The sequence below is a fragment of the Mustela lutreola genome, chromosome 18 (assembly GCF_030435805.1).
Source record: "Mustela lutreola isolate mMusLut2 chromosome 18, mMusLut2.pri, whole genome shotgun sequence".
Taxonomy (NCBI): domain Eukaryota; kingdom Metazoa; phylum Chordata; class Mammalia; order Carnivora; family Mustelidae; genus Mustela; species Mustela lutreola.
Window position 1 is genome coordinate 33,644,305 of NC_081307.1, and position 72,089 is coordinate 33,716,393.

Below are 72,089 nucleotides of genomic sequence, written 5' to 3' on the forward strand. Positions count from 1 at the left end.
TACCTTATAGAATATACAAAAGAAAGAAATGGATTAAAGATTTGAACATAAAACTCAAAACCATAACACTCAGAGGAAAATATAGGCAGTAAGCTCTTTCACATAAGTCTTAGCAATACTAAAAGCTATAACAAATAAATGGAATTATAGTAAACTAAAAAGCTTTTGCACATCAAAGGAAACAACCAACAAAACAAAAAGGCAACCTATTAAATAGAAAGGTATTTGCAAATAATATATCTAAGAAGAGGTTAATACCCAAAATATATAAAGAAGAAAACTTGTACAACTTAACACCTAAATAAAAAAATGATCTGATTAAAAAATGGGAAGTGGATCCAAATATCCATTTTGCCAAAGACAACATACAGATGACCAACAGCCATATGAAAAGATGCTCGGCATCATGAGTTACTGGGCAAATGCAAATCAAAACCTCAATGATATTTTATAACGATCAGATTGGCTATTACGAAAAACAAAACAAAACAAAACAAAAAACAGTGGTAGTGATGAAGTGGAGAATAGGAAACACTGTACATTGACAATGGGAATGCATACTGGTGCAGCCACTCTGGAAAACAGTATGGAGGCTCTTCGGGAAACTAACATTAGAACTACCATATGATTCAGCGATCCCACTTCTGGGAAGATATCCAAAGAAAATGAAAACACCAATTCAAAGATATACATGCACCCCTATGTTCACTGTAGCATTATTTACAATAGCCAAGATAGGGAAGCTGCCTAAAATGTCCATTGATACATGAGTAGATAAAGAAGATGAATGGATACACACACACACACACACACACACACACACGGAATTAATATTTTTCTTTCATAAATAAGGATAAAATCTTGCCATTTGTGACAATATGGATTGATCTAGAGGCTATTATGCTAAGTGAAGTAAATCAAAGAAAGACGTATGGTTTTACTTATATGTGAAATCTAAGAACCAAATCAAATCAAACAAAACAGAACAGACTCACAGATACAGAAAATAAACTGTTGGTTAACAGAGAGGGAAGAAGCTAAGAGACAAGTGAAACAGGAGAATTGGATTAAGAGGTACAAACTTCAGGTTTTAAAGTAAGTCACAGAAATGTAACACACAGCATAGGGAATATAGTCAGTAATATGGTAATAACTTTTAATGGCAACAGATGGGAACTAGACTTATCCGGCAGACCATTTCATGATGTATAAAAATATCAAATCACTATGATGTATACCTGAAATTAATAGGAAATTGTATGTCTATTATACTTCAATAAAAAACGAAATAGGAAAAAAAATCTTAAAAATCCATAAATATATGGATATTAAACAACATTCTTAACAGGTAGGTCAAAGAAGGATTTATAGCAAAATCAGTAAATATTTCTTGTGAAAAATGAAAATTAACAGCCAAATTTACGAGATTCAGCAAAAACACTGTTGAGAGAAATTTATAGCTGTAAATTCTTACATTTAAAAAAAAGATCACGGGGTGCCTGGGTGGCTCAGTGGGTTAAAGCCTCTGCCTTCAGCTCAGGTCATGATCCCAGGGTCCTGGGATCAAGCCCCGCATCAAGCTCTCTGCTCAGCAGGGAGTCTGCTTACCCCTCTCTCTCTGCCTGCCTCTCTGCCTACTTGTGATCTCTGCCAAATAAATAAATAAAATCTTTAAAAAAATGCAACTCAATACCTACTTTCATACCTTAAGGAATTAGAAAATAAGAAAAACTAAACCCAAAAGTAACAAAAGGAAAGAAACAACTAAGATTAGAGCAGACATAACAAAACAGAGAATAGAATATCAGTGGCGAAACTCAGTAAAATCAAGACCTGATTCTTCAAAGGAATCAGCAAAACTGACAAACTCAGATGGACAAACCAAACACAAAAGCAAAACACAAAACTAGTGGGAGAAAAAGTCTCAAACCAATGAAACAAACAAATGAAAAAGGGGTTAGTACTAATGACTTTAAGAAAAGAAAATTAAAAAGAAAGTACTATGAATAATGATACACCAAACAGCTGGATAAAATCAACTAATAATTAGCCAAATGCAAATCAAATCCACACTGAGATATCACTTCACAGTCATTAGGATCGCTGTTATTAAAACAAAGGGACAAGAAATAAAGAAATCAACAAGTGTCAGCATGGAGGTACAGAAAATGGAACCCTTCTGAGCGCTCCTGGTGGGACTGGAAACTGAAGCAGCCACTACAGCAACAGTGTAGTGGTTTCTTGAAAACTTGAAAAAAGAAATACCACATTATCCAACAATTCCACTTTGAGGTAGATACTCTCCAACACACTGGGACTCAAACAGATATTTGTATGTCGACATTCACAGAGGCATTTTTCACAAGGGACAAAAGGCAGAAGCAAATGGAATTCATCAATGCATGAATGGAGAATCAACATGTGGCATAGGCATACAATGGAATACTATTCAGCCTTAAAAAGGAAAGACATTCTGATACATGCTACAGTAAAAATGATCCCTGAAGCTAAGAGATCGAAGCAAAATAAATCCATCAACAGAACAAATACTATAGGACTCCACTTCCATCAGGTACCGACAATAGTCAATTTCATAGAAATAAACAGGAGAATGATAGTTGCAGGGATTGTGAGGTAAGATGGGGAATTCTATTTATAGGTGTGGAGTTTAGTTTGGAAAGATGAGCAAGTTCTAAGGAGGGTGATGAGTGACGGTTACAACTATGTGAATGTACTTGATGCCCCCATGCTAGTCACTTAAAAGCACCTATAAATAGTAATTTTTATATGTATGTTTTACCATGATAAAAAAGCATCTCTATGCATATAAATAGTATACAGTTTTATTTTTATTTACCAGTGCTTTTATTAAGCACATATTTTCGCAAAATTAGTATTACAGAAAAATAAAAAAGGTAGATTAGAAATGGAGACCTTCCCAGGAAAATCTTACTTTCAGTGATTACTTCTCACCAAGGCATTTTTGTTATCACATTAAATTATATAATCATCATGTAATTATCTGTAATTATAATATCCCAGCTGTAATTATAACTAAATGAACATCTCCTAAGCAACTACAACATGCGAAGGGCTATCCATATTCTTGGCTTTGTCCCCTTTCTAATTTCAGCAGGACTGTTTGCCTTTAACTTTGTTATCAAAAGAACTTCCTCAAACATGAGCTAACAGCCTTATTAAAAAAAAAAAAAAAGAAAGAAAGAAAGAAAAAATAAAAAAGAAGAGAAGCCATCATACTAATTCTTATCTCATTTATTAAAAAATTCCCCAAGGTATTTATATTTATGGGACTCAAAATAGATGTCCTATTAAACTGTTGTGAGATTACATAAAGGGAAAAGCACAAAAGCCTGAAGGCGAATAGAAAGAGGTTGAAAACGTGTATAATGTATTTTGATGAGCAGAATCAGAGAATTGCCGATTTAATCACATGCAGAACTTTGAAGTCTAATTATAGGGGTCCTTCATCTTGAGCCAAAGGCCAGAAAACTAATTCTTACTCGTAACTGTAACGGAATCGAAGCTCATTTTGCAAGAGTGTCCTCTGAGCTACACGGGGCCATGGTTGTTTCAGCCTTTTGCTCGGTTTACTTTGTTGGCAAAATTCTGCCGGAAAATAAAACCAAATTTGAAACTCATCAGTTAGAAATCCTTTAATGCATTTTAAGAAAGGAAGAACTTCTGACCTAAAGCAATCCCAATCAGTAAAATTACATATAAATTCAATAACAGGGCTAGGCCATTAAGTGTAACATATTGCTGTTAAGTGGAGTCCATAAAAATATTTGTGCAAAATATACAGAGAGGGGTATTCTTCCTGAAAATTAGAAAGTTTATTTTCTTGTTACAATATATAGAAAACCAGAAGAAAAAAAATCATCTATGCATTAACAAAAGAAATTCAGAATTTAATCAGGAAAGTTATAAGCATAAATGATGATGTGCATGTGTTTCATTTAATCAAAGAGAATGGATTATGCAGCAATAGTTATGTATATCTCTATCAATGATGTTCACGTTGCTGAAAAACTGAGTTATGTACAAGGCAGACTATGCTGCAAAGGAAATTCTCATTGTTCTTTAGCAAAGAATGTATTAGACAATGTGAGAACATGCAAACTGACATATAACCCTTGGCTTGTTTAGTTTATAGGTGTTTCAGTAAAGTGTTTCTGGTGCTTTTTTTTTAAAAAAAAAAAAACTGAATATTATCTCAGCTGCTTAAGTAATGCTTGACACATGAGATGGTGAACAAGTATTTGTTCAATGAAAGGCTATCTGGGATGGAGATAGGAGATTTCAGTTGTAAGCAAAATGAGTGACTTTTTGCTCAATGGTAACAGAAGTCTTGTCCCTCAAGATGAAAAGCACTTTTATTTTTTTTGTTTTAATTTGAAAAGCACTTTTTATATGGATCAACATTGGTCTCTTGCTCTAATAATTACAAAAGCAACAACACGATGTCTTTGTGGGGAAAAAAAAAAAAGCCAGCAATTTTCTGTTGAAAAGTGTCTGTTTCAGACCATGCTCCATTAATTCTAGAAATGATGATAACGGATTCCTGCTAAAACCTGGGAAAACTCAAAAGTTCCTGAAAAGAATGAATTTTTTAGAACACCTACCAGAAATCGCTTAAATTCTACATATTTGCCTGAGATTTACAGACTTTCTTTTTTTTTTTTTTTTAAAGATTTTATTTATTTGACAGAGAGAAATCACAAGTAGATGGAGAGGCAGGCAGAGAGAGAGAGAGGGGGAAGCAGGCTCTCTGCTGAGCAGAGAGCCCGATGCGGGACTCGATCCCAGGACCCTGAGACCATGACCTGAACTGAAGGCAGCGGCCTAACCCACTGAGCCACCCAGGCGCCCCATTTATAGACTTTCAGAGCTGAATCTTTATCCAAAAATTTTTGCTCAGTTCAGAAAAAAAAGATTCAAGATAAACATAAAAGGTAACCACTGTCATCATCTTATCAGTGTTTGGACAGTAATTATAGAGGACTTGAAATATTTTTAGATGTCTTTTTTTCCCAAAGCCTGTTAGTGTATTTTGCATGTTCTCTCCTTTTCACCTGGGAATGAGTCAAACATATTTTTGTACTTCTTTGTGCCTTTTACAAATGTGCCATAAGCTTGGGAACAAAGTTTTTGCTGCAAAGAAATACAATCCATAGAATAAGTAAGGACACACTGAACTGAGCAGATTATGTGACATGATCTCGATTAATAACCACGAGAGACTGTGGACTCTGAAAAACAAACTGAGGGTTTTGGAGGGGGGGTGATGGGGGCTTGGGTGAGCCTGGTGGTGGGTATTAAGGAGGGCACGGATTGCACGGAGCACTGGGTGTGGTGCATAAACAATGAATCTTGAAACACTGAAAAAATAAAATTTAATTAAAAAATAACCATTTGTAGAAAACAAAAAGAAAACAATGCAGGGCAGCATGCAAATGAATGCAAATGACCCCAGACCCAGGTTGCTGTGTGCTGCTGCCTCCCATACTACCTCCTGCGTTCCTGAGATGGAGGTATCATACCAAAATAATCACTACAGATTTGTTTTCGGTCTTTGTCAATCCTTGGATTCCTTCCACAGTGAGAGTAAAACATTCTAATGGAAGAATGTCTTGCTTTCATCTCCACTTAATTTTTAGCCTTTATATCCCCTGTTTTTATTCTTTGAAAACAAAGTCCTAAGACTTTGAGATCTCGGTTATGCCCTTTGTTTGGGGCCATGTAATCCACAGTCCACTGTAGGGGGCCCATTCAACTCTTTTACTTGGTCTCTTCCTAAGTATTTAAAACAGATTTTGTTTGATGCTATGCTGCTTGGCATGCAGAAGTTTCACGTGCATTGGAGGGTATCAGTTTGCCTTCAGTTTCCTTGTTTTCATGTGTTAGATCCCGTATCCCCATGATAGGACTAAAAGGAAGAAACTTATCTGGAGGAGGAATGAGTAAGATGTAACAAATACCCCTTGAGAAAAGGACATTATTAAAAATGGCAAAATAACTTCTTTTCACATTGATGGAGTTTTGTATATGTCCCTGCCCAGGGCTGGGAAACTTCAGGACAGTGATTTTTTTTATTATGAAAGTTAAATTAACTTCTGTTCTGTGATATATGGTGGACTGCCTCCATTGTCCCAAAGCCTTCTTTTAAAGATCGCTTCAAGCCTCAAACCCGAGTTAATAGTGCCTTATAGAATAGCAACTCTGACCACTAATATGGTTGGTAATTTTGCCTGAGCAAGAATTCATAAGGATACAGACCGTGAGAATATTGCACTCTTGAAAAGCCTCATAAAGTGTGGCATGGTAATGTGCACCCATTACGTGAAAAATATTGTCTTGTCATTGGATTAAAAAGATAAACTTAGGAAATAAAGTTTGGAGCTGCTTACATAAAACAGATCTATAAAAATTGTTCACAAAAAAGAGGTAAAATTTAAAAAGGAATAATGTCTCACTAAGGTAAAAAAAATTAAATATATTTTCTCTTTAACAGAAAGAAAAAGCATCAGAAAAGGAAAAGGAAAAGGAAAAATAAAATTGGAGATAAATATTGTCAAGAAGGAAAGGCCTTCAGAAGGTAAGTTGTTTCAAGTTTTTATTTAAATTCTATTAGTTAAGGTATAATGCAATATTGGTTTCAGTAGAATTTAGTGATTTATCACTTACATATTTATTCACTTAAGTATAACACCCAGTGCTCATCACAAGTGCCTTCCTTAATACTCTTCACGCATTAAACCCATTCCCCTACCCACGGCCCTTCATCAACCCTCAGTTTGTTCTGTATAGTCAAGGGTCTCTTGTGGTTTGCCTCTCTCTCAGTTTTTCCGCCTTCCCCTATGTTATTTTGTTTTGTTTCTTAAATCCCACATATGAGTGAAATCAGATGATACTTGTTTTTCTCTGACTGACTTGTTGAGGTTAAGTTTTTTCCTAACTCCAGCTATAGTACAGACTGAGTTCTAAGAGCGAATTAAGTGAGATATGCCCTGTTGTGTAACTCTAGATCAGAGCATAAAACAGAAGTAAAATAGACTAATATAACTCTTCTGGGTATTCATGAAGAAATAAGATGATATAACAGGCTGAACTATGGACTATGGGCCAAACTAATCCCAGTTATTTCTTTCTGTTTAGTAAATACAGTTTTATTACAACACAGACATGTTCATTGATTTGCATATTGTCTGGTCCAAAGCAACTTTTATGATACAATGGTTAAGTACTCACAGATGAGACTATACGTACACAGCCTGCAAAGCCTAAAATGTTTACTATATGGCATTTTGAAAAAATTAGGGAAAAAAATTAGAAAATAAAAATTGTACTGATCTGGGTGTTAGAACCCCAGGAAAAGATTCCTGGAGAAAGTGAGTCTTCATAAATTTCATACAAACTATTAGGAAAAAGAGAAAAGTAAGATTTATTAAAAAATGATTTTATGCTAAATGTTGGGATGGAACACCTTTGCATGTGCTTGCAAAATCTCTAGGAGACAGGCACTATCATCATTTAACAAAGGAGGAAATTGAGAGTCAGAATCTGCAAAATATTGCCCAATAAAGGGTTTCTTCAAACTCTTGTGAGAGGTGTGTAGTACCCAAACATGTCACACTTAGGGAGATGCATTTGTCCACAGTCACAATTGTTGTAATAAATATATAAATATATTTATATTTATTAATAAACATATAAATACATACTAATATTAATTCATATAAATATTAATCAATGAATATAAATATATTTATATTATAAATAAATATGTAATTTATATATTTACATATAATTTATATTATTACATATGTAATAAATATGTATTTATATATTTATTAATAAATATAAATATATTTATATATGTGTAAATACATCATTTGGGAGTTGGCAATAATATGTATGTTACAACAAAATCATTATTACAATTGCAAGTAAAGCATATTGAGATTAGTTTGAACTTACATGAATGAAGAGGCCATGTGGGTTACTGACAGTGACTCGTCATATGATACTGTACCATATCGAAATGATGAATTTTCATATTGAGTTGGAATGAGAAACCAGGTAAAGAAAATGTGAACAAAGATTCCAATTAGCTCACTGCTAATATGTGCTTTCTTCCCCCACAGTGAAATCGTACAAGAACATTAAGATATAAACGAACAGAGAGAGAACAAAAAGCCCCATATTTTGCCACATAAAGTTGTTACCTATTCTTTATGGAGACCACTTTTGTGCATACCTTGATTCTGGTGTGCTATTAAAATGTAAATGTAGCAATACTAATAACTGAGAATTTCTGTGAAATGTATGCATCTCACATAGAGCTGGTCTCCTTTTTATATTAAAGGAAAATGCCTAGCTTACACTTTAATATTTAGAATTATAGGATTTAGCTTTAAATATATTGACCAAATATCTGCAGGAAATAAAATCCTCTAGATATGGTGTATATGCTTCCAAAATAAAGCCAATCTTATATTGGTAGCTCTTAAGGTCATTATATATAACACTATTAGCATTTTCACAGATTCTAATGAAAAAAATTCTGAGCCATTTATATTAGTCTAACTGTAATATAAACATATATGTGTATTACTAAAATGGCTGCTAACTGAATATTTAATGACTTTACGGTTTCTGAATTTTTCCCTTCAGTAAATTTTAAAATGGTATTAGAGTACTATAAACACATTTACGAAACAAGTCTAAGAATAAATTTAGTGATATTCTAGAAATTGGTACAATGTAGCCCAACTGAATGAGAGTTTATTTAAATGAGAGGGATTTCACAGTGGTATCTCAACTGACTTTGAGAAAGCAGGTAAGATTTGGACTGATACACTTGCTTGCTTCCTGCTGCATCCCTGATAGAAAGCAGTTGTGAAGATAACTCGGTAGAAATTCCCAGCAGGCATTTGGGAATAGGAGTCTTCCAAAAGTCAGTCCGAGGATGCACATTTTGGGACCCATCTCTCTACATAAACAAAAACCAATTTTGTGCACACAAGATCACTAAGAGTGACCGGGCTGAAAAAGAGAAACCAGTGTCAAATATTTGGGGAGGCCCATGTTAGGGTGTCACAGAGTGAGAAAGCAAACATGAGAAGCAGATGTAGCCAAGAAGTTGTGAGAGAGGACTGCTGACTTTCAAAGAATGGTTACGGCATCGAATGCTCTAAGAAGAAAAACAGAATGGTGGACGCTGTCAGCTCCAAGATTACGAACAGGGACACTAGACCCCCACAGTTCCACCAGATGGGAGAATCAAAGGCAGAAAAAGCACTTGCACACCTTGATGGTTTATAACAAACTCAGAAACTACTGTTTGGGAAAAGGTAAGAATTCCTAAAATTGTCTTTTAGCTTCTGTGTGTGTGTGTGTGTGTGTTTGTGTGTGTTCCGCGCGTGATTATTAGTCACATTGCTCTGGTTAAATAAAATAACGATACAAGAGATTAAAGACAGCTGATACCAGAAAAATATTGGAGAATATACTCGCTCAGTCTGAATATACTAGAGACAGAAACGGCTGGTAACAGAGAAGAGCAATATTGACCAAGATTTAAAAGAAACTCAGGGGTATTTGAAATATACTTGAAACCCGGAGTAAATATATTGAGCGCCACATACACAGTCATCTTCGATATCTGGGAATCCTACAGTTAGTTTCTGCTGTTATCTATTGGACCTAGAATATTTTGGTATACTTCCTTTTCCGGTTAATGAATTTAGCATTATTTAGCATTATCTTCCAATTAAATACTGAAATCAAATTAATACGACATTTTTAGACATAAGACACTATTTTAAATTATCTTTCAAAAATGCAATTTTCCTCAGAACGAGCATCTTTTTAAAAAATCACACTATCTGGGATGCCTGAATGGATCACTCTGTTAAGCGTCTGCCTTCAGCACATGTGATGATCCCACGGTCCTAGGATCAAGTCCCAGATTGTTCAGTGGGGAGCCTGCTTCTCCCTCTGCCTGTCACTGCCACCTGCTTGTCCTCTCTCTCTCTCTTTAAAAATTAATAAAATCTTTAAAAAAATTAAAATGTCACTATGTAACCAACCTCTGAGGTATCACCCCATTCAACAGTAAGTGAAAAAAACTAAGGACCTTTGAGAGGAAGCTAGGGAAAGTGAGATTGCCTGCAGACACAAATTTATGTAGCCATGAAAAAAAGAAATCAAATACTCCTGATTTCAGCCACTTCCGAAGCATATCAGTGGAGTAGGGCACAGGTTCCTCTCAACGAGCAGCATCGTCAAGACTTTTGTCCCCTCTGCCCTCTCCCCAAAATTTCCTCTTAGTGTAGGATGTGGGTCTTCTGCCCTCACCTCACCCATAAAACCTCATCCCTCAAGGCAAACCATCATTATCAAATGTCTTGGATTGTCTCACTTTTAGAAAGTGAGGTAATTCCCGGTCAAGGAAAACCCATAACCTTCAAAAAGTGCGGGGTTCGCTCTCTCTTCAGTAGAAAAACAGCTCTTGTTCTTTAGCATGAGACCACAAGAGCAAATCACTTCTCAATTGTATTTTATCATTTTTGTCTTTGCAATTCTTTGGACAATAATCATTCAGTGTCTGAATACTTCAAGTGTAACCTTGCTACAACCCAACGCCTTCACTCCTGCGTAGGATAGCACCCTTAGGCGGAAAGACACCAATGGCTGCAGAGGTAGGACCAAAAAGCTGTCTCAGGAGGCATTCCCTCTGTGGAGAAAGACCTAGAGCTTTCACATGCTCCCTTAGCTCTTCTAAACTTGCAGGTCTCCGTTCACTTAGCACCTCGATTAACCTTAGTTCTCCACGGAATTCTGTATGTACTTCAGAATCTCTACCCAAGACCACATTCGATTTTGACTGTTCTTCATGGTTCTCAACCATGACTGAGATGCCCCTCATTTCTTATGTGTTTTAGATCAACAGTTCCTTACCCTGCCTCTTCCTGTCTAGCACCTGGGAATGGCACCTCCATGGGCATCCCAGAAAGTGGGAGCTATGGAGATATTTTTGCCTATTCTGCAATCAGAGAGAAATTTCTTTCATTCCCCTGTGCCACTGCCTTTCAAAAGGGACACAAGCAAACAAGAACAGTATGCCAGCTGTGTCAGTTGGAACACATGCATATCCTCTTCTGTTTAGGAATAGGATTTCGACGGAGCCGTCTCACAGTGGCACATTTTGGTATCAAACATGTCTCCGTATCCTCATTTAATGAATAACCAGTAAGCACGTTGAACTGGACTATCATGGGTCACATTCAACGCGGGGGCAGGGGGACTGTTTCAGTCTAATCGAATGGGCTGCGGGGGTGGGGAGGGTGAATGCTTCCAGTCTTCTACGTAAGAAGCAGTAGTAGAAAATTAACTCAATCTTGTGGAGAATTTAAATTCATAATACAATAGAACTGTATTTTATATACTCGATTTTTATGATTCACGGGGGCCTGTGAATTATCAGTGTGTGGTACATTTGTGCCCATTGCAAAGGACACGGAGCACGGTTTTAGCATTTAAGATTATTACACACATTTACAGTTGTAGGCCCTGCTTTATGACATTTTTCAGTCACGTTCATGATTTATCTGATGCTTGGCCTACCACAAAACGTCGAATTGTAACATTGCTCCTATGAGGAAATATAAAATCTTTATAACAATCTGCTCTACAGTCAGCCTTCTAAGAATGCATTGTGGGGACAGGGAGGAACATGCCATAGCAGTTTTATGAACTCTACTTGGCATAGATTTATGATGAAAGGATAAAATGCTCCTAGTGAATATTTAACAGCTTATGTAAATCAAAATTTTAAATGTTTTTTTTAACCTTAATCTTTAAAACCCTGTTTCAGAACTACCCCTCTGACGAATACTCCTCTCTATGCTCCTGTCCTGAGGGGAGTTTCCTGAAGATGCCATCTGCTAGGTTCATTTCATACCAAGTATCTCCTGCCTTGTACTGCAACCGTACTTCTCCAGTTTCTCTACGGGATGCCTATCAGCGTGGGATTTTCTACATGGGAAGACAAGTTTTGTTAGCCTGAACTAAAAAACACACATTATACTGTTTCAAGAAAAGGCAGTTCAACCATGTACACACTGACTGTGGTTTGTCCCGAAAAACATGACGATTTAGGAACACGTATGCCTCGAATTATCCAGAGTCTGTTACCTTCATTACACTATAGAAAGTAAAATCATTGAGCAAAATACTAAACCTGACTCATGGAGCCAAAGTTGAAACATATTCATTACAACAACTGCTGAGTAGAATATAATTTTAAATGTTTTCAAAGGATTATAGTAGAGACGACATTATTTGTTATTGAGAAAACAAAAGTTAGTTGGACGACTTCAGGTATGAAAACACCTTAGATTACTAAAGAACAACTCTGAGGATATTTATATTTAGATATTTATATTTAGAAAAAATCTCAAGGTATAATTCCAATGGCAAAGAATTCTTGTCAGCCAATATCTAGAGATCTATGTTCAAATACCGGTGTTTGGCAGAGTATGAAGATATCATCGTAAAACTCACGCTGCCCTCACTGGATCATTATGAATGAAGTTATTATAGCTAGAATCTGACCTTATGCTGCTATAAAACTCCTCATTTTCCACAAGATAATACTGCTGCCAGTTGGTTGAGCAAAGAGATCTTAACCGTTCGTTAGAGACAAATATGTGAATGAACATTTAAATGTTCTTACACATGAGAAATAATTGCCCTATCCATTCTATTAAATACCTTAATAATATAGCAGTATTTTCTGTTACTCTGAAGTATAAAAAGTCTATTACTCCTGACATAGTGATAATGGATAACCAGCATCTAGTACTCAATAGGAGATTTTCTGAGAGAGCATCTTGGAAGACACCCATGAAGACAGATGCTTTAACACAAATAATATTGTCCTCTCTCTAGCAGAACTGTGGAAAACAGTTTTAAACATAAAGTTATTTCAATTAATCAGGGAAGTTTATTTAGTTGCATTAGAGCTCTAAATGGAAAATATAAGACATTGGTTATGTCATATAAACTAGGCAATAAATATATATTGGATGTCTACCATGCTCAGCTCCTATTCCAAACTTTGGAGATAAAATGACAAAGCAAAGAGACTTGGTCTCCTGTCACTCAGAAGGCAATCTATGGTGATTCTGGAGAAAAGGAAGCCAGAATATGAAATACAGTGATTTTTGCTGCTACTATTTGAGTAAGAGAACTGTAATATTGGAAAGAGTAAAGGGGGGGGGGAAGCAGAGAGAGAAAATGCAGATTAAACTTTCAGGAAACCTAAAAGCAACTTATGCAGAATAAAATGTTAGGTGAATGGTGGAACGGAAGAGATTAATGAAAATGAGTCAGAGCGAGGGCTTTGGTAGTCTTACGGACTTTGGATTTTTTTCATGTAGGAAAAAATGCATAAATATCATTTGAATCTATCAAAATAAGCAAACTCCTTTAGATGGAGTTGGGTTTGTTTTGTCATTTGTCTCTTTGAATGTTTTGATTTCTTTTTGTTGGAGATGATGCTACAATCATGGCAGAAATTTCGTGGAAAGCTTATTGGATGAGAATTGGATAAATTTACAATCCTTATTTCATAAATAATCCTACTTAGATCAAGGTTTTGTTCCTTAACCCATAAAAAGAGTTCTATTGTGCTCTCTAATTGTAAAAGATTCAAGAAATCAGATTTTCCTTTCTTTTTCAAAAAGATGTATTTGAGAACAAGAGAGTGCACGTGATCATGGGGGGAGGGACAGAGGGAAAGAGATACTTAAGCAGACTCTGTGCTGAGTGTGGAGTCCCACTAGGGGGGACCTCACACCCCCGAGATCATGACCTGACCCTGAACCATGTATATAGCCCATGTATTTTGTTAAATTTTATTTTAAGCTACTCTTGTCACCTTTGTTGAACAGTGAAACCAAATAGGGATGTAAGAATGGCACTTGTATAGGTTAAAAGATATATGATTAAACTATTATAATCCCATGGCACTGACGTAGTCTCTAATGCATTTTTATTTTGGTTTTCAGTTTATTTAATCATTTAAAAAAATGCAACAGTGTTAATCTTCTATAAGTTTTATGCCTCCAAAATAAATTGTAATTTTTTTTAAATGTTGTGAAAGGGAACTTTCCCATTATGTATGCCACGTTCTAGGTTTGCAACAAAACTGAGATGGAAAAACAGTGGTTTCCCATATTTTCCATCCCCACACACATACATAGTCTGCTCCATTATCAACCTCACTCACCAGAATGGTGTATTTGCTACCGAGGGTGAACCTACAGTGACACATCATCATCACCAAAGTGAATAGTTTACATTAGGGTATACTCACTGCTGGGTATTCTTTGGGACGGGACAAATGTATAATCATACATATTTGTCACTATAATACCATAGAAAGTATTTGACTATCCTAAAAATCCTCTATCTTCTACCTATTCATTTCTCCTTATTGCCTCCTGTCCTTACCCCCGGTAACCATTGATCTTTCTTGCCAGTTTGCCTTTTCCAGAATATTATGTACTTGGAAATATATAGTATGTAGCCTTTTCATATCAGCTTATTTCATTTAGAGTATGCATTTGAGGCTCCTTCATGACTTTTCATGGCTTGATAGTTCATTGCTTCTTAGTGCTGAGTAATATTCCATTCTCTGGATGTACTATGGTTTATTCATTCAGCCACCCCCTGAAGAGTATTTTGGTCACTCTATCTTTTTGCAATTATAAATAATGCTGTCATAAACATCCATGTGTGGCTTTTTGTGTGAATATAAATTTACCACTCCTTTGGGTAAATACTAAGAAACATGATTGCTGGATTTTATGGCAAGAGTACCTTCAGTTTTTAAAAAGCCATCAATTTGTCTTCTCAAGTGGCTGTGTTATCTTGCGTTCTCACCAGTGATGGGTGAGAGTTCCTGTTGCTCCACATCCTCACGCACACTCCGCATCATCAGTTCGGGATTTCCGCCATGCTACTAGGTGTGTAGTAGTATCTCGTGGTTATTTCAAGTTGCATGGATCATGTCTTTGATATTAAATCTAAAACACCATCACCATACCCAAGGTATCTAGGATTTCTCCCATGTTCTCTTCCAAGAGTTTCATAGGTATGCATTTCACATAGATCTGTGATTCCTTTGAGCTACTCTTTGTGAAGAGTATAAGGTCTGAATCTAGAATCATTATTTTGCATGTAGGTGTCCTTTTGTGAGAGCACCGTTTACTGAAAAAACAACTTTGTTCTATCATATTGTCTTTTCTCCTTTGTTAAAGAAGAGCTGACAATATGGGACATCTATTTTGGGTTATTTTGTTTCATTGATCTACTTCCCTAATTTCTCTTGATCATCATACTGTTTTGATTACTGTATCTTTACAGTAGGTCACGAAGTTGGACAGTGTAAGTCTTCCAACTTTGTTCTTTTCCTTCAGTATTGTGTGGGTTAGTCTGGATCTTCCTTATCCAGTCTGCAAATGTTCATGAAATTTCTTTCTTCCATTTTGATTGAGATGGCACCTCTTGAAAATATTGTCTTCCCATCCATAAACATAGAACACCGTTCATTTATTTACTCCTTTGATTTCATTCATCAGAGTTTTAGAATTTTCCTCATCTAGAACTTGAACATTTTTTATTAGATTTATGCTTAAGTATTTCATTTTGTGGGGTGTTACTGTAAATTATATTACTTTAATTTCAAATTCCATTTGTTCACTTCGGTAATAGGAAAGCTTTTGAGTTTTATTTACCTTTGCTTCTAACTGCAACCTTATTATAAATGACTTCTAGTTCTTGGAGTTTTTTTGTCAATTCCTTTAGATTATCTACATAGATAATGATAACCATTTCTGATATTAAAAATTCATAATTGTTCCTTCTGTTATTAATTAGCCAGTCACTGGCTTATCAATTTCATTCATCTTTGCTAAAAACCAGTTTTTCCTTTCAATGATTTTTTCTGTTGATTTTCTATTTCCAGTTTTATTGATTTCTGCTGTATTTTTTTTTTTTGCTTACTTTAATATGCTTTTCTATGTCTAGTTTCCTAAGATGGAAGCTGAGTTTATTGATTTTTAGATATTCTTTTTTAAAATTTTTTTTTAATTTCTTTTCAGTGTACCAGAATTCATTGTTTATGCACCACACCCAGTGTTCCATACAATACGTGCCCTCCACAACACCCACCACCACGCTCACCCAACACCCCACCCCCAGCCCCTTCAAAATCCTCAGATTGTTTTTCAGAGTCTGTAGTCTCTCATGGTTCATCTCCCCCTCCAATTTCCCTCAATTCCCTTCTCCTCTCCATCTCCCCATGTCCTCCGTGTTGTACTTTTTTTAATATAATTACTCAATTATATAAATTTCCCTCTAAGCACAGCATTTACTGCATCCTATGAATTTGGGTAAATTGTATTCTCATTTAGTTCAATTTTTTAAAAAATTTTCTCATCTTTTCTTCTGTGACCCATGCATAATTTAGAAGTGTGTTGCTTAATCTTTACATATTGGGGGATTTTCTGGTTATTTTTCTAGTATTGATTTCTAGTTTAATTCCATTAAGATCTGAAAGCAGACTCTGTGGTTTTTATTCTTTATATTTATTAGGGTCTACTTTATAGCCCAGAATGTGGTCTGGAGAAAAATAGGTACTGTCATGTTGGATGAAATAGAATATAATGTCATTTATATCTAGTTGATTGACAGTGCTGAGTTCAGTTATATTCTCACTGATTTTCTGCTTCTGGATCTTTCCATTTCTGAAGGAAGTGTATTGAAGTTTTCAACTTTAATAGTGGATTCATCTGCTTCTCCTTGCACTTCTACCAGTTTTGCTTAATGCAGTTTGAAACTCTGGTGTTTGAGACATACACATCAGTAATTGTTAGTCTTCCTAGAAAATATATTCCCTTATTAGTATGTAATATGTTTTATTAGTCCCTGGTAAATTTCCTTACTTTGAAGTCTGCTCTGTCTTAAGTTAATATAGTTATTCTTGCTTTCTTTTCACTAGTGTTATCATGGTATATTTTTCTCTATTTATTTAATTTTAATCATATGTGTCTTTATATTTAAAATAGTTTCCTTAAGGACAACACTTAGCTGGGTCATATTTTCTGGCCTACTCTGACAATTCTAATGGGTATATTTAGGTCACTGAAAGACCAATTTGATATAGCTGGATTAGGATTATGTATGTTGTTATCATTTCCTATTTATTGTGTTAGTTTATTCCTATCTTTGTCTTCCACTTTTTTCTGTCTTGTATATTTTTAACTGAACATTTTGTGTGATTCCATTTTCTCTCCTTCTTAGTATATCAAATGTCCATATTTTTCCTCTCTCTCTCTCTCTTTTTTTTTAGTGGTTGTCCTAGATTTCTCAATATACTTTTACAGCTGATCCAGGTTCTCTTTCAAGTAACACTGTGCTACTTCATAGTAGTATCCTCCTTTCTATTCATCCCTTATACTATTGCTCTCATTTATTTCACTTATACATAAGCATATATATACATAAACATACAAATTCAAATACATTGTTGCTATTATTTTGAACAAATTATTTTGTGTTTGGTGAATTAAGAGTAAGAAGCACAAAGGTTTTTAATTTCATCCTTCTTCAAGGATCTTCCTGTCTTTATGTAGACGCAAGGTCTGACTTGTATCATTTTCCCACTCTCTAAAGAACTTTTTAAACATTTCTTACATGGCAAACAAATTCCCTTCATTTTTGTTTGTCTCAGATAGTCTTTATCCCCTCTTCATTCTTGACAATTAATTTACAGAGTATGCAATTCTAAGTTTGTGGGTTATTTGCCCCCAACATTCCAATTATTTTATTCCGTTTCTCCTCTTGCTTGCATGGTTTCTGAGAAGTAAACATAACACTTATCTTTGTTCCTCCATAGTCACTTTTTAAAGGATTTTTCTTAACCTCTGATTTTTTGTATTTGAGAAGGACATGCCTAGGTACAATTTTTTTGGACATTTATCTTCCTAGTTTTTTCTGAGCATGCTGGATCTGTGGTTTGGTATTCAACATTAATTTAGAGAAATTATCAGTTATTATTGTTTCAAATATTTCTTTTTCTTTCTCTCTTTTCCTTGTGATATTCTCATTATATTTATGTTATACCTTTTGTAATTGCACCACAGTCCTTAGACTTTTCTTTTCTTTTTAGGTTACCATTTTCTTGGCTTTTTGGCTTGAAGACTCTGACACATCCTCTAGCACAGAGATTCTTTCCTCTGTTGTGTCTAGCATACTTGTCAGTCCATCGAAAGCATTCTTCATTCTGTTATGGTGTTTTTATATCTGGCATTTCTTTTTGGTTCTTAGAATTTTCATGTTTGCTCATCTTGCCCCTCTGTTCCTGCAGGCAATCTGCTTTATCTACTGGAGTCCTCAGCACATTAGTCATCGTTGTTTTAATCTGCCCATATGGTAGTTCCATTATCCTTGTCATGTCTGGGTCTGATGCTTTCTCTGTTTCTTCAAATTATATGTTTTGCCTTTTGTTAGGTCTTGTAACTTCCTTGTGGAATGTACAGAGAATATACTGGTTAGAAGACACTGGAGAAGATGAGCCCTTAGTAAGGTGGTTGTGAGATTGACGGAGGGAAGAGGACTATTGTCCTATGCTTGGGTCTCAATTTTCTAGTGAGCCTATGTCTCTGGACCGTGGACTTGACAATTCTGGGGGTGGAGGGGCTGTTTTCTTTTTTGTTTTGTTTTGTTCTGTTTTTTCCCTCCTTTCTTAGGTGGGACAAGCTGACTAGAGTGGCCTGGAGTTGGACATTTCCATTCCAGTCAATTAAGCTTCAGTAATACACCAGTAGTTTAAGCTTCATTTATCTAGGTTTCTCTGGTAACAGGCCTTGGTAAGAATAGAGCGTTCTGAGGTCTTTCAAAAAATGGTTCCTTTTGGGGCGCCTGGGTGGCTCAGTGGATTAAGCCGCTGCCTTCGGCTCAGGTCATGATCTCAGTGTCCTGGGATCGAGTCCCGCATCGGGCTCTCTGCTCAGCAGGGAGCCTGCTTCCCCCTCTGTCTCTGTCTGCCTCTCTGCCTACTTGTGATCTCTCTCTCTCTCTGTCAAATAAATAAATAAATAAATAAAATCTTAAAAAAAAAAAAAAAAAAAAAATGGTTCCTTTTTCCTTTCCCCTGAAGGGGCTTCCCTAGAAGCCTGAGAGGAGTTTTCTAAGATAGTTACTGTGGACTCTGGTTGAGCTCCCAGGAAGTAAATATCACCACGTTTTGCCCCTCCCCAAGCCCTCCCACTGTAACTGAATCTCCCTGGGGCTTTTACATCTTCAACTTGTCCACAGTGAGCCTCCAATACTTTTTCATCAGTTATGATTTAGGGTTTCCTACTCCAGCACTAATTTCTGTAGTGATTTCAGCCCACGAATCTGCTCCAGTAAACTGTGACTTTCTATTCTTCTTGTCTCTCCTATCTTGGAGGCAATGGTTTGCCTTGTGTCCTCTCTTAATGGATCTAAGAAGAGTTGCTGATTTTCAGTCTGTTCAGATTTTTGCATGTTGTTAGGACAAAGTTGGTCTAACCCCCAAACTTCTTCCATGCACAACTGGAAACCTTGCCATATCATTCTAGTATATATTAATATATACTTCTCTTATAGTCGACTGGCCAATGAATTCTTCAAGGCCAGCCCCCCATCAGGAGGAAGGGAAATAGATTTCACCTCTCAAGAGGAGAGTGAGTCAAGAATTATTAGCCGTCATCAACCTGCACAATTACAGCTATTTGCAAAGAGGATTAAGACCTGGGTGATGGGAATGGCATATCTAGTTTTGAAAACAGTTTGGCTCTACACTCTAGAACTAATGATAATCATTGTCCAACATCCAACAGGTCCTCTTCTAAATAATTACATACACGTAAACATTTTTTCTCTCAAAGACATGCTCCAAAATGATTACTGTAGTGCTATTTAGCCCCAAGTGAGAAAATGGAAGCATGTCCTTTAACAGTAAAATGGCTAAAGGTTGTGTGACAGACGGCAGCAATCTCCCATCTAACATGCTCTTGAAATAAGATTTTGACAATTTCATTTTTTGAAGGTGGGTTGTCTATTACCCCCCCACCCCACCTTGACTCTGGGTAGACTGGTGATTAGTATTAAAGTGACACTATGGGACTTTTGAAGATAAGTCATGAAATGACAGAAAATCCTTACCTGATTCTCTTGGGTTCCTCACTCTTAGAACCAGGCCCCATGCCACAAGGGAACCCAAGCAACCCACAGAGAACCAACCTGGAGAGGAAACTGCACTTTGAGCTTCTGCCAACAAGTGAACCACAGAAGTCAGCCATCTTTAAAATCAATCCCCTAGGGGCACCTGAGTGGCTCAGTGGGTTAAGCCTCTGCCTTCGGCTCAGGTCATGATCTTAGGGTTCTGGGATTGAGCCCCACCTCAGGCTCTCTGCTCCACAGAGAGCCTGTTTCCTCCTCTCTCTCTCTCTGCCTGCCACTCTGCCTACTTGTGATCTCTGTCAAATAAATAAATAAAATCTTTAAAAAAAAAAAAAATTAAGCCCCTCGCCCTGAGTCAGTCTGCCCTAACTGACACCAGCTGGAGCCAAGGTGAGCAGAGGTATCATCATTGTGCCTAATTACAGGCTTGGACCAAAATAAATGACTGTCATTAATTCCAGCCACTACATTTTGAGGTACTTCTTATGCAGCTATAATAACTGGGACAGAATGACGCACTGGTGTTAGAACAAGAAGGCAGCTAAGAGTCTGAATGCTTTCTGGAAAAAAAAAAAAAAGTAGTTTTAGTGAAATTGTTTTAGTAAAAATTGTAGCGTTTTAGTGAAATCATAAAAAAGCCTCAAGGAGGCAGCTCGTAAAGATCTGAAGAAAGGATGTGTTATCAGAAGTTGGAGCTCCGTGTCAAGCAGAGGCAGCATTGCTGGCAATACGGTCACCTGTCATATTGTGGTAGACAGGGAAAGTGCCCACCCAACTGGGTGACCTAGCTAAAGGAGATTTTCAGGTAGAATATTTGAAGTGCCATCTGGCACCTTCTCACTCTTTATGATAAAATGTGAGAAGAGAGACACAGCATAAAGAAGTGTTTAAACTTTAAAAAGCCAAGACATACTGGGTTGTAAAATAAAATTGTTTCTCATTTCCAGCCTCTCCCATGGCAAAATATTCTCAAATTCTGAATCTCAGTTAGGACCATAACCACCTTTGTTAAGACTTCAGAAATATTTAAAGGAACGATTCATAAAATCAGACCCAAAAAACTACTGAAAAATATCCTCAGGGAATGTTTTTCAAGTCTTCATTAGACAACAGGGCTTCTAAGACTCCTGAAAGCAAGGCTCTACACCTGCCTTATGCAGAGAGGAAGGCAGGGAAGAATTTATGGCTGTGGGTTTTGTCTGATATAAATATATATGTATACACAAATCGCATTTAGATCATCCACATGCCACCTTATCATCTATATGGCGGTTGTTTTTAGTACCTAGTTCTCCTACAGTGGTGCACAAGACAGCAAGGGTACCTGGAACCCCGCAGCATATTTGCACAAAGCAATAGGACTATGGCGGGATGACAATGACAGATACTACAAAAGAGAACACAAGTATATGGATGATTCTTGAGTAATGGTGGGACCAAAAACTACATAAAATTTAATTCAATTATGAATGTTTAAAAGTGAACAAAGCCTTCTCATTTTTTTAATTCACAAGTCCTAGACTTGTATCTCTAGGTGGTGGTAAGGCTTGGTATGGGTACAAAATCAAATTTTTCTTTTTATATATTACTAATGTTCTGTTTCTTGATCTTCTGAGTGAACTCTATATGGGTGTATTTTATCAGATTTTATCAAGCTGTATCCTTATGATTGGTGCCCTTTCTGTACATGTTATAGCTGTGTCTGTTAGGATTCAGTCTTGAAAACAGAAGGAGATCAATCCGGTTAAGGCACTCGAGGCTCCTAGCCATGACTGGAAGAACATAAAAGTACTGAGTTATATTGTGCTCTAATCATGGAACAATAATGGCTTAAAAACCCATATTGTAATCTGGAGGCTAGCCACGACAAGAAAAGCAGAACAGTGTTTCAGTAACAAGCTAATGGTGGAGAAAATGAAATAAACATGATAAATACAGTATTGATCCAAAGGATGGCAAAAGAACAGGAAACACGTAACAGCTATGACAATAGGACAAAAAGAACAATGCTAAGTTGAAAGCTATCACGGTAAATACACCAGTAATTGCTTCATTCTACCTGATCTAAACAGGTCAAAGAAAAATACATATTAAAAGGCAAAATATGGGACGCCTGGGTGGCTCAGTGGGTTAAGCAGCTGCCTTCGGCTCAGGTCATGATCCCAGCGTCCTGGGATCGAGTCCTACATCAGGCTCCTTGCTCCGCAGGGAGCCTGCTTCTCCCTCTGCCTCTGCCTGCCACTCTGTCTGCCTGTGCTCGCTCTCGCTCGCTCTCTCTCTGACAAATAAATAAATAAAATCTTTAACAAAAAAAAAAAAAAAAAAAAAAAAAAGGCAAAATATGCCAATGATAGTTATGAATTACCTCACCTGAATAAACCATGGATTTAAAAAAAAAAAAGTCAAAATAGCTTCCCTGATAACTCTCCTCCCAGGTTTGGTGTGACGTGGGTCTATTCTGAAACCTGAATGCCCATGGCAATGCGAGAACCACGAAGCAGTTTCATCTTTTTGAAAATATGTATTTATTGATCTGACAGAGAAGGAGTGGGGGTGGGGTGAGGGGCAGAGGAAAAGAGAGACTCTTAAGCCAGTCCCACTGAATGGGGAGCCCAATGCAGGGCTCACTCCCAGGACCTGAATCATGACCTGAGCTGACATCAAGAGTGGATACTTGACCCGCAGCCACCCAAGCGCCCCGTCAGGCAGTCAGTCTTCAGAGAGAACAGGTTCCACATCCCTGTGCCTCTAAACTAGTTACTTCGATTATTTTACATTTCCATTTTCCTCACCTATAAAATGGATAGGAATACCACCTACATTACAGGTTTGGATGGGATGAGCTGAAGAAAGTCGTTAGCAAACTGCCAAGTACCTAGTCACAATCGGTAGCACAATGATTACTGTCATTTCTATGTATAAAGGACTCAATGCTAATCAGAAATGACGATACAGCTTCAAGTTCGGAGCTCATTATTTTCATTCATCCCTACTTGTCTAGATGTCCTTGGCTAGAAGTTTCTCTCTCGCTCTCTCTTTTTTTGGGTTTTTTTTTTTTTTTTTTAAAGGTAGAGTTCATGTTGCCATATTCCCTGAATTCTTTCATGCTTGTACTGAAAAAAAAAGAAAAAAAAAATATATCGTGACTGTGGTTAATATTCTTGGGTCATATTTTATTTCCCTCAATACTTGCAAGGTAGTGTTTCATTGTTTTCTGATTTTGACTATTACTGTGGAGAAGTTGGAGCCAGGCTAATTTTTCCTGCATTTAAGTGGCATTTTTTTGGTGTGATGGTCTAAAGAATTCTCTTTATCCTGAAGTTCAATAGCTTAACTTCAGGCTATGTAGTCTTTGCTAGAATGTCATGACATTTATTAAATGGCCTTTGGAAGAGTTAATTTCCATTAATTTGGTGGTGTAGCCTTTTCATACAAAAGGAGACCACTGGGCTTCACAGCATTTCCCCAATTCAGTATGTTGGTCTAGAGTCTGTTTGGAGAGAACTACCCTGTTCACTTTACCACACTGCATACTTTTCTAGCTGTCAGTAGTTTCCATTTTTTTTTTTTAAGATTTTATTTATTTATTTGACAAACCGAGATCACAAGTAGGCAGAGAGGCAGGCAGAGAGAGAGAGAGGAGGAAGTAGGCTCCCTGCTGAGCAGAGAGCCCGATGTGGGGCTCGATCCCAGGACCCTGAAATCGTGATCTGAGCTGAAGGCAGAGGCCCAACCCATTGAGCTACCCAGGCGCCCAGTAGTTTCCATTCTTCATCAGAGCAGGGAAATGAGTGCGTACTAAGTTTGTTCATCTATACATTTGGATAGGTTAACCGGAATTTCTCGAAATTTTATCATTTTACCAGATGATGTCAAAGGGAAGAAGTTACTTTTGGAACTGTGATTCCTTGTTGATTTTCCTGCAAGATCCAAATACATGAATCTTGTCTTGTCCCTTTGCTTAAAATTTTTAGTGTGATTTAAGTTATATTCCTTTCGTTATTTTATTTTGTTTATACAATTTTATTTCTTTTTTCATTTGTTGACTAGCTTTTACTAGTTTTTGTCCATTTCATTAGATTTTGGGAAAGGACATTCTATGAAATTTAAATTCATTGTCTTACTCAGGCCCTTATTACAGCTTTCTAAGAGGCAATTAAGGGTACATGTATTTTTTAAGATTTTATTTAGTCATTGGACAGAGAGAGAGAGACAGAAAGAGAGGAGACACAAGTCAGCAGATTAGGAGAGGGAGAAGCAGGCTTCCCACTTAGCAGGAAGGCCAATGCAGGGCTCAATCCCAGGACCTTGGGATCATGACTTGAGCTGAAGGCAGACATTTAACCAAATGAGCCACCCAGGCGCCCCATGGACACTTGTATTCAAAAGAGTATTTGAAGGAGAAAACTTTCATGAAGAGCTCTAGATAAGCCTAAGAACTTTCAAGAAGTCAATAAAACAACTTCAAAAAATAATGATTCTTTTTTAACAAGAACTGAAAAATATAGGGAAAGTATTTTTTTAATAAATAAAGATGAGAAGAGCCAGAATTAAGAATTATGAATTCTTACTTCTGAATTCAGAAGTGAGAATTATGTGTATTTTGTATAACCACATGAAATATTAGGCTGAGGATGGTTGATCTTATAGCTTTAGTAACTGTACAGACACCACTATGTTCCAATGTACACTATGGTAGATGAAGTTAAAAATTTTCACAAGTGACATTATCTATAAACTAAATGAGATTCCCAAGCATTCTGCAACCACTAGAAAAGAGGGTTAAAATATTAAATGACAAACACCACGAAGTACATTTACACATTTAAAAACTGTAAGTGCTAACAAAAAAAAACAGAAGTTATGAAGTGTTAAAATCTTAATTACACGTTCATCCTTCTACCCCGTGGGTACTGAATATACATGTGGTTTTAATGTACTTTTAGAATTGTGACTTGTTCTTTCAGCATTATGGTTGGTGTTTCTAATTGTGAATAATGTTTTCAAACATAATGTTCCCTAAATGATTATTTTTATTACAGATTGGTATCTGGCTCTTCCATAGAAATCAATATAGAATTTGAGAAGATCTTAGAATTTTAAACTTCAGTGGGACCATAGAGATCAGATACTATCAACTTCATTTTACTGATGAGAAAAGACCTTCATAGATGTTGAAACTTTCCAAGCTTCTGATATTTTATATATATAATATTTATATATATATATATTATTTATACATAAAATTTGTAACAGAAGAAATGTAATTATTTTTGGAAGGAAGAGAATATATACACTGTCATGTTTAAAAAAAAAAGAAAAACTTCTATTTTATTTTATTCCTACAACAAACATACAGTTGTGTACAACTGTGACTGCTTTCAAAACTTAGTAACGGTATGATTTTTTATTTTTTCTTATATTATCAAAAATTAATTAAACCATTTCTGCAAAAATTAATATGTATTTTCAGTATCTGCTTAATTCATGGCCTCCAGCATTCTAGACAGTTTGTGGTTATATGGGATCGAGTTTGGGAAGCTGAAGGGGCTCCGTTTTTGAAACTTCTAACTTAGAAGTTAGCACTTCTAAGATCTTCTTCTGTTCTTCTGCTAAACCCCATTTACTCACGTTCTGTATTTTGCATCTGAGTCAAAACCAAAGAAGCTGTGTGCCCACTCCAAGGGAGAAGCAAGAAAATGAATCATTCTTTGAGTTCTGTCCTAGGCCCCCAAACACCAAACACTAACTAGCAAGAGCAGGATCCCAAATACATTCTAGTGCATTAGCTTTGAACACACCTCCGCTGACACCGGCCTCAACACCCTCTACCTTCAAGGATTTACAAAATAACACCCATTAGTCACTTCCACTTGTTGGGATCCTACACTGGATTCTTGAAGGAACATGTATCCAGGGCCCCTTTCCAGTATAATAAATTCCTAACCCCAAGCAACTACAAGACTTACCTTCTCTACTTGCTGACTCTCCCAGACACCCTGTCTGCTATCCTCTGTCATTCACGCTATTCAATAAACTCTGCTTTTTGGGGCGCCTGCGTGACTCAGTCGGTTAAGCATCTGCCTTGGGCTCGGTCACTATCCCGGGGTCCAGCCCCGAATCTGATGGAGCCTGCTTCTCCTCCCTCTCACCACAGCCAACCCTTACCCTCTGCTCCTGCTCTCTTACTCTCAATCTCAAATAAATTAATAAAACCTTAAATTTAAAAAAAAATTAACTCTGCTTTCACTTCCTAAAGCTCGTATTTGATCTTTACTTTACAAAGCCAAAGACCCTCCTGGCTGGTGCTGTGCCCCTGCTTCCCCGGCCACACTCCTCCCCAGTACCCCGCGTCCCGATGTCTCGAGTCCCAGATAGGAATTAGCACACGCGCAGATCTAGAATGAGGATCTGAGATTCAAGCTGTAAATTCTCATCTCACAGAATCCCGATCCTGCTTCCAAAAGAAGGACCGACAGTGCTCTACAGAGAGGGGTTAATGATAAGAAATGGAAAAATTAAATTTTAAAATCGAATATTTCTGTCAGAAATAACACATTTTAGTATTTTAGGATGAGGGAATGCAACAGAGATTTTCTGGCCAGTCACATCTCTTTGTGCACAAAGAGTAGAAAAGTGTTAGATGTCTGAGAAAACACGCAGCTTTAGGAAAGAGAAATTTTAATTTTTTCAGGACAAGCGTGAGCAGCTCTCACTTAAGACCTGCCTGAATCTTGGATATAAAAACTCTCTCATTAGAATAGAGTTCCTGTAATTATTGTACAGGTAATCTTTAATAATAGCACAAAAATACAAGTTCAGAGAGACTCAAAATGGTACAACAGTAATAAAAATTAATAATAATAATAATTCTAAGAGAAAGATAAACGTCAGCCCTCTTTCCCTAGGCTTTGAATTCCAGGAGATCAGAGACACCTCAGAAAAGAAGGTTCAGAGTAAGCTATGTCACATTGTGCTTCCTTGTTTTTCAAATGTTATCACTGGATTCTTCACAAATAATTGACATCAACAAGAGAGCACATTTATCTTCTAAATATTATCTATTTATCACCATTATGGACATACTCCTTTAACTCCAATCTTTCGGATAGCTTTGGAAGCAGTTCTTTGTCTTTCTCTATCGATGCAATAAATAACATTTAAATCATTTATCAGTCTAATATCCACCCGGCTACACACAGTCAAGGAATTATACCATAATTAAACTTCTTTCAATTATTATTAGGTAATCGTGGAATTAGAAATATGTGAGCGTTTCCCTGTAGTACGTTCTTTCCTAGTTTGGGTTCACCTAAGTGCAAGAACAAATTCATGTTCAATTAGCAAAGCGCAAATATGAAAGATACACACGAATTATAGCCTCTTATTCTTCTTTGTAATAATTCATGCTCAGCCAGAATATACAGCACCATCGCCCACTTTCTCCTGCACACCATCCCCGCCAGTGACCACTTCCGGTGTGAAAGCAGCACATGCCATTCTCTTTCCTTCAACTCAGATAGTGAAGGTCTCGATCCACTTCCTACTCTGAATCTGTACCATGGCAATTCTCCCACGGTGTGGTACCGATGCCCTTCCAGGGTGTGGTATAATGCCCTTCCAGGGTGTGGTACTGATGCCCTTCCAGGGTGTGGTACCGATGCCCTTCCAGGGTGTGGTAGCGATGCCCTTCCAGGGTGTGGTATGATGCCCTTCCAGCGTGTGGCACCAATGCTCTTCCCGCTACTCCTCTTCATCATCTCTTCTCTACGCTCTTCTCACACTCAACACTAGTCTTAGGTACCGCCTAAGGATCCCAGGGTTTTCTCCTCCCTTCAATTTAAGATATTGCTTATAGTTAGCTGGATTATTTGACAAAATTCCTATAGAGTCTAAGTGTCTGCACGGTGAAGGACATACACATCTACCACCCATGCTTCCTTCTAGATACAAGATCGAGGGGTGTCTGGGTACCTCAGTTGCTTAAGCAGCTGATTCTTTTTTCCAAAGATTTTTTTATTTATTTGTTTGACAGACAGAGATCACAGGTAGGCAGAGAGAGAGAGAGAAGGAAGCAGGTTCCCTGCCGAGCAGAGAGCCCAATGTGGGGCTCGATCCCAGGACCCTGGAACCATGACCCGAGCCAAAGGCAGAGGCCTTAACCCACTGAGCCACCCAGGCGCCCCAAGCAGCTGATTCTTGATCTCCACTAGATGCAAGGTCGGCAGAACAGGCTTACATAGTGCTGATAAAAATCGACATTTTCTGACCTACATTCCCTGACCGGGAATAGATGGACTCCATGTCGCATCCTCATTTACAAAATGATGAAATTCAGGTTAATTCAAATTACTTAATTAGATAAAAATGCAAACCTGATACTATTAATAAAGTGAAAGAAATACATGAAGAGTTTTTAAGAAACTTATTATTTCTGATCTCAGATTTCTGTTGGCTGGTTAAGTCCCACTCGCTGTCCCAGCCCGATCTGATTGCTCCTTTTCTTTGCTCCTCTGGGACCCTGAAAACCAACTTGTGAGTTTACCACAACTTCGCATTTTTTTTTCCTGTTGGCATTGAGACTAGAGCAAGGAGAGGTGGAGATAGGTCCTCCCTCTTGCCCTGGAAGATGGTAAGGCCTTCCCAGTGATGCTAAACTCTGGGTCCCTATATTGAGAACCTGGGCATTCTTTTATCCTAAACAACTATATATCATAAGGGACTTTGTCATTTGGCTCTAAGTTAGCTCTGTTGTTTAAGAAAAAAAAAAGTGAGAGAAATGAGTAATTATAAAGGGATTTCTTGGAGATTTGATTTCATGAGTTTTCACCCTCACCAGTAAAAACTTTGTGGTGTGATGAGTTCTAGGACTTACAAATGTTTAGACTATCTTTTAAACGAAGTTGAAAATGAAGCAGAAGAGACTTCTTATATGTCCCCTACCCTCACACGTGCACAGCCTCCCCCACTATGAAAGTCCCACACCAGCATGGTACGTGTGTTCTAAATCATGAGCCAAAATTGACATTATTATCATCTAAGGTCCACAGTTTACATTCCAGTTCACCCTTGGTGCACGTTCTATAGGTTTGAACATACATGTACTCATCATTATGGTATCACAGAGAGGATTTTTGCTGCCCTCGAAATCCTCTGTACTCTGCCTGCTTATCTCCTTCCCAACCCCTGGCCATCACTGACTTTTTCACCATCTGTAATTTTGTCTTGTCCAGAATACCATATAATTAGAATCATTCAGGACACAGCCTTTTGGAATGGTTTCTTCCACTTAGTACACCTATTCCCTCCATGTATTTTCATGGCTTAATAGATTTTTTTTTCTTTTTAGTACTTATATCCTTTCATCATAGCAATTGATCGATCCGAAAAATGTTACCAAAATGGCCCTAGAGAACACTCGCCAGTCTTAACATCAGAGATGCTTCAACATCGCCATCTGTCAACCTGACCGGACACAGACTGGTTACGATTTGATGAACTAGGACTGAAGAGAGATTAGACCCAGGTCTTTGCAGTGTATTTTCCAGGTCTGAAATTATGGCACATCAAGCTGTGTGACCTTGAGCAAATTATTTAACTTCTTCTGACTCAGTTTCTTAATCTGTAAAAGTGGAATTAACAGATACATCAGCATGTGGTTGAGATTCTCCAATGAAGTGTTCAAAAGCATACAGAATAGAGTTTAGAAAGGATTAAGCACCAGTGAACATTAACCATATCATATTTGGGACAAAGAAAGATACCAACATTCCTGAACTCCAATAATACTGGTATCTCAGAGCGAAATTCTTAGCATTATGTCTATTATTATCCTATGGCTTTCCAAGGTCTTACATTGGTTTGAGTGATAGTCTGACAATTCTACTGGCATGAAGAAATGTCAAGGAGCAGAACCATAAAAGTGGCCAAGACCTGGGGTGCTAAGCCACGATTCGTGGCAGAAATCTGTCATAATCCTGATTTCCATACTGGAGACACAGATTAAAAAAGCTATAGGTCACTGGTGAGCTAAATACAGACTGCAGGTGAAATAAACTTATATAGATAGTATGTGGCTAACGGAACTCATAATTCGGGTAATTCAAATACAAGCATTGAAATGAGCAAAACCAACTGACGTGGTAACTTGAGGTCAAGACACAGGGAGTGCGTGACTACCAAAGGAAAAATATGTTTCTTCGAAGAATGTTGTGGGATTCCATTAATATGCTTGGCTTTCTACTATCGTTGAAGGGAGTCTGAAGTTGAGATGACAGAGTGCCTCCAGACGTCTACCTCAACCTCAGTGTTTCAGTGAATTACAAACTATACCAATTTGAATTTTTGATCAAAAGCTCCAACACAAGATGAAAAAGCCCAAAAAGTTCTAGTATGATCTTCAGCTTTAATTTTTTTTTGAAGATTTTATTTATTTATTTGACATGGAGAGGGGGAGAGGGCAAGCACAAACAGGATGCTGTGGGGGGCAGGCAGGGGAGAAGCAGACTCCCCGATGAGCAAGGAACCAGATGTGGGGCTCCATCCCAGGACCCTGGGATCACAACCTGAGCCGAAGACAGAAGCGTAACTGACTGAGCCACCCAGGTGCCCCAAGCTTTAATTTTTTTAATGTAGAAAAAGGGTCATGGTAAGGTTTAATCAGGGGCAACACTGTTAAGGACTTTAACTAAAATGCCAAACCCTTAAAAGATAAGAAATTTCCCTTAATCTTTATGAAAGAAATGATGCTAATAAAAGTGAAGCACAAGATATTGATTTAAAAGGGGATTGACAATAATATTAGGCAAGCAGAAGGAAATAATTAAAGAACGTTGAAAATATACGAATGCTTCTAAATTAGTAGCAAAAGACCAATGAGACTTTTAATGGACTGTAGTTTTAAAAACTTACAAATGGACTACTACAAAAGAAAACACATTTATTTCAATGTCATTTGGGTATTCTTTTTGTTGTGAATGGCTGCTGGGTGGTATTCACAAATACTTGATCTCTCTCTAAGCTGTGTCTCTCATGGAAAATGTTTAATTTATTTTCAAAGCAACTCCCTTTAGGATGGTTGTTTATCTCCTATTTCCTTTCCCCAAAAGATAACTCAGCTTGGGTGGCTATTTTTCCAAAATTACACATCTCCTTAGGTATTGCTTGTTTATTTCTAAATGGTCTTTCTCTAGGGTAATGGAACATTTGCTTTGTTTATAATAAAGAATGACTATGTTTTATTAATGAATAGTTCATGTTAGCATGTAAAAGCTAGACAAAGAGCGATTCTGAAATTTGTATATACGAAAACATCTTTAATTCTCTGTGATTTAACTTCAATCTATAGCACTTCCTTTTTAAATTCTGCCATACCTTACATTACTAAAACAAAGAAAGGAACACACCTCTACTTTTAAGGTTCTTCGAGTTTTCTGCTGGGGGTTGTGGTGTTTCTTAGGGTTTGGTTTTGTTTATCAAAGTTGTTTTTATACCATAGCAAACAGCACTCTACAGAGATAATAGTTCTTTCTACACAAACCATTTCAAATGCTGGTGGGATGCGATACACAGTTTTAATGTTTACATCACCTCTAAAAAAATCCAATTCCTATGAGACTATTTTATATCGTCTATAATTTATTATAAAAAATCTGCCAAGAAAATCAGTTGAAGTAATCAAAGTATAGACAACAATTTTAAAAGATATAAACATATAATTGATAACTGAGAAGATGACTCAGTCAATTTTCTGCCCTCACTGCATAAGCTAACACTAGTTTTCTTTTATAATAAGACAAAATGGAGTGATGTGCCCTCTGCAGCCAGCGGTGTCCATTCTAGGATGGTTTCTGTGTGTCCGGCTGATGGACTTGAAAAGATGTGAGGCACTTGCTCAACTATTCCAGCTCCCATTTTACTCAAAATTTTGACTGCTATTGGCATTTTCCTGGGTTCTTCTATTTTGACCAACCAATCTAAAATTAACACTTCAGGTTATCCTATCACATTAAAGTCTAGCATTATCACTTTGTTTACACTTATGAGTCATCCTTTAGCTACTCTTCTACTGGAGCTCCCTGATTTAACTCCTGTAACAACCTCCCAGAAAGTTAGGTTATTTATTTTTTTTTTAGGTTATCTATTGTTAAACAAGCCATCTTCAGATAACAATCTCAAAGTTGAGTATTATAAGAGTTGGAGAAAATATTTATTGAGTTCTTACATAATAGAAATTATTCTAAATATTATGTCATTCAACATTGCAAAGATCTTTCTCTTATCTAATGAGTAAGTGGAAACTCAAAGATATCATACAGCTTCCCTCATATAATGTGGCTAATTAAGAAGAGACATCAGCACTGAAAATCTGTCTATCTTGAAATCTGTATATGCAGGGCCACACATGCTGCTGCCTATCAAAAACATATACCCCTACCCACCACTTAAATTACAAGGTTTACTGTTGAGTATCACAAAGCTAGGAAAGAAAAGTGCATTTTTTTGTTTTGTTTTAACTGATGTTTGGGGTTTGTTGAGGGGGAGGGAGATTGAAGTCAGGTGCAGGGGGGATCCTGCTAATATGACCATGAGATAATCACAAGCTTGACCAACCCTAGCCAACCACTCTAAACAAGTTAACTTAAAATTTTCAAACGATTATGTGCAGTGCTATTTACCCGAAAACACTAACAGATTAGGAAACTTCCAGATTTTTATGTGGCATGTAAGGAACTCAAAAGTCACCACTCTGTCCAACAACAAGTGAAAAGCTGAAGAAACTGAAAAATCTACACCTGTTCTTAGATCCGTCAGGGAAGTGAGGTCATAGGGCAAATCACTGTCCCCCAAAGTGAACAGACAGGCAGGCAAATCCAGGGAACGTAACTTACCTGAACACAAAACTCCATGGGAATAAGAACAAGTAGAAAAACCTAAAATGTAACTGACAATTGGCCAGAGTCTCATATAGTCAAGTCTAAGCTTTCCCAACTCCACAGATCTGGTCACGGAATCCCCACACTTTTTAGGACTCTGATCTCCTAGAGCACAACCTGGTTATCACAGCAGAAACTGAAGAAAAATCCCCTCATTCTCCCTGCAGTGGTAGGTAAAGTAACCATTTTGAAATACACTGGATCATTATATTCTTCTTAACCAGGCCTGCCTTTAGAAGAAACTTTTTTACCAGAGCTTAACCTATTGAACTTTTTCCATATCCTATCAGATCTGGGAGTAGAGAAACATCCAACTCTAGGGCAATCTCACCATCCTGCTCCACCTGGGTACAAAGGGGACTTCAGAAATACTTGTTAAATTCATACCATAGAGGCACAGGCTCATTTAAAGATTGAAACTAGGGGCACTTGGGTGGCTCAGTGGGTTAAAGCCTCTGCCTTCGGCTCGGGTCATGATCTCAGAGTCCTGGGATCGAGCCCCACATCAGGCTCTCTGCTCAGTGGGGAGCCTGCTTCCTCCTCTCTCTCTCTGCCTGCCTCTCTGCCTACTTGTGATCTCTGTCTGTCAAATAAATAAATAAAATCTTAAAAAAAAAAAAAAAGTAAAAAAATAAATAAATAAAGATTGAAACTAATTACAGGACCATGGAACATTCCCCTCCCCCAACAACTTATCACATTACAAAATGACTATTTACACCAGTTCCCTTTACCCAGTATATTATGTCTGGTCTTCAAGGCAAACTAATAGGAAAAAAACTACACTGTTTTAAGAGACAGAATACCAGAACCTGACTCATATAAGGCAGATATGTCAGAATCCTCATACTGGAAATTTAAAACAATTATGATTGTTTTAATTAATTAAAATCCTAAGGGATCTAATGGATATAAAAGATAGAATGCAAAAATAGATAAGCAATCTGAGAGAGGAAATTCTGATAGATAATTAGAAATAAATTCTAGAGATCAAAAACACTGTCCCCCAAAATAAAGAATGCTTTTGATAGGCTCATTACTAGACTGGATGTAGCTAAAGAAAGAATCTCTAATTAGAGGATATTTCAGTAGAATTTCCAAAATTACAAAGACTGGGGGGAGAAAAAAACTAAAATAGATTCCTAAGAACTGTGGGACAACTACAAAAGGCTTATCATGTGCATGATGGTAACATCAGAATCTTCACAAGAAGGAGAAAAAAGGAACAGAAGCAATATTTTCAGCAGTAACAACCATGAATTTCCCCAAATTCATGGCAAACAGCAAGCCACAGATCCAAGAAACCTAGGAAAAAACCAAGCAAGATAATTACCAGAAGACTCTCCCTACAAATTACATGTAGTCTGTGGGAAATCAAAGATTAAAACAAACAAAAAACAAAAAACACTCTTCAAAGTAGCCAGAGGTGGGAAAACACACCTTACCAATGAAAAGTATTCTATTGGACTTTTCCTGAAAACTTTACAAGCAAGAATAGAGTAGAATGAAATTCTTGAAGTGTTGAGAAAAGGAAACAAACAAACAAAAAAAGACAACAACATAGAAATCTGTACCCTTCAAAACATACTTCCATAGTAAAGGAGAAAAAAAAAGACTCTCTCTCTCTCAAAAAAAAAAAAAAAAAAAAAAAAAGCACAGAGGATTTCTATGGCAATGAAACTTACATACAATATTATAATAGTCACTACGTGTCATTATGTATTTGTCCCAAACCATGGGACCATTTTCTCTAAAAGAAAATCCTAATGTAAACCATGGACTTGTGATGATGATGTGTCAAGGTAATTTTATCAATTGTAGCAAATGTGGTGTCAGATTTTCACAGTGGAGGATGCTGTGTATTTGTGGGAATGGGGCATACATGACACTTCTGTATTTTCCTCTCAATTTTGCTGTAAGCCCCAATGTGCTTTAAAAAATAAAGTCTATTTAAAAATAACAAAAATTTGTTAATTGTTAAGTGTAATAGTTAAGTGTCTATCATTGGCTCAGGTCATGATCCCAGAGTCCTGGGATCAAGCCCTACACTGGGCTCCCTGCTCAGCAGGGAATGTGATTCTCCCTCTCTCTCTGCCTACCACTATGCCTACTTGTGATCTTTCTCTATGTAAAATCTTTAAAATAAAATAAAATAAAAATTATAAAAATTACCAACAGAACACAATGAATAAAAGGCAAATAAAAACACATTTTGATATTTCTACCTCATGGTTAAATAGATTTTTTTAAAGATTTTTATTGATTTGAGAAAGAGACAAAGCTTGTGAGAGAGAGAGAGAAAGAAAGCATGAGTGTGGGAGGGGCAGAGGGAGAAGAAGACTTCCTGCTGAGCAAGGGAACCTAATGCAAGGCTTGATGCCAGAACCCTGGGAACATGACCCGAGCTGAAGGCAGACACTTAACTGACTGAGATCACTTAACAGGTGCCTCCTGAGATTCTTTAAATTTCTTTTTTTTTTTAATTAAATTTATTTATTTTCAGAAAAACAGTATTCATTATTTTTGCACCATACCCAGTGCTCCATGCAATCCGTGCCCTCTCTAAAACCCACCACCTGGTACCCCAATCTCCCAGCACCCCCCCTGCCACTTCAAACCCCTCAGATTGTTTTTCAAATTTCTTTACTAGAGCCTTTTCTCTCTAATACACTGACAATTAAGTGGGAGGGAGTTCTTTTTGAAAAAAAAAAAAAAAAAAAAAAAAAGGTGCTGGAACAGCCAGCAATCCCTAAAAAGTCAACCTCACTCCTTGCCTCACACCATTTATAAAAAGTAATGAATTCACCTAACAGAACTGAAAGCGTCACTTTTTTAGAAGAAAACATAGGGAAATTCTTATGACCTCAGGTTAAGAAAGTATTTCTTAAAGAAGATTTTTTAAAACCTTCAAAAAGGAAAAATTATTTAATGTGACACATCAAAATTTAAATTTTCTATTGAAAAGACCCAGTTTAAAAAAAAAAAACAAAAATACAAACAAGACTAGAAGAAAATATTTTCAAAATAAAGATGATAAATGATTTGTATACAGAATAAAGAATTCTTACAATTCAGTAATAAGATAAATATCCTCATTTTAAACTGGACAGATGATTTAAATAAAGCATAGAGCAAAGAAAATGTACAAACAAAATGAAACAAAGAAAAAATACAAAAGGCCAATTAGCATGTGAAAGAATGATTAAAGTAATTAGGGAAATGCCAACTAAAATCCCAAGACACCATCACATACTCAGTGGCTTAAAATCCTCAGTACCAAAGACTGACAAAAGAATGTGAGGATTTGCGAGTAAAAATGCAAAATGGTAGTCACTTTGGAAGAGGTTTTGGTGGTTGCTTATGAAATTAAACATACACTTACTACCTGACCCAGCAATTCCACTTCTAGGTATTTACTGAGAAAATGTATTCACACACAAAGACTGGTACCAGAATATTCGTACAGCTTTCTTTATAATACCAAAAACTAGAACTCAATCCAAATGTGATCAGATGGTAAATACAGAAGCAAATTGTAGTACACTCATACCGTGGAGTTCTATTTAGCAATATCATGAAGGAATCTACAAACATCATGGTAAGTAAAAGAAAGTAGACACAAAAGAATTCTATGATTCCACATAGTTGAAATCCTAGAAAAGGCCATACTTTGGTAAGTAGATCAGTAGTTTTAAGGACTAAGGGATTAGAATAAGAGAATCACTACACAGGAAATTGAAGCAGTGATGAAAAGATCTTGTATCATGACTGTGGTGGAGGTGACTTGACAGTATACATTTGTTGAAATGTATCAAACTGTACACTTAAATCTGGTGAATTTTATTTTCTGTAAATTATATCCCAATACAATTGACTAAAATTAAAACAAAAATCAAGCTTTCTGGAAAAATACCAGTCGTGGTAAATGGGATGGTTCAGCTTCCTGCCTAGAAAAGGATGCACCTCGACGGGGTGTCAGACTGAGGAACTAGCTTGTGGAATTGTCTAAATTCAGACAGAGAACAGCAACATCTATGGGAACACAGGCCATCCAAGTGACAGGTGTACAGAGCCTCAGCCAGGAGCTCAGGGGACATTCTGCTGCTTGAGGCTCAAGGTCATCACTAGCCTTCCATCTGCTGTTATGACAGCCATGCAAGAGTGTTCTCCAGAGATTATTTCATTCATCCCTAGATTATGGACCTGAATTCATGTTTTCTTATGTTCCCTACATAAACATTCTTGAAATAGATCCATCTTCTCTACATTAACAATAATGGATTACTGCATTTATGTTGCTTCTATTATTTGTCTCTTGTTTTAAAAATAGTATCTTTTAGGGGCGTCTGGTGGCTCAGTTGGTTAAACGTCTGACTCTTGATTTTGGCTTCGGTTGTGATCTCAGGCTCATGAGATCAAGCCCCACATCAGGCTCTATGCTGGGTATAAGAGTCTGCTACGATTCTCTCTCTTCCCCTCTTGCCTGACACTCCCTACCCTGCTTGCAGACTAGGGAAAATAAAAATAGTATCTATTTTTAAGATTTCAACAAAGTACAAAGGAAAACGTGAGAATTTCCTATAATTCCAGTATTAATGACATTTTAGAACAGATAATACATGACTTTTTCCCAAAGGGACCAATCAGGAATCACCTTTGGGCCCAAAGATACACTGTACTAGCAGCCCATTACAGACCACATCAGAGTTCTGTGGCTCCCTCGCTTTCTCAGTATCCTTTGGCTATTCCTCACTCCAAGTCTTGTATTTTCTCTGGTCTGTCCCTGGGTCACCTTCCCACAGGACTGCTCCTAACTAGTCTCCAGCTCTTTTCAGTATGACGAAGTTTCAGGGCAACAGCCTCTCTTGTAGAGGCTACCTACATATAATGAAGGCTGCAAAGGAATGAATCTGAGAAATTGCTTTCTATGCCCATGACAAGGAAGATTCTGGGTTATGGATTTCTGCCCAGCATCCTTCACATAGACAGACCATCCTGGGTTTCATCCATTTTCAAAACTGACCCTGACTTAGAATCAAGATGTCCCCTTTAAAATCACTACAGCAACCACTCTTTGATCATTCATGGATGAGGAATGGGGACCTCGGGATAACAGACTCCTCTCTTTCAAAAAGGTTTACTATAAACATGAACTTAGTGTATGAACTGAAATACTGTTAACTACCTGATTTCATGTTGTGAAATAAAATTCAATAGATCTTTCACTACTCCAGAAGAATTTTATAATCTTGAACCCCCTATCATACCACATTATGATTTTTTACGGTTTATAGTGTCAGATACTGTTTAGTGTTATCTTTCCTTGTTACCATAGATACCCTTGCTCAGAAAGCTGTGTGAATTGCACCCAGTGTTATTGTTAAATAGAGGAGCCTACGTCTAATCCTAGCTTTCTTTTTAAATCACCTGAAACCTATTCTCTTGCCAATCAAGCATTATGAGTATTAGTCATCACTGAGTCTCGGATGTATGTTTACAAATTAATACAATTTAACTTTGTATTTTAATTCTGCATACTTCTGAATACAAGCACCCCTTCAAGTCACTTATTTGTATTTGATAAAGTTTATATTAATACTACAGAATAATCTCCATGTGTTCCACAATGCTTTCATTCTTCACTGCTTCCTTTACTGCATTTTTGTGTTATTTAATACTTAGAGAATTTCAGAATAATGAGTCTGATTGGGAAGAGACCTTAGAAATTTCTTCTCAAAATTGAGAATAAAAAATATATATTTCTTCTAAGTACAAAGATGATAATATTTAAGAAAAAGAAATACTATAGAATAAGCCCTTCTAAAAGATGTGATTTAGCCCCACAAATTATAGACCTGAAAGTATGGATATTGAGAAATAGTGTTTTGCAAGACTAAGGCATGAATTCAATCATGACTTTGGAAGTTTATGTCCAAAAGGAAGTCTTTGAAAAGGGAATTATTGATCTCCTTCCCCTTGCTAATAGTGAAGTGTCTACTTCAAATATCTAAGTTGATTTCTTTCTCATGTGGTAGCACACACAGAAAATCATAGTACTGGATTTAGTATGTACAAGTGAACTTTGCTTTCCACCCAGTACATAGCTCTACTTGGTCAATTTTAAAGTCATTGCTTAAGTCAACTGAGTATTTTCCAGGTTCAATCAAATTATTTCACTGACTGAAATCTGGTAATTTTTAAGTTTGTATGAGACATTTTTTTCTTAAATCAGCTGCCTAGAGCTATTCAGTGCAATATTAATTGAGGTCAAGTACTTGGAAATGTAATATAAAATTACCTCTTGTCTCAGTTTGTGGGGTACTGCCATGGGTCCTTTTCCCAGAAAAGAGAATCTGACACAGTAGTTGAGCCACACAGTGGCTACTCATTGTTAGGCAATGCTTTCAGGAACAGTGGCTACTCATTGTTAGGCAATGCTTTCAGGAACAGCGTTTGTAAAGGGGTGATGGACACAAGACCAGACAGAAGTTGAACAGCAATATATTTGTGACAGAGGCCTCAGCTGGCATCCTGACTGGCTGTGACAACCTTTTAGAGTTTTGGAGACAACTCTAAAAGGTTGTCTCCAACTGAGGCCAAGGTGCTATGCCCCTGTATCACTGCCAAGGTAGGTACCATAACCCTGTTGTCTTCAGGGACAATTCTTAGGAGAGATCCATTGTTAGCCCTCAAAGCCAACACTCACAACAACTGGGGCACCAGTGCTTTGGTCCTACAGAGAGTCTCCATAACATCCTGCATTTTTCTGACATGTCCCAACAGGATACTTAAAATGTATTTCCTTTCCATGAGCCTGTATGCCGTCTGGAATTCCAAAATTAGATCAATTTCCCAGAATAAGACAGGGGATCTCAATCCGTTTTCTGCAGAATCCTTTGTCTCAGATATAGTGCTGAAGTGCTTACCTTAGGGGTGAGAAGCCAATGACATTCAGCACTTCATTTTTCTGGATTGGAGGATGTGCTGATTTCCTTTTAAGTTATTTGGCCAGAACAGCTAGACCTTTATCTTGACAATATTTATCTGACTATGGTTTCTTTTGAAAAACAAAAACAAAAATTAAAAAAATTAAAAAAATAAAATAAAAACAAACCTTCTGCTCCAGAAAAAGTGCCAAAAAACATCGGACTGAGATACAGTCATTAACAAAAAAGTGGTAGTGCATTTATGATACAAGTTCTGTGAAACTTACTCTCCCATACACAGCTTAGTATCCAACCAAATTCTAAGCAGATTTCCAGAGCAATTTGTGTACCTCCTCTCAAATATCTGCACCCAAATTTCAGCTGGCCTTCATTTTCCGAAACTCTGATCATCTCAATTCACTGAGACCACTGAATTCTAATTATGTTTACCCTCTGAACTTCATGATCAGAAAAATGGTTCATCTATAAGCCAGGGTGATTCTATAGCATATCTAATTGGTTACCCATTTTTTCCAAAAATCATAGTTCTATGCTGTCTTTCAATTTCTAAAAATAATGGTTTCATATATTTGGCCCATACATTTTTTTTTTTTTTGGTGGTAGGAGGTAATGCATAGTAGTAGTTAGTATTACATGAGTGACAAACCTTTTTTTGAATCAAGTACAAAATTTACAACAAATCCCAAAATACATGTATTTAGAACAGTATAGATCAGCTATGCTTAATCATGTAAAAAATAAAAACTTTAAATAAAAAAATAGAATAGTAAAAGACAACATGAAGCCTATCTCTTACATACAAGAATAGATCTAAATTAGGAAATCCACTAACATGTTTCATTATATAACAGTAAAATGAAAATGGTGTGTTTATCCATAGATACTGAGGTTATCATATTATTCAACAGCTTGAGCTTTGATTTTTCAAAGTTGCTTTAAGTAGATATATTTCCCTTAAGACAGTTTTTAAAAAATCTATTCAGTCAACAAGTTGTTATTCATATTAGCTATCTACTTTAACCAATTTTATTTAAAATTTTCAAGTCACTACAATAATAAAAGTCATAGAGAAAGTCTTAAATTATCACTGTTTGTAAGTAAGTTCATTACTTTAATAGAAAATTCAAAATATTTGGCTGAAAAAAGGGGCATAAATATTTAGAAATTCTTATGATAGTTGGATTCAGTATTAATATAAATACATCAATATCCCTACTACATATGAAAATAACTCATTAAACTAAGGACTGGCTCACTGAAAAGATAAACAAAATTAAAATACTTTAGCTAGATTCACCAAGAAAAAACAGGACTTAAAATCAGAAATGAAAGAGGAGACATTACAACTGATACCACAGAAATACAAATGATCCTAGACTACTACAATTATATGCCAGTAAATTGGAAAACATATAAAAATGGATAAATTCCTCACAATACCTAATATTCCAAGACTGAATCATGAAGAAATAGAAAATCTGTAATTACTTTTAAGATTAAGAGTAATTACTTTTAAGATTAAATTAGTAATCAAAAACCTCCCAAAGTCCAGGACCAGACCACTTCAATGGTAACTCTACCAAACATTCCAACAATCCATACCAATCCTTCTCAAACTCTTTCAGAATGAAAACTCTCAACAAAGTGGGTATAAAGAGAAGATACCTCCACAGAATAAAGGTCATGTATGACAAGCCCCAACTAAAATCATATTCAACAGGGAAAAGCTGAAAGTTTTTTTTCTCTAAGAATGGGAACAAGACAAGTGTGCCTACCCTTACAACTCCTATTCAACATAGTACTGGAAGTCCTAGCCAAAGCAATCAGGCAAGAAAAAGAAGTAAAAGGCATCTGAATCACAAAGGAAAAGGTAATATGGTCCCTGTTCACAAATAATATGATCTTAAAATAAGAAAATCTAACATTTTACCAAAATGTAATCTGTCATGCTCATAGATTGGAAGAACTACTATTACGAAAATATCCATATTACCTAGGAAATCTACAGATTTGATGCAAAAGTCTATCAAAATCCCAATGGCATTTTTTAAATAGAAATGGGACAATCGTAAAATTTGTATGAAATCACAATACCACAAATTGCCAAAGCAATCTTGAGAAAGAAAAACAAAGTTTGAGGCATCCTACTACTTGATTCCAAACTATATTACAATACCTTAATAATCAAAATGGTAAGAATTGGTATAAAAGCAGACAATGCAATAGAGATATTAGAAATAAACCCATGCATATACAGCCAATTAATTTATGACAAAGGATCCAGGAATAGACAAAGGGAAAAGGAAAGAATCCTCTCTTCAATCAATAGTGTTGGGAAAACGGGATATCCACATGCAAAAGAATGGAAGTGTACCCACATCTTACACACACACACACACAATGGATTAAAGAATTGAATGCAATAAATAAAACCACAGAACTCCTAAAGAATTGAATGGATTAAAGAATTGAATGCAATAAATAAAACCACAGAACTCCTAAAGAATACACAGAGGGTAAGGGGTAAACTCTTTGTCACTAGTTTTGGTAGTGATTTTTTATATCTGACACCAAAAATAAAAGCAAAAAAAGCAAATGAGCAATTACATCAAACTAAAAAGCATCTGCACAGTAAAGAAAACCATAAACAAAAGGAAAAGGCAACCTATGGATAAGGAGAAAATATTTACAAATCATTTATCTAATAAGGGGTTAATACCCGAAATAAAAAAAAGAATTCATGTAACTCAACAGGAGAAAAAACAAACAATATAATTTAAAAAGGGGTAGAGGAACTAAATACTTTTTTTCCAAAGAAGACACAAATGACCAACAGGGACATGAAAAAGATGCTCAACGTCACTAACCACTGGTGATATATAAATCAAAACCATGAAGAGATATTACATCATTCCTATTAGAATGGCTATCATCAGAAAGACAAGAAATAACCAGGGTTGGTAAGGATGTGTAGAGAAGAGAACCCTTATGTGCTACTGGTGTAGCCACTAAAAGAAAACAGTAGAGAGGTTCCTCCAAAACTTAAAAATTACCATATGGTCCAGCAATTCCACTTCTGAGTATTTAAAGAAAACAAAAACACTAATTTTAAAATATACAGGCACCCTTATGTTTACTGCAGTATTATTTACTATATTCAAGACATGGAAACTACCTCAGTGTCCACTGGCGGATAAATGGACAAGGAAAATGTGGTACAGATACACAATGAAATACTGTGCAGCCAAAGGAATGAATGAAATCTTGCCGTTTGCAACAATGTGGAATTGAGGGCATTATTCTAAGTGAAATCAGACCAAAAAAAAAGATAACTACTCTATGACCTCACTAAAATGTTTTTTAGGGTTTTGTTGTATTTTTCCCCCCTAGATTTCACAAGCAAAAATACTGAGGTAGGCAAAAGGCAAGGGAAGCAAGGGAAAAAATGAACTACTGGGATTTCATCAAGATCAAAAGCTTTTGCACAGCAAAGGAAACAGTTAACAAAATCAAAAAACAACTGACAGAATGGGAGAAGATATTTGCAAACGACATATCAGATAAAGCACTAGTGTCCAGAATCTATAAAGAACTTAGCAAACTCAACACCCAAAGAACAAATAATCCAATCAAGAAATGGGCAGAAGACATGAACAGACATTTCTGCAAAGAAGACATCCAGATGGCGAACAGACACATGAAAAAGTGCTCCATATCACTCGGCATCAAGGAAATACAAATCAAAACCACAATGAGATATCACCTCACACCAGTCAGAATGGCTAAAATCAACAAGTCAGGAAATGACAGATGCTGGCGAGGATGCGGAGAAAGGGGAACCCTCCTACACTGTTGGTGGGAATGCAAGCTGGTGCAGCCACTCTGGAAAACAGCATGGAGGTTCCTCAAAATGTTGAAAATAGAACTGCCCTATGACCCAGCAATTGCACTATTGGGTATTTACCCTAAAGATACAAATGTAGTGATCCAAAGGGACACATGCACCCGAATGTTTATAGCAGCAATGTCCACAATAGCCAAACTATGGAAAGAACCTAGATGTCCATCAACAGATGAATGGATCAAGAAGATGTGGTATATATACACAATGGAATACTATGCAGCCATCAAAAGAAATGAAATCTTGCCATTTGCAACAACGTGGATGGAACTAGAGCGTATCATGCTTAGCGAAATAAGTCAAGCAGAGAAAGACAACTATCATATGATCTCCCTGATATGAGGAAGTGGTGATGCAACATGGAGGCTTAAATGGGTAGAAGAATAAATGAAACAAGATGGGATTGGGAGGGAGACAAACCATAAGTGACTCTTAATCTCACAAAACAAACTGAGGGTTGCCGGGGGGAGGGGGTTGGGGAGAAGGGGGTGGGATTATGGACATTGGGGAGGGTATGTGATTTGGTGAGTGCTGTGAAGTGTGTAAACCTGGTGATTCACAGACCTGGGGATAAAAATATATGTTTATAAAAAATATATGTTTATAAAAAATAAAAAATTTAAAAAAAAAAAAAAAAAAAAAAAAAAAAATACTGAGGTAGCAGATAGAAAGAGCAGATTGGTGATTGTTTGAGTGAGGAGTAGGGGGTTTGGAACTTTGGTGAAGGGGGTCAAGAGGTAGAAGTTTTCAATTGTAAAATGAATAATTCAAGGGGATAGAATATATAGCATGATGAATATAATTAATAATTCTGTACTGCATATTTGAAAGCAGTTAGGAGAGTGGATCATGAAGGTTCCTCTAAAAAGAAATCTTTTAACTATATAAGGAAACAGACATTAACTATTGCTTTGCAATATATACAAATATCAATTCAATATTGTATACCTTAAATAATTGTTAGTATGTCGATTCTACCTCAATTTGAAAAATACTTTGTAAAAGAGGGAAAAAGTTGAAAAACTTCATAAGGCCAGGTGTGATACAATGGTTTATCAATGAAAATTTAGGATCATGATTAAGGGGAGAGTCACCGTCATATTTATCTGTTTATTACTCAATCAGTGTACACAGAGATACTTTTTAGTATATAGGTGCCATCAATTCCTATTTAAATCCAGGTACAATGTCTTTTTTTTTTTAATTGCTAAATTCTCCCTTCCTAGTTAATTGCACATCTGATAACTTACAGGGCTGTTTTCATTCAAAATAAGGCATCTCTTTGTATATTTATGAGGATTAATCATTAATATATGCTACAATAAAAAAAATTCAGGTGCCTGTGAGTATATTTTGCAAGCTACCATTTTTGAAAGGTAGAGAATCTTGCTGCCTACATAGCAAAACGCTACATGGTTAAATTTGGGGAGGGAAACTGGAAGGCTATAAAACAGAATATTTTATAATTCAACTTTTTGTACCACTTTCTTTTATACAATGTGCATGTACTACCTATTCAAAAGTAAGTTATTTTGGTAAATAAATAAAATTTTGCATTTTGTTTGTTAAAATGTCATCATTTAGAGTGTGCATATAGTTGTTTTCTTTTAAACTTTTTTTTTTTATTTTATTTATTTATCAGAGAGAGAGAGGAGGAGAGAGCGAGCACAGGCAGACAGAATGGCAGGCAGAGGCAGAGGGAGAAGCAGGCTCCCCGCTGAGCTAGGAGCCCGATGTGGGACTCGATCCCAGGACACTGGGATCATGACCTGAGCCGAAGGCAGCTGCTTAACCAACTGAGCCACCCAGGCGTCCCAATATAGTTGTTTTCTTTAATTTAAAAAATAAATTGAAGACGTGGAACAATTTTCTTCAAGAAGTAATAATCACTACCATTTAATGAGTACTTAATGTTTGTCAGGTGTTTAACTTTGTCACTTATACTCTTAGAAGATATAAACCACATTGTTTGGATAAAGTCCGTGAAATTCCAAAAAGTTACACAGTGTTTGCAAGGTTACAAATAGCATTAGAAAACAGAGGTGAGAAGATTTTAATCCAAATATATCTCTAAAGTATGTAGTTATCAAATTAGATACATCTGCCATCCAGAAAGCAATGGGCAGAGCAAAATGTATAATGAAAGGTCTTTTAACAACCGGGAACTGTTTTTTTCTTTGGAAAGAATTCTGAAGCTCTCAGTGCAGGGTATGATGGGGGGAATTAATCAGACAGGGAACCAACCATTTTTTTAAAGTCATCTGTGAATAAGGTAACTGTTTCTAGATTGCACATCAGATACTCAAAACACAACCTAAAAATGAACAAAATGGAATTACCTCAGTGGCCTCTCACATACTACTTTGTTTCTTCCTTCAACCCTAGTCATCACTGCAGCGAACGTCACCATTTTTCTGTAACTTAGAGCATATGTTCCTCTGCTCCATCCCCGGTGAGTCCTTACTGTACCCAGAATAATGGGCCAAGTCTTTACAAGGACCTAAGGGCTGATAGACCCCTACGGAATCTGGCTCCCTGCTCCCTTTCTTACCTCCTCTCCTCTATTGATTCTCTTTCCCCAGCTCATTCTACTGCCCCAACACAAGACTCCACGTAGCACCTCAAACATACTTATCAGTCCCCCACCCCAGTTCAAGCTGGTCCCTCCACCAAACACACTCATCCTCAGATAACCCATTCACTCATTCTATGCAACTTCTTCCTTGAATCTTGCAATAAAACCTAAGTTGATCACCTTGCTTAATCCTGCTATCAGGCACCTCACCACAAGCACTTTCTATCTCCTCACTACCCTATTATTCACAACTCCCTAACGCTATAATTTATTATTTTTATGGTCTCTCTCTCTCCCCCTGCCAAGATCTATATGTAAGAGTCACAAGGCACATTCTGTTCACTGCTAAATTACAAGTCTTGCAGATGCCTGGATTTGCGGCACCTAGAACCCACCAGGTGCTATGTAAATACTTACTGATTAAATAAATTGATTACATTTTCTAAAGCAACATTATTCAATTGTTATACTTCTTCCAATATTTCTATTTTAATTTTACACATTAAAAAATCTTGTCCATGATAAAAGTGTTTTACCACCTCTTTCACCTTGGCACCAAAAAGTTTGAATTCGGGGTGCCTGGGTGGCTCAGTGGGTTAAAGCCTCTGCCTTCGGCTCAGGTCATGGGATGGAGCCCCGCGTTGGGCTCTCTGCTCAGCGGGGAGCGTGCTTCCTCCTCTCTCTGACTGCCTCTCTGCCTACTTGCAATCTCTGTCAAATAAATAAATAAAATTTTAAAAAATATTAAAAAAAAAAGTTTGAATTCTTAGAGTTCTGCTGGTAGACCAGTTGATGCTTCTGAATTAAACTTCTAGTTTTGTATTAGATGCATTTTCTGGGAACACCACAGGATGTTCAGCAGTACACTATTTACTTGAAAGTATTTTTATTAGAGGGGGGAAAAAAGTACCTTTGTGATGTTTCCTGAGCACCGTGACAAAAGAATATTTAATTACCCAGTAAGTAGCAGTACAAGGCACCCCCCTGGTCTCATCTGCCCTAGCCGTGATTAATGGTTAACAACAAGTGATAACTGTATGGAATGCGCTGCCTTTCATTACAGAATCACACTTGAAAAGGGAGGAGGCAAATCAATTCTAATTTTATCAAATAACTTCACAAAGAAAATAAATTAATTATATCTCAGTGTTGTGTTTATCCATCTGCAATCTGAGTAAAAACTAGTGTCCTTCTCAACACACAGCACTTCCTTAATAAATATTCTTGTTATGAATAAATGACCGAGTTGAAATGTTAGTAAGAAGCCCAGCAGAAGTAATAAAAAACAACCATACTGCCCTATGTTCAGATACACTCTGCAAATAGACTGTCATGTTAAGAAGAGGACTAAATGGGGCGCCTGGGTGGCTCAGTGGGTTAAGCCACTGCCTTAGGCTCATGTCATGATCTCGGGGTCCTGGGATCAAGTCCCGCATGGGGTTTTCTGCTCAGCAGGGAGCCTGCTTCCCTCTCTCTCTGCCTGCCTCTCTGCCTCCTTGTGATCTCTGCCTGTCAAATAAATAAATAAAATCTTAAAAAAAAAATTAGAGGATTAAATGAATCTTCTTCCTTCATAAGAGTCAGTCTTGTTGTGCAGGGGAGAATGGTTCAAAGAGGAGCAAAAAATGGACAAAGATAAGCAGGGAAATATGGCAATGCTCCTTCGCAAAATTATAGTACCTTGGACTATTAAGACTCAGAAAAGAGAACAAAGGTAAGTCTGCACTGCAGTTATGCTGGTCTTGACTGGCAATACTATCAAAAAATTTTGTTGAAACATCTGCCCCCCGCCTACACACACACAGTTTGCCAATGTAGTAAGAAAATACTCTACCACAATGGATTTTTAGCATGATCCATTATATAGTTGCACCATACACCGATAAGACAATATCAGAACAACAACAGTGACAAAAATCTGTGAGAATAATTGGTTAGTTTTTTTGAAATTTAAGTACCTGTGAGATACAGGAATGGAAATTTTGAGAACCTGTGACTAAGAAGTGACTAAGAAAAGAGGTCTTGGCCAGAGATAAAATTTGAGAGCCATCCTAAATAAGAATATGGGTGAGATATTGGGGAGCTATATTTAATAGCAAAATCCTACCCAGAAAACCACTCTATGAAGGTAGAAAAGAAAGAAAACAATTTTATTACTGAATAAGCACTAAATCTGAACAGGATATACAACATAGGTAATAAGCTGAGAGATTGCAGAGACAGAAGGAAATCTAACCCTTATATAAAGCCAAGGAAATACAATCCATTACCCAGATGTTCTCAAGATTAATATTAACTAGTCCTCAGGTAAGAGAACATGACAGCACCCTTTAAGCCCTCCTAAATTCACCTAGCAATTGGTGACTATCTGTATTGGTTACTAAATTTGACATTTTTTTTCTAAGATTTTATTTATTCTTTTGAGGGACAGTGAAAGTGAGAGAGGTCACAGAGGGAGAAAGAAGCAGACTCGCCACTGAGCAGGGAGGGTTCCAACGTGGAGTTCAATCCCAGGACCCTGAGATCATGACCTGAGCTGAAGGCAGTCGGTTAGCAGACAGAGCCACCCAGGTGGCCCTCAACATATCTTTATGATAGAAATTAGTTCTATAACTCAGAGCCACACTCCAGCTAAAATGAGACTCCGAATCATCCTCAGCAACTAAGAAACAGAGGCTGGATATTCCCTGTTTATATTCTCAGGTCCTTGAGGAAAACATTCCTGGGTTTTAAAGCTAGGTGAACTCTTTGAAAACTTGACATACACTTCAAAGCAATGCAGAAAAAACTCACAGGTTTTCTAAAGTAAATGCTCAAAAAGGGGCAGATGGATATGGGCAGGGTTTTTGACTGATATTGACAAGAAAGTCTGGGTTTGGAAAAGTAGTAGGTGAGGCCAGGGAAGGGTTGATGAATCCCAAGAAAATGCTTAACATACAATTCTACCCGTGATGACAACATTTAGACTGATGTCCTTATGATAAGAGGGAAATGTGAACATAGGCAGGGAGAATTTTATGTTAAGGCGGCGGGACATTGGAGCGATGCATCTACAAGCCACAAATGCCTGGGGCTATCAGAAGCTGGAGGAGACAAGGGAAGATCCTCATCTCTAGGATTCAGAGGGACCATGGCCCTGCGGACACACGGATTTTTCCCACTTCAATCCTTCAGAACTGTGAAAAATCTAATCTCTGTTATTTAAGTCAACCCAGTACTTTGTTCCTTCAGGCCTTGAAAATAAATGCAGTTATGTTACCATAGGAGTGAGGAGGTCAGTGGGGTAGAGAAAATATTTTCTGAAAGTTAAGTCAGAGACTGAAAGAAAAGAAAAGGCTACAAGATGGCATAGCTCGTCCCTGTGCATATTGCTCTCGTCAATCATCAGATCTCATGCGGTGTGGTGGAATGATGAGGTCATAATGATACGAACAAGGTGACTCAGTTGGTGCAGCATGATGGGTCGTTTCTGGTTTGGGGGTTTTCCAGGGGTGGTAGAACCACAATGGGGGATCTTGATTCCTACCTCCTCACCTTGAACGTCTGACACTGGTGAAGGCAAACAGGGAATGAACCATGGCTGGTTTACTTCTATAGATATTTCTAAGTTAAGAAATCAAACCTAGGGCTCTGGTCCCATCTGCTTCACTCTGTTGTACGAAGGTCTTTGCAATGCTGGTATGTGGTGCTGGACTCCTACCATGATGGACTGGACTGTGTGCTCCCCAAAATTTATATGTTGAAGCACTAACTTCCAAAGTGATGGTATTTGGAAATGGAAACCTTGAGAAGTAATTGGGGTTAGATTATTATCAGAGGAATCATTAGAATAGATTTGTCCAGTACTGTCCATATGTCTGGACTGGGTTCAAGAAATTCATATATACATGAATATAATTCATATATGTTCCCTCTGAATATACACATGAATCTATGTATATACACACATATGCATGTGTCTCTGAGTATGTGATGTGTATCCAAGTATGCAGGCATTTTTTTTCTTAATCTGTAGGTTTGAAAAACCCAAATTAAATCTTGTCACTCAAAATGTACTCTGAGCTAGAAGCCATGAGAAGTTCAGAACATTCAACCCAATCCTGATCTACTGAGTTAGAATGTTTAAATTAGCAAGATCCAAAGGTGGGCCATACTAACATTAAATATTGAGAAGCACCATCCATAGACACCCGAAACACCTTATGGTAGAGAGATGCCGTCAGAGACAGTAGACCCTGTATCAGGAGAGCATGGCAATAGAAAATGTATGAATATCGGGCAAAATCCAGGAATTCAAGATGGAGCAACAAGGTACCAATAAGCAGAGACAACCGGCAACTGGAACCAGGATCGGCCATTTCAAATACCAGTGAGATATGTAATGGCCACCAAGTTCTTCCAAGCTGTGGAAAGACAAGAGCCACACAAATGGGAAAACTCAGGAACTCTTGGAAAACTCAAAAACTCTTTATAACCTAGGGAATAGAAGTACTTAAAGAAACATTAAGACATACTCACAGATTATCTACAATGTGTTCTGGCAAAAGCTATAGCCTGGACGAGATCAGAAAACAAGACAAAGCAACCTTGCTATCATGCTGGTCCACACTTTGGATTATCCAAATTAAAAGACTAAAAAGAAATGGGTGGGGGTACACAGTTTCCACATTAAAAAAAAAAAAAAATCCCACAAGATTGGTTCGGAGAGCCTATTGAGCTTTTTCTGGTTGAACCTGTGTTAAAAGCAAGGACAAAGAAACAGAGAAGCTGGCTATTCATGACCACCATCCGATGGCTCTGGGCTGATGGCTACAGCATGATGATGTGGTTCGCAGGCTGCTTATTGCACAGGTTGTGGACTAGTGTGTATGCTCTGGCCACAGGCCTTCCGCATATCTGGTCCTTCAAGAGGGCAGAGTGTCTCAATGTACAGTACATATGTGACTGGGCTGCAGGGGTAGCTGAAGGCTGAAAGTGCAAAGTCAGGGCGGTTCCAATTATAAAGGCCTTCAAGAATACACTTAAGGATGGGAACTACTTATTTAAACTACTTGTTTAAATTGGATTGTTTAGAACAATTTTTCTCTGGACCAAATTAGCTGCCAAATCACCTTCCTTGTCCAGTTCAAATGATCACTGCCATCTGCCAATACCTGTATTTAAATTTAATCTCTGATAGTTTAAAAGTATTGCTTAAGGCATAGAATCCAAATTTCGTGCTCAAAGCCTATGTTTCACCAGCAAAATTATGTCCATATTCTGAATTTCTAAGTGGCAGAGGTTGTGTTATAAAAAGATACGAAATGAAGATTGAAACATTATCAGGGAGTTCTACATCCAACCCTCACCACTACCTACAGATCTAAAGAAGAATCAAAATGCCTTTTGCCGAATTTCCACTCAAAAAGAGCCCAGGAGCTTGTGGGAACTCTGGATTGAACGAGAAATTTATTCCAAGGAAGAGATGTCTCAGGAGGCATCAGGGAATAGAGTTCTCAATTCTTTTATTAATTGGAAGAAGGCATTTGGAAAAGGGAAAACCCTGAAAAGGGAAAATTTTGTTCTGCAGGCTGTTAGGATCATTGTTGCTATGATAATAATAGAAGCCATAAAAGTCGGGACGTTTGAGAGAGCATATTGACATGCCAGGATTTGGAAGGAGTCCTGGCCCAGCACGCAGCTTTCAGGAGGCCCTACACTGTATACCCCAGGCTTCCGACGCAGAGAAGTTCCTGTGGAGAAACACGGCAGATGAGAACGATCACATCAGGACGGCGCCAAGGCTCCAAGCCAGAGCAAGGCAGCCAAAACCGTTAAATTTTAATACAACTCCAGATGTAACACCCGTGTGTCTGAATGACTCTATTGGTGTTCCTTCCTACTTTGAAACATTAGTTTATGTGTAGTTTAACACTTAGATAATGTGCGTCTCACTTAAATATAGACTTTGGACAACATAATCCACTGTGTGCAAGAAAACGTAAAATACGTTATTTTTGGCTCTTCTTTAGTTTGTTACCTATATATTAGTATTTCTACAGCGCGTCAACAAAGAACCATGCACGAGCTGCATCCCTGAGTCTTAAAGTTGTAGAACGTGATGAGTGATGGAAATCGTGTTCCTAAAAAAAAGCCTCTTTCCTTCCCGTGCTACCCCTGGGTTAGGTGAGAAATCCAAAAGTGGGAATTCCCACCCTGGGTGAATATGCATTTTTTAAAAGCCTAAAGGCAACATAGTATCCTCGCTATGTAGACCATTTGAAACTCTTTTACATGGCACCAAACCATATTTAAGATTATCTGACTAAAAAAAAACATTGAGAGGAAGGATTTTAGAGGGAGAGTACAAAGAGGTTCTTGAAATGGAGCAACACTGAGTTCGTTTCTCCTCATTGCCATCTTCCAGGGAGACGCTACAAGTTTTCTTCAGAGACTCAAAGCAACTGTATAACGGACTGATTTAGAGGCACTAATCTAAAGAGTAAGTAATGCTTAGTGTCTTTTATCATGAAGCTTTAAAAGCACTGTACTGCACATCAAAAAGACTTGTTTCTACCCAAGACCCACCTAGTGCTATTCTAATGATCCTTCTTGGCCAAGTTTTTTCTCTCTTCTTTACCTCAATTCTATCCCCATTAAAACATAGTCAGTGGAAATGATGTCTAAGCGACATGCAGTACATGTGATTCCTGGACTCGGTCCTTGGTCTCCTGCACTGTATGATCTGTGCTGATCTGTGTACCCGCCCCCCTCCGAAAAAAAGATATGCTCAAGCCTCTCCCCCAATATCTCAGAATGTGACTTTATTTGAAAGTAGCATAGTATTTACATGTTTTCAAGTTAAAATGAGGTCTTTGGATTAGGCCCAAGTCCAGTATGACTGATGTCCTTATAAAAGGGGAAATCTGTGCACAGAGACATGTGCACAGGGAACATAATGTGAAGATGAAGGCAGACACGGGAGTGATGTCTCTACAAGCCAAGAATGCGCATCACAGCCAGCAAACACCAGAAACAGGAATGGACTAGGCTGTCCATCAAAGTCCCCAGAAGGAAACAACCACGCTGACACTACGATCTCTGCCCTCGTGCAGCCAGAACCATGAGACAGCGCCTATGGTTTGCGTTACCCGGTTTATCGTACCTTGTCCTACAACCCTAACGAACTAACCTACGTGTGAAGCCAGATAGATAGCTCTGATATAATCCAGACATAGTTCTGATATGGACAAGCAGTGAGACCACTGACCTAGCATCTTTCCCCTGTGAAATCTGCCTCATGTTTGTTGACTTTCTCTATGTTGTTTCTTGATTTCTGAGCAGGTCTACTCTGGCCAGCGCTGGGGCCACACACGGATACTTTAACGGCCACACGTCCTCACAGAAATAACATCCTTTTCAGTTTCGTTGAAAGCCTGATCTACTGCAGAGCTGTACTGACAACAGCTGAATAGAGCCCAGGTATAAATAACTCAGAAAGGATAAATACCTTTAAAAATTCCTATTCCGAGTGTACACCACTGTCTGACGTTTCTCTGTGTACGATGTGAGCAGTGAATTCACCTACGCAGAGCAAGGCAAAAATGTCCTGACGAAAATAGAAAACAATATTCCCTTCCCTAAGCCTCCATAGTGTCACTCGTGACCCTGAAGCACGATGTGTGAGGAGCCTCGTGGCTAAGCGGGTGCTCCTTACGTCAGGAAGTTTGCTTTAGCTTGACCCGCTGTGGCCGCTCGGCTCTGCTAACCAGACTTCTCCAGGACGGGCCTGCCATTCGACACGGGGATTTCTAGCTATTATTTTAGCTCTTACACATGCTGTTTATTTTTATTTTTTTCCCCCAAGGACTCCATCTAGCAATTCCCTCACACTAACAATTTCACAAATTTCTTCTTGGTTATTGGACACCCCAGCCCTCGGTCTTTCTCCGGGAATTTTCTGTGTGCTGTCCTTCAGTGCCCCTTTCTGGCTTATCATCGCTCCCTGGCTGTCCTCCTGGGGGCACCTGGGTGGTTCAGTGGGTTAAAGCCTCTGTCTTCAGCTCAGGTCGTGATCTCAGGGTCCTGGGATCGAGCCCCATTGGGCTCTCTGCTCAGCAGGGAGCCTGCTTCCTCCTCTCTCTCTGCCTGTCTCTCTGCCTACTTGTGATCTCTCTCTGACAAATAAATAAATAAATCTTAAAAAAAAAAATTCTGTCCTCCTCATGTCCCACCATGGTCCCTCCAGTGTAGCTCACGCTGCATGGGCCTGCCTCTCACCACGGGCCGCACGGCTCCTGCAGGCCGAGCTCATGGCTCGTGGCCCACGCGTAACGAGGACAGAGGCGCAGCCCAACAGCTGATGAACGGGATATGGTTGGGAAAAAAAATCCCTTACCTCTGTAATTGGAGGATGGGTTTTTGTAAAAAGATATATTATGAACAACGTTTTAAGATTTAGGATACAAATTTAAAAGCATGGCGTGCCCACTTACTTTAAAGGAAGGAGGCTGTGATATGTCTTCTCAGTGTTCTGTGACACGAGGAGCCATTTCTTTTGCCATATGATCCAATCAGGAAAACAACTAGCGGTAAGTAACTAATACCAAAAAATTCCTTTCTTTTGGTATCACTCGTAAAGTTTGTCAAAAGCAGGGAGAAATGAGGGTGTCTGAAACATCGGGCGTGAGAAAAAAGATTGGTGCAGCTTCTAGGTAAGAATAATGACAATAATGGGACAGAGGAGTCTCTACATCATGACGAGTGGAAAGATTTAAGTCGATGTTTCTCACTAACGAGAACAGGAGGTAAGAGTGTGGCCGACCCCCTTTGCTGACTGAGGAAAGAATGACATACCCAATTCAGAGCTCTGAGATTTCTTACCAGTAAATGTAATTTAGCATGGAGAATATTTTAAGTATTTTATATCTATTTCCTACTCTAAGGCCAGTTACATTCGTGATATAGTTAAAGCCGTTCCCTTGTATTTTCTCGATTTACTGGAAATATTCAACAGCAGATAGAACATTGTGCCTGGAAGAATAAAGGAATGCCTATTCTTTGGTTATTTTTTAATAATAAAACACTTGTTTTGCATTCATATGAAGTAGGGATAATAGTTCTGGGAGTTTGATCTTCAACCCAATTCAAAAGTTAAATAATGTTGATCTAAGCTAATGGTGAAGACTGGATTATTCCTCTCAATTCCTGATCCTATCCCAATAACAGAATTATACAACCGCACCCTTCACTGTGGGACTTCACTCCCCCTTGTGAAAGTGATTTCTTCTCCCCACACTGACCTTAAGCTGTCCTGCTAATGAAGGACAGCAGGCATCATGCGTACCGGGTATTACCAGGAGCCTTAAACGTGCCTACCTGGTTTGGGTTGCAATTTCTGGAGGCTCCACCTGCATCACTAGAAAAGCATACACCCATCAGCCAGTGACTCCAAAATGACGTAACGTGCAAAGGACCTTACCATGACCCGCATGCACTCTGAAGGAAAAGCCTTTATCATCTAACCTGCAGTCCTGTGCAGGAGAAGGATTCAGAGCAGAAGTCACTAAAATATGGGGATGTTTGTTTCCTGCCATTATTGCAGCAGAAATCTTACTTCTTCATTAATCACAGTAACTCTACTCTCTTGGCTGGTGTAAGCATGAACACATGACGCTATTCTAGACCTGACGGGAAGTGTGCAGGGAAACGGGTTCAGAGAGAGATTTCCTCACTACAAAGATGAATGCCAGGAAATGATCTCTGGTGTGGTCTCTGCCGTCACCTAGCCACCATCTGACTACCAAGAACAGGTAAAGCAGACCACATAAGCTAGTGTCCTGGGGAGGAGATGATCCAGAGGGCAAAGAAATGAAAGAACCCGAGTCTTTAATAACATTGATGCACTGCTAAGATGATCAATTCATCAAGTCTGGGAGTATCATGAAGTAAGGTTCTGGGGCTTACAACCGAAAGTATCTTTAATGAAGCAATATTAGGCATATGCAATGTTGTGTTTAGTCCCATTGAGTGAGGGGAATAATACAAAGTTTTCCATAAAGCATCAAATATCAACTATTACAGGCTGCGGGGGACATATGCTTTCTGCAGCAGATACTCAAATCCACGGCAGTTCATAGATAATAGAGAATATCTATGATAATATCTATATATAGATAATGCTCTGAGTGTATTATAATAAAACTTTATTCACAAAAACAGGGCAGTGGCTAGATTTAGCCTCTAGGATATATTTGGCTCACTATAAACTAAGGGACAATGTAAGCCACATTGATAATCTGTTAGTTGGCATGTATTACAGAGACATTTTGTTTGGCTGAAAAAGAGCAGGCTAAATGGGAAAAATTACACTTATGGCTTTTCCTCAGCAAAGATTATATCCAATTACCAAAATATAGCATTTCAAAAACAAAACAAACAAACAAACAAAAACAACCAACACTAGTTCAGCTACTACTTTTTTTTAGGGCCAAAGCTTTGTGTCAAAGACAGGACATCTGCTTCTAGCAATATGGAGATGCAGATACACTGAGATAATTTAAACTACTAAACAACTAGATCTTATATCAAAAAGCAATGATAAATCATACTTCCTGTTATAGTCATGTGGGAAGGAAAGAAAAAATACTCTAAGGAAAAACGAAGAAAAAACAAAACAAAACAAAAAACCAAGTTAACAAAAATGAGATCAATGAATGCATCCAAATATCCGAACGCCACCGTGAACCCAGAGCTGGCATGGTGAGAACAGGAGGAGACACAGTCCTGTGGTCAACAGTTGTCCTGAGCCAGGGAAAGGTGAAGAAGCTGAACCACATAATCCTGAGCATTACTCTCGAGTGGACTAACTAGCTTCAAGCCTTGCTACCGCAGAATCTGACCAGAAGCAAACACAATTTCTTCCTTTTAGGCTTGAAAAAGGCCATTATTTAAAAATCACAATTTCCAATACCAAAGATGAAAGCAAGAAGGAAGTGAAACTGTATCTTTAAGGTGATTTTTTTTTTAGAAAAATGACAACCTGACCAGAAATTATTTTTCATAAATGATAATAAGATGAGCTTGTTTTCAGAAAAAGAAAAAAAAAAAAAAACAAGACAGGTGACAGCAAAGGGACCTTCACTAAAAGACCCTCTAAAGTCTAAAGACAATGACACCAGGAGAATATTATGAGATAAAAGCAGCAGGAGAAAATGATGTATTAACATGTTTGCAAATCAAACATGTGGGTATCTAATGCATTTTATGTGTGGGGCTTACTTAGCAACAAGAACTACAGTATTAGATGAAAATGTACGTTAGAAGGGAAATAAAATAAGCAAACGTAAAAAGTTGGAGGAAGGAAAAAAAAACTAAGAACAATGACATAGGTCATTTTAGAGTATACATCCTGAAACAGAAAATAAATATTAAAATGGAAAGGAACCATGAAAACATTTTTAAAGTCTAAGAAAATAGACTGAAGGAAAAAAGAGGTATCACAAATAAATATTAGACATAAAAACAGACAAAGCGACAAGATAAATTTAAAAGATAGTAAGAGAATATTATAAACTACTTTTTGTCAATAGATATTAAATTTAAATGAAATAATAACCTTATGAAAAATAAACTGCTATTTATTTTCTCTAAAAGCTATAAGTCAAATCTATTTCATTTTAGGTTCATTAACTTCAGTTTAACCATAACTTTATTTTTTTTTTAAGATTTTATTCATTTATTTGACAGAGAGACACAAGTAGGCAGAGAGGTAGGCAGAGAGAGAAGGGGAAGTAGGCTCCCCGCTGAGCCGAGAGCCTGACTCAGGGCTGGATCCCAGGACCCTGAGATCATGACCTAAGCTGAAGGCAGAGGCTTAACTCATTGAGCCACCCAGGCGCCCCTACCCATAACTTTAAAGAAATTCAATATTTTTTTCAGCTTTACTGAAGTACAACTCACAATAAAACTATAATATATTAGAAGTCTACAACATGATGTTTTGATGTACATATACATTGTGACATGCTGTAGTCACATTTCATGCAAAAATGGCAATAAAGTTTATTTAAAGACCTTAAAGTAAATGAATATAGATGGAGAAAAATGCTATAGTAGTAGATGGGATAGCTTAACACGGTACTTACGGCAGCTTCTCTAAAACCGAGTCCCAGATTTAATGCATTCTTTTCTTTTTAATTTTATTTATTTGACAGAGAGAGAGATCACAAGTAGGCAGAGAGACAGGCAGAGAGAGAGGAGGAAGCAGGCTCCCTGCTGAGCAGAGTGGCCGATGCGGGACTCGATCCCAGGACTCTGAGATCATGACCTGAAGGCAGAGGTTTAACCCACTGAGCCACCCACATGCCCCAATAAATAAAATCTTTAAAAAAATAAAATAAAATAACACCGATGTATAATTTTATACCTATTACATATCCAAAATTAAGAAATCTGAAAATATTGGGGTGCCTGGGTGGCTCAGTCAGTTAAGCATCTGCCTTAGGGTTCAGGTCATGATCTCAGGGTCCTGGGATCAGCCCCATGTCAGGCTCTCTGCTCAGCAAAGGAGTCAGCTCTTCTCTCTCCCTCTGCCCCCCACTCCAGCTCTTGTGCGCGCACACGCGCACACACACACACACACTCTCTCTCTCTCTCTTTCTCTCTCTCAGATAAATAAATAAAATCCTTTTTAAAAATCTGAAAAATGTTGAAGGTATAGAAATGTACTGAAAATCGTAAATTCTCTTGGGAAAGGCCTAAGTAGATACAGCCCCATGGGAAACAGTACGGAATCATCCTTGAAGTCAGATATCCACATATGCTAGAAGAATACATTTCCAAAGTTAGGTTGATTCCTTAAGAAATATTTTTGCCTGTGAAATACAAGAGCGACGCAAACATGTTTAGGGCAGAACTGTTCATAACGAAAACTAAAATCAACCAAGAACAAAAATATTATTCAACAGAAAAATGTACACCCTATGGTCCATGCCTCGGTTGAGATTTTATGGTAGTGAAAAGGAATATCCCACAGCTACACACAAAACATGGGCAACTCTCCAAGAAGAAAGATATAGTGAAAAAATCTAGGACATTAAAGAGAGTATGATTCAATTATTATATAGATCGAAAGTTAAACTAATAAAGTTTTATGTAGAAATATGTACCTATGCAATAAAGTTGTGTTTTTCATAAATAGTACAAGCAAAACACAAAATCCAGACAGTGACTATCTTTTGAGGGAGTTAGGGAATAAAGAACACAGAGAAATGCAATAATTCTGGCTCGCAGGTTGAGAATTGATTTTATCGCTCATTTTTAAATTGTGTTCTATTACATATAAAACTTATTCTCATTTGTATGTATCAAAGAGCACATAGAAAATAAAAAAGAAACCGATGCAAAAAGTAAGAAAACCAAAAGAATTTATTGGAAAGAATTGGTGGGGTGTAGATTTATCAGTTGTAACCCAAACATTTAAATTATGAGAGAGAAAAAAGTGAATCAATTCTCTAGTTTCAATATCCAAAAGGTTTTATAATGTGAAACATCTTAATGTTTCGCATTGTACATGTGTAAATGGTGTTGGACATTAAATTTTATCCTTGTTTTATATATATATAGTATTTTATATATTTTTATTTATATATATATGTGTGGGTATATGTGTGTGTGTGTATGTATATATAAAATTTAGAAGCTAAGAAGGAAAAGTTTATAAAAGCACGTATAAGTAATAGAAAACCTCACTTCTGCCTTCCCCCTTCACCAAGCTCTACTCAAAACACTCAGCATCTGTTCACTTCTCTAGGCAACACAGACCCAGGCTGGGGCTTAATTATCTGTCACTAACATGTTACTTACAAGGAGAATACTTCCATCTCACAGAAAGCTAAATAAAATAACTCAAATGCATGTCGTGACGGAGAACACAATCAAAATTTTAAGCAGAGTTCACCTTATCCGTGGCTAATCCTCAAGGATGACAGACCATCTGAACACTGCAGACTGTGGCATCTTGTACACAATTTAATGAGTGGATTTCTTTTTTTCCCCCTCATTGGAAACTGAGTCTCTAGGCAGCTGTTCATCCCAAAGATGCCACAGTCCTCACAGTTGCATTGTTTTTTTTTTGTTGTTTTTTTTTTTTTTTATTACTGCTGGGTACCTGTTGTCCTGTGGGTGTTATGCACACACGACTTCTTCCTTTCTTTTTGGCTTTCTGTTCCAGGATCACAACAGAGAAATTCTTTTAGAAGTTTAAATAAAGTCTATCTTTTTCTTATTCGGAATCACCAACTAAGGTACACTCAAAAGTTCAGACTTTGTTCTAGTTGAGCTTTTGCCCACCAGAGGAAAAATATTTTATTCTAATTTTTTTTTCCCCTTTCAGTTTCGATATTGTGGTTTTCTTTTGAAACAGTGATGACATTTTTTTCTTTAGTTGGCTCCACCATCAACCACTGGTGTCTCTTCTCTTCTCTCAGTCCCCCTGGGCCTATCATGTCCCTCCACAACCCCATCGTGAAGAAATTGCTGGGTCACCAGACTTTTTTTCCAGTACTCTAACTAGGAATCCTTCATGCAGACCTGCTCTTATTTTCTGCTTCACTGGTCTTTGTTCGGCATTAATTTAGGACACTTCAGGGAGAAGTTACCTGTTTGTTCATTTTGCTGCTTGAGTGTACAGTATGCTGAACCACTGAGAAAAACTCGCATTTTAGCCATAAAAAGCTGAAACTCAGAATTCTAGCAGCAACCTGATCATCAGCAGTCCAATCATCAACTAGAATTGCATGTCTATTTAAAGCTTACCTAGACCCCATATGGTTTTCTGGGAAAAGAAATGGTAACTAGCAGATTCACCTATTCCGATCTGCCCCTGATGCATTGTTTCAGCAAAGGATTGGCAGAATTCTGAAATTTCTTTTAGGGTTTGTTTTTGCATCAGCTCCCTAAGAAACTTGGTGTTTGTACTGAACAGCCTTCACAGATCATAATCAGGATCATCATTGTAATAATAATAACCACCATAGTGAGCACCGTTATCAGCATCCAATCTTTATTGTACTTGTGGTCCCTGAAACTGTAAGGCACCAAAGAATAGAAATTAAACATATTTTTAAAATCTGTCATTTTCTGTTTCTCTACATCTTGATCATTACTATAATATCTTTCCCTCCTTTTCTTCACTCTTCCCATCTTCAATCCTACAGTGACCTTACACCCTGGGTTACCAAAGGCAGCCTTAGCTCATACCCATAGTACAAACATAATTATTAATAGAGCTTCCTTTTCCGTTCACAAGATTTCCAGTTTGGGGACATGATGTGATTTCTTTACTTATGCCCCAGAGGAGGGTCATCCTACCTTTATAAAACTATCCTGCAATACTACCAAACTCAAGTTCTATTAAGACAAAATAGCCACAGAAGAAGATAAAAATAAGTAGGGAAAGAGGAGAAACATCATCAATACTATCATGTTCTTTTTATTTTTTAATGGAAGCATGGTGAAAAATATTCTCCCTCTCCCTCTCCTCAATTCTGTCTAAATAATCAAACTAGCATGGCTCTCACCCTTGAGGTCACCTTGAGATCCAAAATGGCTGCTGAAGCTCCCACCATCCCACTTGCATTGCAGCCAAAAGGAAAGATGAAGAGCAGTGAAAAACCTATGTACTTAGGGGCACACGTACAATTAGCTGACCAAGTACCTATCCTCCATTTAATGTGCCATTCTTGAATGTCAACTTAACTCTCATTATCATTGGTTAGAATTTAGTCACATCCAGGGAGAAAGATCACAACAAAAGACAGACTTCTCTTTTAGCTGGGTATATGGCATTCTCAATAATGCGGATGTCCCGTTAGCATGAAAGAGTGGGGGGGTAGATGTTGTCAAGTCTAACTCTAATCTCTGAAAATCCCCTAATGTACCATGGTAGTCTGGAGTGCTGGTACCACACTCCTTGCTAAACACTTGTGTGAATTACTTTAACCTTACTATGACGTGGTTCCCTACCAGGGAGACTATGACAACTCACTTCAGATAATGGCTTTAAGGGTTGAGTTAATATATATATAGCAGTCTGAATAGTTCATGACACATGCTATGCATTCCATAAACATGGTCACCACTTAAATATACTTTGAGAGTCATTTTGTAACTGCCCTAATTATAGCATCTCACTCAATAACCTACCTTGAATATAATAAATTCAGAAGTCTGTATTTGATGATATTTGTTAATTTCAATAAAGAATGACCAGTTTCAATTGATTCATTACCATTGCCAGTAATTCTCCAAATAGCACAGGTAGATTAAGAGTTTTCAGGATTTCAGCACACAGTAAAGTTGGCGTCTGGTATTCCCTTCAAAAGAAGCTGGCAGGCTATCTCCCAAAGGGCCTGGTAGGGTAAACATGTCACGCCGGTGAATTTCTGCAAGGTTTGGATCTCATCCTTGCAGGCTAAGACATCTTAATGGCACCCGGCAAGGAGACTAGTCCTTCAACTTGCCTTTCATGAACCAAATCCGTAAGTTTCCATTTAAAATGACGATTGTAACCATAACAGGAACTAACAGTCTCAGATATCCAGACCTAAACAGGAAAAATACTCTTCACCAAATGGTGTTTGCTGAAGGTTGACTTGAAACAAAATACCCCTTCCTGTTTAGAACCATGTCCACAAAAGGCTTTGGTTTACAATGAAAACATGGTAGTTGATGTTGATTGCACTTCACCCCTAGATCCATAAATAATACCCGGCTATAATCTTTCTGGGATTCCCTTGCTCACCCAGGCTTTGAGTAGACATGTTCTTTCCACAGACGCTCAAGGCATTCAATCACATTTCAAGCAAGCCTTGTCTATCTAGATGCCATTTGGCCTTTTATTGCCTTTATCTGTCAAGTTTTTTGCGGGGGAGGGGCAAAAAAGTCTACCTGTCAAAGAGGACACCTCATTCCCTAGCTCATGGAGATTTTCGCCTGGAATATACAAACCACCATCAGCTCAGAACATACCTAACCACTATTACAGGAGCAGAAAATCGAGGCTTATTGGAAGCTGCCATAGTTCAAAAAGAGAAGAAAAGACATTGAACTAGGTCTACCTGACCCCATGGCCTTTTCTCTCACACTAATATACTGCTTGAGATTCTTTTCAATATTTTCCTTCACTGTTGATCGCTTACCCTCTATCCATCCTGAGTGTCACCCAAAGTTTTGTCATTTAACATATAATATTCATCTGGAGTGCATGACTTGGCAAAAGCATGGGATATATTGAATGGATGCTGCACCCAACATTCACCAAGGAGAAAGGCACTTTCAACAGCAGTGTCTGGTGAGAGAGAGTATTCCCCAGGGATAGTCCCCTCCATAATCATTACTCCTTGCTTCTCTCCTTACTGTCTGTTTCAAAAAACCCATTCACCAGCAGGCTTTTCTTGTCTTTGCTGTAACAGCAGCTTCACTGTGTGGCGAGCCAGGTGGTGGCAAGAAGATAATACAGCCCATGTTCGCACAACAATAGTACAATCAGGCATGACTGAAAATTATGGACAGTCCAATTTGTCACAGCTCAGTAAAATAGTCCCAGACTGGTACGCAAGCAGCAGTCCTGACATAATCAAGATTCCATTTCTTGCGGGGCCATGCAGACAAATTTTACTGAATAAAATCAACAAATATTGTGGGCATATCTAACTCCATCATCATCACCTCGACTGCAAGTACAGTCTTTCATTTGGAAACATCAGCTACGGGGTCAAGGGTACAGCATTCATAAGATCGATGAATCTGGGTCTTAGATATACGAAGTCCCTGAAAGACTGCCTAACCCACCTATTTATGTGAGATAGCACATTTTTCTCTGGAGTTCTTAATAAAGAATCATTCATTTCTTCTTTCAACGTAATCAATAACAAGGAATTCATAATAACACAGAGTGATCCATTTTGTCATAAAAATGTAGTTGATAAAATGTGAAATCTGGAATATATACGACAGATCATCTCTGTTTTGTAGGATAGTTGTCCGGTTTTTTTAACATAGTCAGGGTGTCCCTAATCTGGATTCCCCTCTCTAGGAATGCCTCCAGCCAGGCCTCATGAGACAAAATTTTAAATCCCTTCATGTTCCCTGGATGCATTCCAAGTTATCGGTCTTTCTTTACAATATTTTTGCTAAAGTTAAATTCAGTTGCCTTTGAACAGCATGGGGTTGAACTGCAAGGCTCCATCTATATGTGGATTTTTTTTTTCTCAGAACCAGTACTCTAAATGTATTTTTTCCTTATGACTTTCTTAATAATATTTTCTTTTCTCTCGTTTACTTTAAGAACGCAGCATAGTACACATCTAAGATACAAATTATGTGTTCATTACTGTTTACATTAACAGTCAAAAGCAGGATGTTAGTAGTTTTGAAGAGTCAAAAGTTATACTTGGATTTTCAGCTGCTTGGGGGGTTGGTGCCTCTAAAATCCTTCATTGTTCAAGGGTAAAGTTGATGTCACCCAGATGTCATCTCCCTCATCTTCACGGGAATCATAAGCATTGTGTATCTATTAATACAGTATCAGATAATATTTCTTGTTGGCTATCCTGAGCTGAGAGTCGAATGGATCTCTGAAAGTAATTAAAATAGCTAACTTATGAGTTGCTTCCACTATTTCTGCCACTGTCTTATAACAGTTCTACGAGGTAGGTTCTAGTATTAGATACACTGTGCAGATGAGGAAACTAAACCACAAAAAAATTCAAAGAAACTCATTGAAAGTAAACCAGCTAGATTTTTAAAAGATTTTATTTACCTGAGAGAGTGAGCGAGAGAGAGCACAGGAGCAGGAGCAGAGGGAGAGGGGACAGCAGGCTCCGCGCTGAGCAAGGAGCCCTACCCGTTTGTCCCATCCAAGGACCCTGAGATCAGGACCTGAGCCAAAGGTAGATACTTAACCCACTGAGCCACCCAGGCGCCCCAGTAAACCAGCTATTAAGTAATGGAGTTCGATTTGGATTCAGGCAGGTTGCTGCTAGAGACCCTGCTGGTAACTATTATGCAATACCAGTAGTTACCAAGGGTGGGCTCTGAACCAGAATCATCAAAACCCTCTAGGAACCTGGTAGAAGTGTGTACCATCAGGCCCCATTCCTGATCTAAAACAGAAGCTCTGAGTAGACTGATGCTACTTATAAGCCTGTCCAGAAGTTCTGGGGTAGGATCTAGCTTGAAAGCTACTGATCTACAGAACATGCATGTAAGTCCTTAATGCAAGGTACACATGCCACTCAAAAAAGATTAAAAACAAAGAAACAAGAATCCTGAACAATGAGAGTTGGTTCTTACCAGTCGTGGACCAGAGAAGATCAGAAAGCCACATACAGTATTGCTGACAACAGATTTTTAAAGGATAACTCACCTACTCGGCATCTAACATTACTACTTAATCTTTTTTCTTTTTTTACTATTTATTCTTAAATAGTGTGTCAGCATAGCGTTTCTCTTTTGTTAATATTCAACGATCTTTGAAAAACTATCAGGGCCCCTTTAACTGGAGGACTGAACCAGCACCATCCCCACAGTCACGGCTGATACCCAACTTAGAAGATTTGTCTGTTTCTAGGACGTTGAAGGATTTCTTGTCTCTCTTAATGCCTATCTTTTCCGTGGTCATAAAAATTCACTGCAGTTTCACAACTGATTTTGTATCTCCAAAAACTCATGAATGGAAAATGGATTACTTGTCCTAGGCATAGTGAGGATAATAAAAATGAATGCATTTTCTTGAACTATTTAAGTATCTTATTAAATGAAGTCAAGGTCATTATCATCTTTTGGGTAAAATATCTATGGTACTTTGAAAAGACTATTGCTTAATCCATCACCATGATTATTGAGTTTTAATTATTTTACTGTTCATATGAGATTACAACATGTGGTTATCAGTCCTAGACACAGTAAGTAATAACAATCAACAACCAATTACAATTTATAGTTTCCATAGGTGCAAAACCAGTCAAAATATATCTAGGTGCACTAATTGGCCCTATAATTTAATTAGACAGTCTTGATGAAGTTCTAGAACCTAGGTGAGGTTCAGTGGGCTGAGGTCCGGAGCCAATGACCAAGAAAGAATTCTTGAGACATCTTTGGTGCAAAATGGTGGTTTATTAAAACACGGGGACAGGACCCGTGGGCAGGAAGAGCTGCTGCCCCAGGTTGTGAGGGATGGCAGGTTATGTACCCTGCAGTTGGGGGAAGGTGAGGGAAAGGGAGGTTCTAATGGAGTTTTCATATGCTAAAGAGGGCCTACAAGGTGCCAGGATGTCCCAAGCCTACCAGAGGCCTTGCCTTTGCAGCTGGATCAATGTTGTCTTTAGACCAGCCATTAACATGAAGATAGTTGGGAGACTTTTTGGTGGGGGGTCACAATCCTGCTATCAATCGTCTTTGTTAGTGAGATTTAGGACATTTGTAAACCAAGGAAGACTCCTGTCTAGCAGGATTGTGAGCTCTGCAAGTTAACTATTTGCTTATTGTTCATGGCAGTCAGGGCTGCCTGAGGGATGCTACACATATGACAGAGGGGAAGCGGATGGAGAGGGGGGTACAAGGCACCAGCTTTTGCTTTGTCTTCAGCCAGCCTCGTGCTCCCTCATCAGTCTCATCAAGACTTTTGTACACCTGCCAACTGCTGCCTGTAGCAAGAGTAAAAGTCAACCAGCAATTCCTATTATCATACTTTTCAAGTTACTTGTTTGCTTAAAATTACCTAATTCAAAAATACCCCTGGGAAGGATGATCACATTTTACCGTTTGGTTTTAATCGTAGGGAAACACACAGAATTAGAGTTCCATGTATATGTAAGATACACTAATAATAATCCCAATTATTCCCAATTATCCTCCCAAATTTAGATGGTGAGGTGGCAGCTGCGGTTAATAAAAATAGCACTTAGTTTTGGAATCAGAAGACCTAGATATTTTGCCACACACCATCTGTGTGACCTTGGGCAACTCATACCAAGTCTCTGGGCTTAATTGACTTCTACATAAATGGTTATACTAAAATTTTATCTCCTTACCTCACAGTATGTGCATGAGGATTCCTTGACATTTATAGGGAATAGCTTACGTAAAAGGTGAAATTCAGCTTAAATGGTTTCAAGCGATTTTAATAAAACTACTCACTTATTCACCTTTCTATAGCTTAATGTTTCCATTCTCCCCTTAATATTGGGAGAAATTTTGAATTTTTATCTTTCTTTGCTTTAGTATGTCATGTTTTCTTTTTAATATAGCAAAAAATGAAAAAAAATATGTTTGCTTTATGCTGTACTTTTCTTCTGTATTATCTTAGAGATTAAGAAAGAGACAATTAATACCCAATTAAGACATACTTACAACTAGTTTTTATGAGAGAGTATGTTTTTGCTAGTGATAGAATCAAATGATTCTAGATTCTAGTAATGGAATCAAGACCGAACATCAAAAAGTATGTTGCTGATAAGTATTTGCAAGTGAGTGTCAAACTTCAGGGGGCAAAGTATGCTTTATGATAAACTTCAGGGGGCAAAGTATGCTTTATGATGAAGATTTTGACACAGAATTCAAAGCGGGAGAAAAGTCCATTTCCTTTTCTTGTATGAAATTGTGTTTTATCTGTGTGTTTATGGAAAATATAAATGAAGGGAAATGTAGATTTCCTCTCATTCCTTGTCTCCATCACTAGATCTTGCACTTAGCTGAATTTCTACAGTAGCAATATAAAAAATAAAACTCCAATTTGAATGGACTCTTATCTGACTGGTAAGTATCTCCATGCACCTATCTTTCTGCCCTAGGGCCCCTAAACCATAGTTTAGGCTGAATGAGAAATAATGAAATAATCTTCATCCGTTCAAAAACAGTTTCTGCTAGCACCAGAGACTCAGACTTTTCATTCTCTTCAAATCATTCTCTTCTCAAAACATTTTTACATAGATATAAGCATTAACCTTTCCTTTATGCCACTGTTACTATCATTATCTAAAATTCTTTTCTGAACATCAATTGTGTAAATGGAAAAGGTACTTCCAGTTAAGAAAGGGTAACTCTCCTTAGGGAGCTGACAACATAATAGAATGTTGTTTGTATTGAAAGTGCAATTCTAGCTGAGGTTTTATTTTTTAAATACCTAATAATCCAAATTATCACAAAGTCGAATCTACTCCCTAGTGGTGTACTAGAAAGCTAGATTCACAAGGCCATTAGGTAAGTTACTATTAGGTAAGTTTCCACTCAGCACAGGGCCAAATCCTGTTTTTAATTGACTTATTTTTTTCTTGTGGTGAGAAAGAAACAGAATTCGAACAGTTGGAAATTAAAAAGACAAACTACATACATGATGCTATTTCATTTCACAGATTGTGACCTCTACATCCCAGGTTAAAGGTGACCATGTGACTAGGAACCCTTTATGTAGACCAACTTGCTCATTATCTAATAACTTTGAATCAGTGTACATGCAAAAGCCAAATGCATATTTTCTAGAAGTAACAAAGTAGGAAAAAAATGTTGAATGTGTTTTCTGTGGGGAAGTCACAGATAAGGCTACAGACGAGGTGAAAGGAGACCTGGAAAAAACAGAGAAGGTGGGGACCACTTGGTGGCTGTATAGAGAACAAGTCTCTTGTTGGCTAAAGAGAACGGACTCTGAAATAGAAGTTCATAATTTTTTGTTCACTCCTCACCAAAAGCAATTATTTCAGGTCTCTGACTAGAATTTTGGGAAAGAGTCTCTCATTTGAAGATCCTTGATAGGAGCATTGAGTAGGTCAGTGAGTTGCACCTTCTGAAATCTATTCTTTCAACATACAACTGCTATTTCCCAATTCCCAATATCATGTTTACCTCCTTGAAGACTAACTCTTCACTGTGTACTGAATTAGGGTCTCCTTAAAAATATGGAGGTCATTAAAAGTACTCGTTAAGATCCTGTGTGCAGAAACACATAGATAATGGTTTAAATTTCTGATACAACACTTAATTAAACTACAGTTGACCCCTGAACAATGCAGGGATGGGGGGTGCCAACCCCCCACAATTATATACGTATATCTTAACTACTAATCTAATTATCTATCAGGTAATTACTAATCTAATTACTAATACAATTATCTATGTATATCGTAACTACTAATACCCTACTATTGACCAGAAGCTCTACCAATAACATAAATCATCAATGAACACATAGTTGTATGTTACAGGTATTATATACTATATTCTTACAATAAAATAAATATTAAGCAAATCATAAGGAAGAGAAAAGTACAGTTATAGTACTGGACATACGTTTACTGAAAAAAAAAATCTGTGCACAAGTGGACCAAGACAGTTCAAACCTATGTTGCTTAAAGGTCAAGTGTAGTTAACTTGGCAGTTTTTGTTTCATCTGTGAAATTGAGAGAGGCTCACTTAGAATAATGTGTAAGAAATAGACCCACGGCTGACAAGCCTGGAAGAGTGAATTTTAGAAAGAAGGAAATGGTCACCAGTTTCCAGTTCTGAAAAGAGGCCAAGCAAAGTATCAAAGAGCACATACATAGTCAGGGCAATTAAAGATAGAGATTCTTGGGACGCCTGGGTGGCTCAGTTGGTTAAGCAGCTGCCTTCAGCTCTGGTCATGATCCCAGCATCCTGGGATCGAGTCCCATATCGGGCTCCTTGCTCGGCGGGGAGCCTGCTTCTCTCTCTGCCTCTGCCTACCATTCTGTCTGCCTGTGCGCGCTCGCTCTCTCTCTCTCTGACAAATAAATAAATAAAATCTTAAAAAAAAAAAAAAAGATAGAGATTCTTGGAGATATTAGTAACATCGGCAGTCCCTTTTTCAGAAAAGTGAAGGAAAAAATAATATCTAGAATGGGAAAGATTGAGGAGTACATAAGATGAGATGCTGGAAATGGTGAGTCTTAGAGGAAAAGAATTTTAAGAATAGGATGAAGGTACGGATGACCTGGGAGTGGTAACTAGAAGAAGAACTCATTGAAAAGTCCAGCTCTAGACCTGAGCTGCACACAATGTTTTAAAGAATAAACAGTCTAGGGGCGCCTGGGTGGCTCAGTGGATTAAGCCCCTGCCTTCGGCTCAGGTCATGATCTCAGGGTCCTGGGATCGAGTCCCACATCGGGCTCTCTGCTCAGCAGGGAGCTTGCTTCCCTCTCTCTCTCTCTCTCTCTGACTGCCTCTCTATCTACTTGTGATTTCTCTCTGTCAAATAAATAAAACTTTAAAAAAAAAAAAAAAGAATAAACAGTCTACTTGACAAGACTCTAGTGGAATTAGTATCCTCAAAGAGAAACAGAACTCAGGTAAGGCAAGGAGAGAGAACATCCAACAAGATACTATACCACAGTGATTGTTGAAGAAGTTCCATACAGAAGTGCAAAGGGAAGAAGAGGTATCTAGATCAAGCCAAGAAGTACACGGCAAGCTTATGGTCTTGATGGGCAACTGAAAAGTATATAGAAGCATGGAGCCCTATCTTGTGGCTTGACTGTTAAGGTCACAAATGAGAGATGGGTCCTAGTCCTAATGCACAAGCATTTTGTTTTACTCCACATTGTTTTTTATTATATTGAAACACATAAAAAATCAGTGTATTTACCTTTGTGAAAAAGGATTTCTTGCTCAGTATTTAGCCACTGATGTGCCCTTCTAAATCAGTAACCTGTGTTTTATTTTATATGTTGCTTTAGTAAAAATGAAACCTTGGAGTCCCCATGCCTTTTCCTCTGAGTATCTGACCTGTGAAACATCAACTTTTCCTCTTTACCCATGTTTCCCAGAAATAAGTTAAGTTGCTTTGATGTTTTTTAAGTTTAATTAAATCCCTATCTCCAGGAAAAATAATGTTATTCTGATGTCTCCGAGGCACTATTTCTACAATCTGGTCCTTAGACAATATGCATCTCATTTTCCTAGAGAACTTATTAAAATGCACATTCTTGAGTGCCATCATCAACCACATAAGAATTTCTGATCAGTAAACTTGAGAATATTCCACTGTAATTATCTTCATTCATGGTTGAGAAAGAATTTCCTTATAATTTGCCCCCCGCCACCCTGCCCTTAGAGATAATGAATACATTTCTAAGAAAAGGAGTAAAACTTTTGAGATCAGGAGTTGTTGATAAGGATTCTGGACTCCAGGAGCCTCTCAGGGCTGGAAAGAGTTCCCGTGTTTAGATTTTCAACTGGACAGGTGTGAGAGCTACACAGCTCTAGCACAGGATCACTAGAGAAGTGAGGCTTTGGATGATAGTGAATATGTGTGACTAAAAATAACTGTGGCCTAAGAAATCCAGAAGTGGCTGAACTAGTTAGATCAGAGCATTAAAGGTCTATCCCTCACAGATGCTCTCTAGATCCAAAAACCAGGCAGCTGGGACATTAGTGCA